The following is a 72,089-nucleotide window of genomic DNA, read 5'->3' as shown; positions in this document are numbered from 1 at the left end:
AAAAAGTATTACTTTAGTCGGTAACAAGAAACATGTTTGAGACTACTTTTCTATTAAACATTGCAAATTTAGTCATTAGCTTCATATATTTAAGCACCAGCAAATAAAACAAGCAAATCAACTCCAAGATACCATTTACAAATGTTAACAAAAATTTTAAAGTACTTCAAATAAATACAAAATAAGTCCATGGTCTTAAGAATAAAATTTTATGTATTCTGAAAGAGTTTAAATCAATCTATATGGAGTTCACATACTATATTTACAAGAGAAAATAAACTAACATAAAAATGTTAACATTTCCTCACTTCATTTATAGCTTTAATGTTTACAAATTCATAAATAAGATTTTCATGAAATTTGACAAGTTGATTCTATAACTTAAAAGATCCATCAGTCAAAAATGCCAAGATATTTTGTAGGGAAAAAAGAAGGGAAATTTGCCACAATTGTTATGCTAATTAGGAAAAATGTACTATTTAAAATAATATGCTATTGTGCAAGGATAAAAAATTAATGAATGGGAAGTTCCTGTTACGGCTCAGTGGGTTAAGAACCTGACTAGTATCCATGAGGATGTGGGTTTGATCCCTGCCCTTGCTCAGTTGTTAAGGATCCAGTGTTTCCCTGGGCTGTGGTGTAGATTATAGACATGGCTTGGATCCAGTGTTGCTATGGTTGTGGCATAGGCTGGCAGCTGCAGCTCCTATTTGATCTCTAGCCTGGGAACTCCCATTTGCTGCAGGTGTGGCCCTAAAAAGAAAAAAAAAATTAAGTAAATTAATTAATTTACTTAAAGTTAAAATAAGAAATTAATGAATAAGTAAGAAATAAGTAAAAAAAATGAATAAGTAGAAGTAAAAAAATGACCAAAATTCTTGGAAAACCTAATTAATGAAATAGCATTTCAGATCAGTAGGGAAAGTTAGAGTACAAAGATATAGTGCTGGGAAAATTGATTATCCATAGGCCTACAGAAAGAAATTTGATCTCTTTATGCTTTATGCATATATTTATTTAACTTCAGATTGACTATAGACATATTTAATTGTAGTTACAGGATAATTTCTAAACAAGACATAAAAAAACTCCCACAAACCATAAAGAAGATTGATATTTAACTACATAATACTGAAAATAGTAGGTATGAATGCCACAGAAATATATTTACAATTCCTAATTGATGTAACACTTAACACTTACTTTAACATAAAGTAATTACTATAAAGCAATAAAATGAGTTGATAGGGGAGTTCCTGCCGTGGCACAGTGGAAAAGAATCTGACTAGGAACCATGAGGTTGCGGGTTCAATCCCTGGCCTTGCTCAGTGGGTTAAGGATCTGGTGTTGCCATGGGCTGTGGTGTAGGTCGCAGATGTGGCTCAAATCTGGCGTTGCTGTGGCTCTGGTGTAGGCTGGCAGAAACAGCTCTGGTTAGACCCCTAGTCTGGGAACCTCCATATGCCATGGGTGTGGCCCTAAAAGGACAAAAGACAAAAAAAAAAGATTTGATAGGAAAATGAAAAAACATGGACTATCATTTCATAGATGCACAGTACTGCAAAAGCATATAATAAAAATACTCTATCTCATTAGAAATTGAAACATGCAAAATAACAAGATAAACTTTCATACCCACTAAGACGGCAAAATGGAAAAAAAAAAAAGACAATACTAAATGTTAATGAAAAAGTATCTTCTTCCCCTGGTAGCCATAGTTTAAATAGATATAAGTATGTAAAAACAATTTTTCTTTACTAAATGTAACTTAAATGCACATATACAGTGATCTAAAAATTCCAACAATTTTATACAGGATAAAAATCTTTTATAAGTGATCTAGTAGATATACGCAAGGTTACTCCTAGCAACATTACTTGTCATAAAAATAAACCTGGACACAACCCAAATCTTCATTAACAGTAAGGCAGACAAATAAATTGTTATTTATATGCTCTAGATAATCTCACACTCTAGCAGAAATTAAGGAACTAAACAAATTCCAAAATATTAGAATGGGGTAAGCAAGCAATAAAAGTCTATTTACAATGAAATTCCATTTATATATGTATCTAAACTAATGGGGAAGTAAGAGAATATGTTTTTATGCATAAATATATATTTTGGAATATCAGCTAGAAGTTGTGTTAAACTCCACAGAGACCTTGTTATAGTAGCTCAAATAATTTAGGATTTTATTTTTCAGCTAAAATAAAGCTAGTAGAAGTGGGTAGTTCAGGAATTACATAGAGATTCTACTAAAATTACTTTTAAAAAATAAATGCTCCTCCTTAATATTGCCTCTAAGTTCAAGTTCAAAATGTGGCTGTTGAAGCTTAGACATCATGAACACATTCTAGATAGTAAAAAGAAAAAAGGACAAATAGAAAAAGAAGTTTCCTAGGAGACCCATTCAATGACCATCACCTAGATCTTTCTTCCAGAGGTCACCATTATCTTCAAAGAAAGCTAGGCAGTATTTTAACTGAGCACACTGTCACCTGCAATAAAATCAGGGCTCTGAAATAAGGGAGAATAGGGAAAAGGAAATGGGATAAGCAACTAGCAATCTTTCCTTCTTATGGTTGCTAAAAATAGTGCTATATTTCATGACTTTGACTATCTTCTAGCAAAAGTCTAATTATCTATGCAATGGAACAGTAATATTTTCAGGTTTTAGATGTATTATTTATATTCCGTATGTGAAAAAAAATGGTCTTTTTTTTTGGTAAAAAATGTATTTTTTGCAAAAGCAAAATAAACTTAGCTTTAAATTATCTGCTGTAATAAGCTCTCTGCATTTATTCAAGAGGTAGAGAAGGAGATGTCAGTGAGAAAGCCCTCTCAACATCCTAGACACTAGTTTGGGTACTTAGCATTCGGGGTGGTTCCCTTCTAGGTTACCATATCTCATGCAATAGGTAAGGATAAATTCTATATCACATAGTGTGGGTTAAAAGAATAGGCTTCATAGACATAGCATAGCTTTTGGGTTTTCAATTTCTCCTGCTGTTCCCAGAGAAGCATACTGGAGCCAAGGTGTCTGGTTTGATATGGTCTGTTTATGCTTTCCTTGGAGGACCCCCTCTCTCCCTATTGCTCTATCTTTCAGGGCAAGCATGACAAAGCATATTGTCAGAGGAGGAAAAATTAGACTTCGGAGACCCAGAAAATCTGTATTTAGTGCCATAGGTTTAGAAGAACTATGTGGGAGAATCAACTGCCCAGTACATTTGGGTCATAGAAATTATATTATCATACTTAAGACCTTACATTACCTGAGGAAACTGAGATAGGAGATGGAATTAACATGTCTGAAGTCACACATGCAGTAAGTCTCAAATTTGATCTATAATTTAAAAGCTCATAGTGCTATTCTGCTATTGCTATATTGTTTTCTATTCTGAATATGACTGAGGCAACTATGGAGCTCCATCAATTCTATTTACCCTAAATTACTTTCATTTTTTCCAGGATTCAGCTATTTATTTTGGACAGAGGTTTACTCACAAATGCACATGTACATACGCACATATGCATCTTATGTATTAATCAGTCATATCAGTAATTCAAATACCTCAGGAAAGAAGTAGAAGGAAAGCACAATGTATTTTTAATCTTGATATTATAGTCAGTACAAGCTACACTACAATTTATTTCCATTTTCTGAATTTCTGTTTTTTGAACTTCATGATAAAACAATAAAAGTCAAGAAATTCAAAGTTTAGTTATGTAAAAATCTAATAGGAGGAGCAAATTCAGAATTACAATTGAGGTTCTGTTTTATTGTTGGAAGAAAATTCACTAAAATTGATTTTGAGATACAATGACTTAATAATTTTAGCAATGGTTTAGACAGCTAAGTAATCTGCAAGCTTTTGACCAAGTTGGTTAATACATGTTAATCAGGCCAAAGTCAAAGGTTAATTCACTCTTGAGAATAGTTAACTTCACTGTTTCACTGTATAAATTATAGTGGTAAACCTCAGTAGCGACTTTGCAAATGTATGCCTTTTGATTAGAAACTGTAATGACAGAATACACATGAATCATAATCAAATTTTGCTACTCCTTAATAAAATTTAAATAATATATCTCATGTATCATTAATGTTGTCATTATATATGAAAGAGTATTTTAACCACAAAAATTGATGTAAATGAGAGAAAATATTTTGTTTATTACCAGTTGATGTCACAGAGATGTAAAATTAATTATCAGATGGACACAACTTGATTATTGTTATATATACATGGGGAGAATTTATATTCCAGATCTTAGATTGTTCATCTTCTCCCTTATTAAACTATCTTGATATTCAATAACTGATGACAGGAAGACTGAAATCTTCTGATAATCTTAAACTACTATATAGCTGTTAATTTTAAGTTCCTATTAAGATTACTGTTGCAAAATTTTGATAAAGAGATATTAATTAGTCAATATGAATTTCACCCCAAGTTTGCACTTAGTGGAACTAGCACAATGTAAATATATTTCACTTAGAGCAACAGATAAATCTATGTAAAACCGAAGCAAAATCGAATGTTTACAATCATAACTTTATAGACTATCATGTTAAATGTTCACGAACTTTATTTTCTTCAAGAATATGAAATTTCAGGAATTTAACCAAAGCTAGTCTGCAAAAGGAATTTAACCAAAGCTAGTCAAGCAAACTTTTGCCTGCTCTGTTCTATTGATACTAAACAAGCTCATGTAAAATAGGGCCAAAATCATTAAGACTTACAGATTAAATCTTCTCGTAAATATTGTTGTCTTGTGAATGAGGTAACACATTATATTACCAACAAAATAATGCTTACTTCATAAATATTTTGTAGGTTACAGGAAAAATTTGAACCACACCTTTTTTAACATTTGCTGCAAAAGAAAATGCATTTTGTGTTTTCAAAACTGTCCATTCCGGAAGAAGCCTTTAGTTTCTGTGGCCTAGACTTTTATCTTTCAAGGTCCTAAAACTTATAAAAGTCCTAATGATACTTGAGCAAATGAACTTATATCATAAGCTGGTAAGTAAATCTATGTAGACCTTATATGCTAGGATATATATCCTCAAAAGTACTCAGTCTATTCCATTCAACTGCAATAGAATACTTCACTGAGATATTAATGTGTTTTTTCCCCCCTGTTAGGAGAGCAAAAATAGAAGATAAGCATTTTTTTGCTCTCTCATTCCAACAATTTTGAACAATCAACTCCAAGTTACTTCCCTGTGCTTTTTAAAAAGCTTCTATTTTTCTTTTTTTATAAAATCATTTTTATTTTTTCCATTATAGCAGGCTTACAGTGTTCTCTCAATTTTCTACTGCACAGCAAGGTGACCCAGTCAAACAGAAATGTATACATTATTTTTTCTCACATTATCATGCTCCATCACAAGTGACCAGACATAGTTCCCAGTGCTATAAAGCAGGGTCACATTGTTTATCCATTCCAAATCTATCCCACTTCCTCCTCTACTCACTTGGCAACCACAGGTCTGTTCTCCATGTCCATGATTTTCTTTTCTGTGGAAAGTTTCATTTGTGCCCTATATTAGATTCCAGATATATGTGATATCATATGGTATTTGTCTTTCTCTTTCTGACTTACTTCATTTAGGATGAGAGTCTCTAGTTCCATCCATGTTGCTGCAAATGGCATTATTTTGATCTTTTTTACGGTTGGGTCGTATACATTGTGTATACATACCACTTCTGAATCCAGTCATCTGTAGATGGACATTTAGGTTGTTTCCATGTCTTTGCTATTGTGAATACTGCTGCAGTGAATATGCAGGTGTGTGTGTCTTTTTCAAGTAAAGTTTTGTCTGGATATATGCCCAAGAGTTGGATTGCAAGGTCATATGGTAGTAATATGTTTGGTTTTTTAAGTTAACTCCATACTGTTTCCATAGTAGTTGTACCATCTTACTTTCCCACCAACAGTGCAGGAGGGCTCTCTTTTCTCCACACCCTCTCCAGCATTTGTTATTTGTGAACTTATTAACGGTGGCCATTCTGCCTGGTTTGAGGTGGGTACCTCATAGTGGTTTGATTTGCATTTCTCTAAAAGACTGTGTAGTTGATCATTTTTTTTATGTTCGTTGACCATCTGTATATCTTCCTTGGAGAAATGTCTCTTCGGGTTTTTTTGCCTATTTTTCAATTGGGTTATTTGCATTGTTGCTGTTGAGTTGTATAAGTTGTTTGCATATTTTAGAGATTAAGCCCCTGTCAGCTGCATTGTTTGAAACTATTTTGTCCCATTCTGAAGGTTCCATTGGTTATGTCTATTTTGGTACCAGTACCACACTGTCTTGATGACTGTGGCTTTGTAATATTGCCTGAAGTCTGGGAGAGAGATGCCTCCTGCTTGGTTTTTGTTCCTCAAGATTGCTTTGGCAATTCTGGTTCTTTTGTGGTTCCATATAAATTTTTGGATTGTTTGTTCTAGTTCTGTGAAAAATATTATGGATAATTTGATAGGGATTGCATTGAATCTGTAGATTGCTTTGGGTAGTATGGCCATTTTCAAAATATTAATTCTTCCAACCCAGGAACATGGAATATCTTTTCATTTCTTTGAATCCTCTTTAATTTCCTTGATTAATGTTTTATAGTTCTCAGCATAGAAGACTTCCACCTCCTTGGTCAGGTCTATTGCCAGATATTTGATTTTTTGGGGTGCAATTTTGTCAAATGCTTTTTATGCATTTATTGAGATGATCATGTGGTTTTTGACTTTTCTTTCTTTTTCTTTTTTTGCCTTTTTTTTTTTTTTTTGTCTTTTTAGGGCAGCACCCCATGGTAAATGGAGGTTTCCAGGCTAGGGATCTAATTGAAGCTGTAGCCTCTGGCCTATGCCAGAGCCACAGCAACACCATATCTGAGCCACATCTGCGACCTACACCACAGCTCACGGCAACGCCAGATCCTTAACACACTGAGCGAGGCCAGGGATCAAACGTGTAACCTCACGGTTCCTAATAGTATTCTCTTCTGTTGCGCCACGATGAGAATGCCATTGACTTTTCTTTTGTTAATGTGGTATATGATGTTGATTCATTTGTGTATGTTGAATCATCCTTGTGAACCTGGGATGAATCCAACTTGGTCATGGTGTATGATCTTTTTTGTATGTTGCTGGATTTGGTTGGCTAAAATTTTGTTGAGAATTTTTGCATCTATATTCATGACTTACAGTTTTCTTTTTTGGTGGTATCTTTGCCTAGTTTTTGTATTAGGGTGATTCTGACATCATAGAATGTCTTTGGGCATGTTTATTCTTTTTCAACCTTTTGGGAAAGTTTATGGAGGATGGGTAAAAGTTCCTCTTTGTATGTTTGGTAGATTTCATCTGTGAAGTCATCTGGTCCTGGACTTTTATTAGTAGGGAGTGTTTTTATACCATATTCAATTTCATTTCTAGTGATCAGTCTGTTCAGTTGATCTATTCCTTCTATTCCTTCTTGATTCAGTTTTGGCAGACTGTAAGTCTCTAGAAAATCATCCATTTTTTCTAGGTTGTCAAATTTGTTGGCATACAATTGTTCATAGTATTCTCTTATGGTTTTTTTTTTTTTTTTTTTTTGTATTCCTGCAGTATCCATAGACATTTCTCCTTTTTCATTTATTTTGTTTTTTTTCTCTCCTTTTCTTGGTGTGTTTGGCCAGAGGTTTGTCAATTTTGTTTACCTTTTCAGAGAACCAGCTCTTGGTTTTATTGATTTTTTGTATTGTTTTTTGAATCTCTCTTTTATTGATTTCCTCTCTGATCTTTATGATTTCCTTCCTTCTGCTGACTTTAGGTTTTGTTTGTTCTTCTTTTTCTTTTTCTTTTTTTTTTTTTTCTTTTTGTCTTTTTTTTGTGCTATTTCTTGGGCTGCTCTCGCGGCATATGGAGGTTCCCAGGCTAGGGGTCTAATCGGAGCTGTAGCCACCGGCCTATGCCAGAGCCACAGCAACGCAGGATCTGAGCCGCATCTGCAACCTACACCACAGCTCACGGCAACGCCAGATCGTTAACCCACTGAGCAAGGGCAGGGACCGAACCCGCAACCTCATGGTTCCTAGTCAGATTCGTTAGCCACTGCGTCACAACGGGAACTCCCCTACTGGTTTTTTAGTATCATGTTGTTTAGTCTCCATGTAGTCAGTTTTTTTCTCATTTATTTTCCTGTGGTTGATTTATACTTTCATGCCATTGTGGTCAGAGAAGATACTTGAAATAATTTCTATGCTCTTAAATTTGTTGAGCTTAGCTTTGTGCCCCAATATGCGATCAATTCTTGAGCTGCAGACCATGCAAGAAGCACTCCACCTCACTTAGCCCATGCACGAGGTGCTGCATCAGCTGCTCCTAGTTGTAGGGTCTTGGTAAGGGACATTGAGCATATGTCTTGGTGCTGCCCAGAGTGTTTGGCAGTGGCAGCTGCAGGGCAGGTGTGTTCCTAGGGGAGTGAGAGCAACAATATGTGTGCTTGGTTGCAGTACCCTTTTTTTTTCTTTTTTTTTTTTTTTTTTTGCTGACACCTGAGGTAACTGGGGACACAGGTGGATGCCACTTACAGGCCTCCAGCGGTGGCAGACCATGCCTCCCTCTGGCCTCTGAGACAACTGCCTCTGTCTGTCCCTGCTGCTAGTAGATCATGCAAGAGGCACCACATTGCACTTAGCCCCCCACTGTCCTCAGCCCACACAAGAAGTGCCCAGCCACCTGTAGCCTGCACAAGAAGTGCCCAGTCTCCTATAACCTGAACAAGTGGCTTCTTGCCACCTGTAGCCTGCATCAGAGGTGCCCCATCCTCTGAGAGCCCACACACATGAGCAGTGAGATTCCTATGGTGGTCAACCCCTCCTCTTCTCACCCTCCTCAACAATGGTGCCTTGCTTCTCCTGCAGACCCAGACCTCCTCCCAGGTTCCCTCTACAGTGGTGTTCCACTCCCTATCCCATAGCACACCTCTCTTCCACCCATGGCACACTGCTCCTTAGTCTCTCAGCTGTTCCCACACAGCCAGCCCTAGTCCTCTCCCTGGGACTGACCACTGGAGTATAAGTCTCAGTGTCCAGCCCCCGCCTGAGCATTTCAGGCTGTGGTGTCTGCGGTGGCGGTGGTGCATATGATCTCTGCAGCTCTCACTCTACTTTGCCCTCCTCAGTCCAGCTGCTGCACTTTCTTGGCGACTTTGAAGTTCCTCTGTCTTGGCCGATCTCCCCTTCAGTTAGGTGGCTTCCCAGGATGTGGGTTCCTTTTCTCTTTCACTGCTCTCTCTCAGGAATACTAGTCCCATCCTTATTCCTTTTCTTTCTCTTTTTTCCTTTTGTTCTACCCAGTTAGATCAAGAGTTTCTTGCCCTTTTTGGAGGTTTAAGTTCATCTGCCAGCATTCAGTAGATGTTCTGTGTGATTCGTTTTACATGTAGATATGTTCTTTTGATGTGTTTGTGGGAGAAGGTGAGCATAACATCTTACTTTGATCCGCATCTCCAGCTTCTATTTTTTCTAATTTATATTCCCATAGTCATAGAAATTTCTCCTCTATCTTCAACCCTGGAACAATCCTTTCTCTATTACCAGTTATGGATGAAGATTTAGCTTCTTATATCACTGTGAATATTAACTATCTGTAATTTTCCCACCACTGTACATATCCTGCTAATTGCTTCTGTGCCCATATGATCTTACCTTTTTTTTTTTTTTTTTTTTTTTTTGGTCTTTCTTCCATTTCTTGGGCCGCTCCCACAGCATATGGAGGTTCCCAGGCTGGGGTCCAATCGGAGCTATAGCCTCTGGCCTATGCCAGAGCCACAGCAACGCAGGATCCGAGCTGCATCTGCAAACTACAACCACAGTTCATGGCAATGCCGGATCCTTAACCCACTGAGCAAGGCCAGGGATTGAACCTACAACCTCATGGTTCCTAGTCAGATTCGTTAACCACTGCACCATGACGAGAACTCCTTTTTTTTTTTTTTTTTTCTGTTATCAGGATCGAACATCTTTGCCTTCATCTAAACTCATTTTTTTTACTCCTCATTCACTAGATCCCATTCCCTCTCTTCTACCCTAAGGCCTCAATAATTTTATTCAGCTACATTAATTTTTTGGTCCTTTGTCATGAGTTCTTGCCTCTCCATACTGGATAATACCTCCAAGCCTACACATAGGCTGTATATGTTTGCATCTGAACATTGTACATTTCCTACTGGGACCTCATTTCCCAATTGAAAAAAAAAATTGCTTACTCTTCTCTATTTGAATGTGCTCTTCAAACTTGGTATGTTCAAGTCCTAAATTGTGTTGCCCTTTATCAAAGCATGTACATAGGCACCACCAATTTTTTTTGGACTGTTTTACTGTACATGGTTCCTAAAAGATATTCCTGCTTCTGCTTTAGCTCTCTGAAGTTTATTTTATCCCTGGTAGTCAGAGGAATCCTTTAGCACAATGTCAAGGAGGCTATGTCACACCTCAAAGTCTCCTGTAGTTTTCTCTGCAGCTTTTGTTACAAAGAATGACATAAAATAGCCTTTACAGTGGCCTATTCAGGTCCTACTATCCTTCATGGACTGTGACTCACTTCACTTCTCCATTGACATTTTAATACTTTTACAGTTATTATTTTATTGTGAGTACTCTTCTTTCATATAATATATGTTTCACTCCTTGACTTCAGGTTTCTACTCAAATATCACTTCACCTGGGTCTTTCTTGACTACTATATTTAAATTAGAACACACACATTATGAACTCTTAATTCTCTATATTTCATGGTACTATTTCTTCAAATAATCTGTTTATGTTTTCGTATCTTCAGGCAAGTCCTTTTCTTATTTTGGTTCTTCATGTATTCAAGTGCCTTACTGGTGCCTGGCACATAGTATGTTCTTAACATATTTTATTAAATAGATGGATGCAACAATGTTGGGCTCTTTCAGATTTGCTATTCCTTCCTTATCTAGCTCTAAGGAGTAAAAAAAAATCTTAACTTTCTAGGCTAGTTTTAAACTCTGAAATAAGGGGAACCTATTTAAACCCAGTTAAACCAGCTAAAGCTGCTTTATGAACTTTATTGGCACGAAGTACATTTTTCTTCTAGTACTTGATTATCTTGCTAACTTTTTTAATATTTATACACTGTAGGGGATAATAGCAGAACAGGTACACAATATCAGAAAGGGGAAGAAAAATGGGAACAGTGAGAACAGACTTATTAGAGGGTAAATAATGGTGGAGAGTAGAATGATCACAAAGTAAAAGTCAAAGTCCCCAGCAGTCTGAGTTATTTTTTGTACAAATTCCTTGAGAGTTATTAAAAATAATACACATTACCTATTCAAGGAGATATCTATTACAAAATCTTATTTAAATATATGAAATAGGAGTTCCTGTCATAGGTTAGCAGAAAAGAATCTGACTAGAATCCATAAGAGTGCAGGTTCAATCCCTGACCTCACTCAGTGGGTTAAGGATCTGGTGTTGCTGTGAGCTGTGTTATAGGTCACAGATGCAGCTTGGGTCCCATGTTGCTGTGGCTGTGGTTTTGCATACCTGGGACACAAGAGCTTTTGCTATTTCATGGTGTATTTGTTTGTTTGTTTGTTTTGGCTTTTGTCTTTTTATGGCCATACCCATAGTATATAGAGGTTCCCAGGTTAGGGTTTGAATTGGAGCTACAGCTGCTGGCCCACAGCACAGCCACAGAAACACGGGACCCAATCTGCATCTGTGACCTACAATATAGCTCACAGCAACGCCAGACCCTTAACCCACTGAGTGAGGCCAGGGATTGAACCTGCATCCTCATGGATTCTAGTCAGATTCATTTCTGCTGAGCCATGAAAGGAACTCCTATTTCATATATTTAAATAAGATTTTGTAATAGATATCTCCTTGAATGGGTAGTGTACAGAGTTATTAAACATTAACATAATGCACACTACAGCTCCTATTTGACCCCTAGCCTGTGAACCTCTGCATATATATATATATATGTGTATATATATATATAGTCTTTCTCTGCAGTAACTGCAGTAACTTCAATCTATATGCTTCAGATTTAAACTGCAGTAACTTCAATCTATATTCTTTGGATTCTCCTTGAACTAAGGTAAGTAACTAAGGTGTAAACTTAATTGGATCTCTCCTTAAGTGTCACAAAATCACCACTGAATTTCTTTCTCACCTGGCTACCTTTTTCTATAGGAATTTCTATAGCAATTATATACAGGTGTTTGAAAACCAGAGTATCACTGTTTTTCCATTTTAGTATAGGTACAATAACAAGCTTAGATATCAGTAAGTAATCACTTATATTCAAATAAAGCATCGATGTCCATAAAGCACCTTTTTTTTTTCTTAAAACTTTTTTTTGTAATATCATATTTGAATATCACAAAAACATATTTCTCAAAATAAAAGCTGAAGTTGGAGTTAATATTGAGTCAGTAGAAAGAGTCCATAAAGCCAAAATTTAGAAATAACAGATAGTAGTCCTTGACTTAAGATGATCTTACTTCCAGTTTTTGACTTTACAATGGTGCAAAAGCAAAGCTCAATCAGTAGAAGCCATACTTTAAATTTTGAATTTTGATCTTATCCTCAGTTGGCAATATGGAATACATACTCTCTAGTGATGCTGGAAGGCAGTGGTAAGTTAAAGTTACCAGTTAGCCATGTTATGCAAGGGCAAATAACCAATGCACTATAACCATCTTGTATTCAAACAACCATTCTATTTTTTGCTTTCAAGACAGTATTAAATTAAGAGTTTGGGATTAAGATATACACACCGCTACATATAAAATAGGCAATTAACAGGAGCTATTGTATAGCACAGGGAACTCTATCCAAGGAATTTTTTAAAAATAATGTATAGCTGTTTCACAATGTTGTGCCAATTTCTGCTGTACAGAAAAGTGACTCAGTCATATCTATATCTATATATTCTTATTTTAATATTATTTTCCATGATGGTCTATCCCAGGAGAGAGGATATAGTTCTCTATGCTAAACAGTAGGAAGTAATTGCTTATCTATTCTAAATGTAATAGTTTGCATTTACTAACCCCAAACTCTCAGTCCATCCCATTCTCTCCCCTCTGTCCCTTGGCAACCACAAGTCTATTCTCTATGTCTGTGAGTCTGTTTCTGTTTTGTAGATAGGTTCATTTGTCCATATTTTAGATTCCACATATAAATGATATCATATGGTATTTGTCTTTCTCTTTCTGACTTACTTTACTTAGAATGAGTGTCTCTACCTCCATCCATGTTGCTGCAAATGGCATTATTTCACTCTTTTTCATGACTGAATAATATTCTACTGTATATATATACCACATCTTCTTTTTTAAAATCTTTTTTTATTATAGTTGATTTACAGTGTTGTGCCAATTTCTGCTCTACAGCAGTGACCCATTCACCTATCAATGGATATTTAGGTTGTTTCTATGCCTTGGCTACTATGAATAATGCTGCTATGAGCATAGGGGTGCAGGCATCTTTTTGAACCATAATTTTGTCTGGGTATATACCCAGGAGTGGGATTGCTGGATCATGTGGTAGTTCTGTTTTCAGTTTTTTTGAGGAGCCTCCATACTGTTTTCCATAGTCTCTTGCCCTTTTTTCATTTGGGTTGTTTGTTTTGTTATTGTTTTGTGTGCTCTTCCCTCCCACCCCTTTTCTTTCTCTGGGGTCAGAAGCATCTAGAGAAAATATTCTGTGGGTTTTCTTTTATTTATAATTTTTTTCTTTTATTTAATAATAACATGATTTTATAATCCAATTATGATTTATTTAGTGAATATTTATTAAATGTAAATATATATGCCTGATGCTGTGCTTATTGCTCAGAATACAACTGTGAGCTGGAGGGAATATGTCCTTGGGCCCAAAGTGATGAAATCCTAGTGAGGAATAGTGTTAGCTGAAGCACTGAAGAGTAAGATGATGATATTGGATGTGTTGAGATAGCAGCCACAGAAAATAGAGCAATTATATAATTAATTTTTGCTGGAGAGTATGTGAAAGAAATGAGAAACTGAAATAAATTGATCTTTTTTATTGCCAAGTTTTCATTTTGAAAAATTAAAATAAATTAAGCTCGTATTACGCTGATAATTGTTTCCGTTACTTCACTTTGCAGATATAAAGTAATAAAGGAGAAAAATGTAATTGCTTGCATGTCAGTGTGATATTGTAACAGAGGAAGAACAAAATTAACACCATGTTGGAACTGCCTCCCCCATTCATTATAGAGTTTATATATTCTATTACACTAGCCCTGAACATAAAGAGTTAAACATTAGAGAAATGTTGCTTGTGCCCAAATAGTTCATTAAGTTCCCTGAAGAAAGTTTCCACCCCATGGTTCAAGCTAGTTATGACTACTACTTGTTATAGATATGTCTGCTTTCAGGCCAGAAACTTTGATAATAAGCAGAATAAAAATAACTGTTAACAATTTGAAGATTTTGCAGATTTGAGATCCAGCCTACATAAGCAAGCAGGAGAACAAAGAAATATTATGCTTCCCTTGAAAGCCAGGAAGCTCCAAGAAGTCTGAACTCTGCTTTTACTCTTTAATCTTGAACACTTCAGCTTCCCCTTTCCCTGAGCATAAAAGAAGCCTGAATTTTACTCTGAGTTAGAATGGTTCTTTAGGACACTACTACCCCATCTTCTCAGTTTGCCAGCTTTCTGAATAAAGTTGCTATTCCTTGCGCTAATACCTTGTCTCTTGACTTTCTGGGCTGTTGTGCAGGGAGCAATATGAACTTGGACTCAGTAACAAAATGGCTGATGGTTTTCTCAGGTGATCCATGAGAGAAAGCAAAGCAGAGACCAGGAAGTCTTTTATGATCAAGCCTCAGAAGAGATGAACCATCACTTCTGTACATACTCTTGGTTACACAGCCCTATTTAATGTGAGAGAGGACTGCTTAAGGAGGTGTACACCATGAGGTAAAAGTCACCTGGAATCATCTTGGAAGCTGGCTACCATATTCAGAATCATTTCATTTACTCTTTGAGATATTTTCCATTTAAAATTGGTTTTACTTATAATGACTGATGATCAGATTCAATATATTCTCAAATCTGTGTAACAGATGCTATTTTGTCTGTAATTAGATAAGATCTTATAAAGCCTTAAGGTAAAACCCTCAGAACTAAACACTCATTGTAATTATTATGTGATCAAAATCATAAAAAGTCTGTGTCTATTTTGGAAATTCATAGGTTAGCTTTTGTCCCTGATGTTAGCATGTATCGACTAATGCCTTTGAAGTTAAAAATAGTATTTTTAATTTAGAGATTTCTTTCTCTTGCCTTTTTATTTTTATTTTTAAATCATATATATATATATATATATATATAATTTTTTTTTCTATTGTACAGCATGGTGACCCAGTTACACATACAGGTACACATTTTTTTTCTCACAGTACGTGTTCCATCATAAGTGACTAGACAGAGTTCCAAGTGCTACACAGCAGGATCTCATTGCTAATCCATTCCAAAAGCAGTAGTTTGTATCTACTAAACCCAAGCTCTCCAACCACCCCACTCCCTCCCCTTCCCCGTTGGCAACCACAAGTCTATTCTCCAAGTCCATGATTTTTTTTCTGTGGAAAGGTTCATTTGTGCCCTATATTAGATTCCACATAAAAGTGACACCATATGGTAATTGTCTTTCTCTTTCTGACTTACTTCACTCAGGATGAGAGTCTCTAGTTCCATCCATGTTGCTGCAAAGGGCATTATTTTGTTCTTTTTGATGGCTGAGTAGTATTCCATTGTGTATATATATATATATACCACTTCTTCCTAATCCAATCATCTGTCGATGGACATTTAGGTTGTTTCCATGTCTTGGTTCTTATGAATAGTGCTGCAATGAACATGTGGGTGCAGGGGTCTTTTTTTAAGGAGAGTTTTGTCTGGATATATGCCCAAGAGTGGGATTGCTGGGTCATATGGTAGTTCTATGTATAGATTTCCAAGGGACCTCCATACTGTTCTCCATAGTGATTTTACCAGCTTACATTCCCACCAACAGGGCAGGGGATTCCCTTTTCTCCACACCCCCCTCCAGCACTTATTTGTGGACTTATTAATGAGGGCCATTCTGACTAGTATGAGGTGGTATCTCATGGTAGTTTTGATTTGCATTTCTCTAATACTCAGGGATGTTGAGCATTGTTTCAAGTCCTTGTTGGCCATTTGCGTATCTTCCTTGGATAAATGTCTATTCAGGTCTTTTGCCCATTTTTCCATTGGGTCGTTGGCTTTTTGCCGTTGAGTTGTATAAGTTGCTTATATATTTTAGAGATTAAGCCCTTGTCTGTTGCATCGTTTGAAACTATCTTCTCCCATTCTGTAAGTTGTCTTTTTGTTTTCTTTTTGGTTTCCTTTTCTGTACAAAAGCTTGTCAGTTTGATTAGGTCCCATTGGTTTATCTTTACCTTTATTTCTATTGCCTTGGGACTCAGAATGTTAATCTTATATCCTGCTACTTTGCTGAATTTTATATATGAGGTTTCTAATATCCAAAGAGGTTAAGTAACTAAGTTGGCAAAATTTGGAATAAAATACAGATATCATGACCCCTGATCATTTTTCTTTCCTTTCCAATTTTCTAGCAGCTGAATATTTTTCAATAATTTCATGCTCGTATGAGAAAGTATTCGTAAATTTAGCATTAGAGATTTGCACTCTATTTATAGTGGAACACTTCACAATGCCAACAGCTATAAACTTTTCTTGTAGCATTTCCTTCTTTTCATTAGGCTGGAGTTACACCTCAGCATTTCAAAGAACTAAAACAGTGAAATAACACTCCCCTCAGAGAGAAAACAAAAACAGTGAAAATGTATGAGAAAACCTATATTTTAGAAGTGTGTTGATTTCACAGTCTTGACAACAAAATAAAATTTTAGGAATCTATCTGTATAATTCGTGTGTTTTTTTTACATGGTGTACTGAACAAATGACAAAACTATGTAATCATTAAATTTAAAAACACACATATATATGACTCTTTCGGCCCTTAGTATCTACTTAGCTGTCTATGTTTTCAAATATATTTTATTACCTTTTAAATAAAAATGATTTTCCTTTTCCCAAACCAGCTTATTGTTGCTAGAATCAGTACACCAAAGGGTTGAATTACTTTAGGAGTTGTGAATCAATTATAAAATGGAAATTAATTAATCAGTGTAAAAGATAATGCACATACAATAGTAGATCAACTAATAGAATGTATTGTTTGGTTGTTGGCATATGACACATTTTTGTGATTCTTTAGTACTTGCTCTGTTCTTCACTTTTTTCTTTATCATAAGATTTAAAAACAGGGACAAATGCCAAAAAGCTAAATAAAATAAAATACTAATATATATTAAGATTGGTTTTTAATTGTTTCATCAAAATAACCACCCTTCAGTAGCATATCTGTAAAATGATCATAATGGAAATAAGTAAAAAGAATGGCCTTAGAGTTCCCAAAGTGTTTTGTAAAGAGGAAGAGAAACTTGTGTTTATGGTCATAATTTAGTATTTAACTTGAGTGTTTCAGGCCAAATATATCATAATGCAGCTCTATTTTTGCATAAATTTTTGTCTTAGAACAGCTTTCAATTTCCAAAACAACTGAATACAAAGGCAAAGTCACACTTTATTCATACTTCCTTGCTTTAATATCAGGATAAAGACCACAGGAGTAAAGATCAACACTTTTTAAAAGCATATATGTAACTGACTGATCAATGTTTTAATATCTCATTCTATTCATTATGAATTCAACTTTACATTTTCATGACATCGTAAATTTAGACAGTCTTATTACTCAAGTGTGTGGGATTAACTTCATGTTTGTGAAGTACAGATGCCTACAGATAAATTTGATAAAATCTGTTGGCTTTTGTATATATGGCAATAAAAACAAGTCTAAGTAAAATACTTAGCTTTCTTCTTAAGTTTTGGAACCTAAAGCTCTGAAATTAACCATAATAAATATGCCATTTCCATCTTTATTATAAATCTATACATACTTACTTGCTATTTTTTCATCCAGAATAAATTTCCTAATATAGGTGCTCTATGAATTAGTTTAATGACCCTTTATGAGAGATATTTATTTCAAACTTTGTAACTTCATCTATAAAATATTTTCTTTCAAAACTAATTATATTCAATTTTGATTAAGTTCTGAATATGTTAAATATATTATCTATTAATTTTGCATAATTATTCCCTGACAGGGAATTTCAGAAGACATGTATATTAAATATGATATGTGTATATAAGTAAACTGTTCATGGAAGTGCTAACAAAGTATATGAAAAATAAGTGCCTTTATGAAGTGTAATAAAATTTGAATTATACTTGTGTTTTAGCTTTCATATAAGTTAGTAATATGTAAGGTAGGAAATTGAGTTTAATTTTTATTTTTGTTTGAATCTGTTATCCTCTGAGAAAGCATTAATCTAAAAGAATAAAATACCTAGGAATAAAGCTACCTAAAGATTCAAAAGACCTATACTCTGAAAACTACAGGTCAAAAGTAATCAAAGAAGACACAAACAGATGTAAAGACTTTTGCTCTTGGAGTGGAAGAATCCAATGCTCTTGAATTGGAAGAATCAATATTGTCAAAATGAGTATACTGCCCAAGGCAATCTACAAATTAAATGCAATCCTTATCACACTACCAATGGCATTTTCACATAATTAGATAAAAAATTTTTAATTTGTGTGGAAACACAAAAGACCCTGAATAGCCAAATCAATTCCTGAGAAAGAAAAATGGAACTGTAGGAATCAGGTTTGCTGAATTGAGACTGTACTACAAAACTATAATCATCAAAATAGTATGATACAGGCACAAAAACAGAAATATAGATCAATGGAACAGGATGGAATGCCAGAAATAAACCCAAGCACTTATGGCCAATTAAGCTATGACAAAGGAGGCAAGAATATACATTGGGAAAATGACATTTTCTTCAATTAAGTGGTGCTGGGAAACTGAACAGTTAAATGCAAAGAAATGAAATTTTAATACTCTCTAACACCATAAACAAAAAATAAACTCAAAATGGATTAAAGACCTAAACGTAAGCTAAGATACTCTAAAACTCTTAGAGGAAAACATAGGCCTAACACTCTCTGATATAAACTACAGCAATATCTTCTCAGTTCCACATTCAAGGGTCATTACCCTAGAATAAATACAAATAAAAAATATAAACGTAAACATATGCGATCTAATTAAACTTAAAAGTTTTTGCATAGCAAAGGAAAATGTAAACAAAACAAAGAGACAGCCCACAGAAAAGGACAAAATATTTGCAAATGAAACAACTGACCAGGTATTAATCTCTGAAATAAAATATATAAATACCTCCTACAGCTCAATATAAAAAAATTAATCAAAAAGTGAGCAGATCTAAATAGCCATTTCTCCAAAGAAGACATACAGATGACCAAAAAACATGTGAAAAGATACTCGGCATCACTAATTATTAGAGAAATGCAAATCAAAACTACTATGAGCTACTGCAACCTTACACCAGTCAGAATGGCCATCATCAAAAAGTCTCCAAACAATATATGCTGGAGAGGGTATGGGGAAAAGGGAACTTTCTTACCCTGTTGGCAGGAATTTAAATTGGTGTAACCATATAGAAAAGAGTATGGATGTTCCTTAAAAACTAAAAATGGAACTACCATATGATCCAGCAATTCTGCTCCTGGGCATCTATTGGGAGAAAAGCATAATTTGAGAAGATGAATGCACCCCAATATTCATTGCAGCACAATAGCCAAGACATGGAATCAACTAAGATGTCTGTCAATAGAGAAATATATAAAGAATATGTGGTACATATAAACAATGGTATATTACTCAGCCATAAAAAGAATGAAACGATGTTTTTTGTAGCAACATGGATGGACTTGGAAACTATCATACTAAGTAAAGTAAGACAGTGAAAGATAAACATTACATGATATCACTTATATGTGGAATCTTAACAAAAAAAGGATATAAATGAATTTATTTGCAGAATGGAAATAGACTCACAGACTTTGAAAAACTTATGGTTACCAAAGCTGCCAGGTGTATGTTGAGGGGGATGGACTGGGGGCCTGAGAGAGGCATATTGCACTTTGAGGTACATGAGATGATTGGCCAACCAGGAAATGGTATAAAGCACAAAAAACTCTATCTAATATTCTGTGATAATCTATGTGGGAAAAGAATCTGAAAGAGAACAGATATGTGTATATGTATGACTGGGTCACTTTGTTGTACAGAAGAAATTATCACAAACTTGTAAATCAACTATACTTCAATAAAACTTAAAAATAAAAAAAAAATAAAAAGAACAAAGCTACTGTATGAGATGTGTTGATCTAAAACAGACTGCTAGTTATTTCTCCAGCAAAAATAGATTCACTTCAGGAATTTCCTTTGTGGTTCAGTAGTAATGAACCCAACTAGTATCCATGAGGATATGGGTTCGATCCCTAGTCTCATTCAGCGGATTAAGGATCTGGTTGCTGTGAGCTGTCATGTAGGTCACAGACATAGCTCAGATCTGGTGTTGCTGTGGCTGTGGTGTATACCAGCAGCTGCAGCTCCAAATCAACTCTTAGCGTGGGAACCTCCATACACTGTGGGTGCAGCCCTAAAAAGAAAAATATAGGTTCATCTCAGATCAACAAAAAATTGCAATTTATGGCCTGCAACCATGGCAAGATATTTGCATTTCCCCACCAAAGATGGAAAGGAGAACACTCTTACAGAGGAGAAAATAATGTTCAAAGGGCTATTAGTAAACAAAGAGTGCATGACTTTTTCACTGGCTGAGTTGTGACTCTCTCATTAGCTCTTGCCGGGACTGAAAAGGAAGTGTTCTTCCTGTTGGGCTCTGCTATCATTATATGGATTGAGACCTCCCAATTCTGACTCTATTCCCCTGACTCTATTTAACTGAGGTTTATATTTATCAGTTTTTTACATTTTACCAGTTAGACATTTTTAGGCTTCAAATGCTAAACTGTCCAGTTTCACCAATAAAATTGAGTCAGCATTGTTGTCAATAAAACATACAGAGATTTGGCCATAGAGAGAAAATCTGGAATCCAATTTCTGCAATAACCAAAATAGCTGTAGTAAACATCATAGTTGGCACTTTATTTTTGATTTTGGAAAATCTGGAACACCATGAAGCCTTTCTGGATCTAGGCATAGCCCTTGTTCTGATATGAGATGTCCTAAGTATTGAGCCTGGGTTTGAGCAAACGGTTTTTTGTTTTTGTTTTTTGGCTACCTTGTATGGCTTTAATGGCTTCAGCTTAAAGCTTTACCAAGTCCATGCTGTCTTCCTGTGAAAAGGACAGAGAAGGAGCACAAAGAAGCAAATCATTCACATATTATAACAAAGTAGAGCCCTGGGGAACTTTGTGTCATACAGATCAGTCTTCAGAATTTGGGTGAAATAAGAACTCTCAGTAAAACCTTGAGGGATTGCTACCAGGTGAATTGTTTTTCTTCCCAAGTGAAGGCAATAGGTATCGGTAAGCTTCATCAACTAGAATACTTAAGACCACACTGCATAAATCCATTAGAGTAAAGGATTTTCTTCCAGAGGGGAGTGGATGTTGGTAGTTTATGAGGATTAGGAACAAGAGGGTGTAGAGGGTTTGTAACATTGGTTATTGCTCTGAGGTCCTGGACAAAGCTCCACCTTCAGGCTTTAGGCTTTCTCATCAGTAAAATGCAAGTATTACAGGACTGGTATAGAGGATAATGAGGCCTTGAGCCCTGTAATCTTTTATTATTGGCTTTATTTTTGGTTACTATGGCTGAACTGAGAGCCGTAGTCAAGTATTTTCCCATAGAAACCAATGATTGTCACAAATTTTCTAAGGAATTTAATATAGTAATTTAAATTTGCCAACCCGGTTTCCCTGACTTATATCTGCTGCTAATTTATATGCTTGTTGGTAAAGGCCAGGCCCAGCAATGAATTAAAAATGCTAAATGGGGAAACACTGAAAGATTTCTAGAATAACAACTGGGAGACCAGCCCATTAACTTATATGATTGGGCATGGATGATCACTAGCTGACTTCATCAGGACTTTCCTACTCTGTTCCAAAGCCCATCGATTGAAACAAAACTAACTCAGAACTGCACACAAACATCTGATGAATGGTTTATGACCACTGCAATGGACTTCAGGTTATTTTTAAAGAGATTTCTAGTCTCTCTACACTAAAGTGTTATAATTTCTACAAAGATCCTTACATTTACAAGACTACTTATAGGAAAATTTCCCTCACATCTTCTTTGTAATATTGCTCCAAAGTATGTTTCATCAAAAAGGAAAGAGTTTACATGAAAAAATAAAATTGCTTTGAAACTTGGTTTAGGTGTTCTCATACTGTAATTTCTTTAAAAAATACCTGTGGGTATTTAGTAATTACCTGATATTTTCATCATGTATTCATTTCAGTTAAGGAGTAATTACAAAGTAAATAAATATATGGTGAGACAACAATCAAGATGATGCTAAAATACCATTTCCTGAGTGTGAGGCCATTCTCATTAGATTATACAACAGCATAGATAGCAAATTATATGTAGAAAATGTTAAGCAATAATTAATAAAATTTCTATTCTAGAAAATTATATGATGCTATAACTGCAAATCAACTTTAACATGAGATATAAATCATATTTTTTGTGAGTTATATGTATTGAACTCTTTTTCCTTCATTACTACTGATGTCTTTAAAACTTAAATATAAGTTAATCTTAATGTCAATTAATTTGGAATCCTAGGACTAGTGAAATGCTAATATTTAAGAAAATTCTTAACACAATTTATACCCTATTCTCTAACATTTAACAATTCAATATTATTTAAAACTCTCGGGGTCATTTCTGAAGAAATATAAAAACTGTGGATCTGTTTTGACAATGTAAAAATCTTACTGTACATTGTTAATTTGATTTCACCTAAGATCAGACAAAATTCAAAATTATAGAAATTATGCACAAAGAACATACTGTTTTTTTCATAAAATGGAAAAATAAATAAAAATCAGAGTTTCATATGTCATAATTCCAAATAGATGCATCAAAACCACATATAATTTATAGATCTCTTTTGTCTATCTTTCTCCCCCCTCTAATTGGAGAGGAATGAGAGGAACAAAATAAAATGGAGAGTTTGAGAATGAGAATTCCTTCTGTTAATGCATAGACTTAAGGAGTCAGCAAAGAGTGGAGAAAGAGTTATCAGCTTTGTTGTAATGGTCCTGCAGAAATTATGCACCAAACAACCCATAAATTCTACCACTATAGCAACAGGGGTGTTAGCTCCTTTTAGTCATCTCTTGTTTGCTACACCAGCAAGCCTGATGTAGCCTCAGGCACTTCTGTGACTTTTCTGACTCTGGCCTTCAAGTTTTGTTTAAACTGATTTATTCTAAATAATGGTGTTTATGGAAAGGGATCAAAAAATAGAGATTCTATTCACCTTAAAATTGGACCTGAGTATCCCCCAATGGGGATAATCCTTTAAGTTCATGAAATTTGAATAATCTAATAAAAATCATTTTTGTCGTTTTTTTCAAGTGAAATTTCTTCCTAGTTTCTAATAATTCTTTAAATGATATGTCACTAATATCTTGCTGCATTTGTATCTCCTGATCACAGAATAACAGACAAGAGTATTGTATATTTATTTTAGTAAAAATAAAGTAGAATTACTTGAGCCTCTAAGAAGAACTTAGCTAATTTCCCTATGAATTTCCAGTCTGTAGCATTTACATTTAATATTAATGATAGTAAGCACTCTGAAATCATATATGTAAAATGAAATCACTACAGATTCAAGAACAGCAACCAGCTAGGTCTTCACTGTGGTCCGTTATTATTTATTTATGTATTTATTCATAATGATTTTTATTTTTTTCCATTATAGCTCATTTACAGTGTTCTGTCAATTTTATACTGTACAACAAGGTAACCCAGTGATAGATACATGTATACATTCTTTGTTCTCACCTTAGGCCTCATCCTAAGTGACTAGATATAGTTACTGGTGCTATCCAGCTGGAACTCATTGCTTACCCATTCCAAAGACAGTAGTTTGCATTGATTAACCCCAAATTCCAAATCCATCCCACTCCCTCCTCCTCCCCCTTGGCAACCACAAGTCTGTTCTCCAAGTCCCTGATTTCTTTTCTGTGGAAAGGTTCATTTGTGCCTTATATTAGATTCCAGATATAAGTGCTATCATATGGTATTTGTCTTTCTCTTTCTGACTTACTTCGCTCAGGATGAGAGTCTCTATGTTCATACAGGTTGCTGCAGATGGCATTATTTTGTTATTTTTTATGGCTGAGTAATACTCCATTGTGTATATATACATGACTTCTTAATCTAATCATCTGTTGATGGACATTGAGGTTGTTTCCATGTCTTGGCAATTGTGAATAGTGCTGCAATGAACATGTGGGTGCATGTGTCTTTTCAAGGACAGTTTTGTTTGGATATATGCCCAAGAGTGGGATTGCTGGGTCATATGGTACTTTTATGTATAGTTTCTTAAGGTACATCCATACAGTTTTCCATAATGGCTGTACCAATTTACATCCCCACCAACAGTGCAGGGGGGTTCCCTTTTCTCCACACCCTCTCCAGCATTTGTTATTTGTGGACTTATTAATGATGGCCATTCTGACTGGTGTGAGGTGGTATCTCATGGTAGTTTTGATTTGCATTTCTCTAATCATCAGGGATGTTAAGCATTTTTCATACATTTTTGACTATCTGTATGTATTCTTTGGAGAAATGTCTATTCAGGTCTTTTGCACATTTTTCCACTGGGTTGTTGGCTTTTTTGCTGTTGAGTTGTATAAGTTGCTTGTATATTCTAAAGATTAAGCCCTTGTCCATTGCATCGTTTGAAACTATTTTCTCCCATTCTGAAAGTTGCCTTTTTGTTTTTTCATGGTTTCCTTTGCCGTACAAAAGCTTTTCAGTTTGATTAGGCTCATTGGTTTATTTTTGCTTTTATTTCTATTGCCTTGGGAGACTGACCTGAGAAAACGTTTGTCAGGTTGATGTCAGAGAGTGTTTTGTCTATGTTTTCTTCCAGGAGTTTGATGGTATCTTATATTTAAGTCTTGAAACCAGTTTGAGTTTATTTTGGGGCACGGTATGTTCTAGTTTTATTGATTTACATGCAGCTATCAAGTTTTCCCAGCAAAACTTGCTGAAAATACTGTCTTTTTCCCATTTTATGCTCTTGCCTCCTTTGTCAAAGTTTAATTTACCATAGGTGTCTGGGTTTATTTCTGGGTTCTCTATTCCGTTCCATTGCTCTGTCTGTATTGGTACCAGTGCCACACCGTCTTGATTACTGTGGCTTTGTAGTATAGCCTGAAGTCTGGGAGAGAGATGCCTCCTGCTTGGTTTTTGTTCTTCAGGATTTCTTCGGCAATTCTGAGTCTTTTGTGGTTCCATATAAATATTTGGATTGTTTGTTCTAGTTCTGTGAAAAATGTCATGGATAATTTGATAGGAATTGTGTGGAATCTGTAGATTGCTTTGGGTAGTATGGCCATTTTCACAATATTAATTCTTTTGTCTGGAGCATTTTCAGGAACATGGAATATCTTTCCATTTCTTTGAATCCTCTTTAATTTCCTTGATTAATGTTTTATAGTTCTCAGCACACAAGACTTTCACCTCCTTGGTCAGGTTTATTGCCAGGTATTTGATTTTTTGGGGGGTGCAATATTAAAAGATATTGTATTTTTGTATTCCTTTTCTAATATTTCATTGTTAGTATACAGAAATGTGACTGATTTCTGAATGTCAATCTTATATACCCTGCTACTTTGCTGAATTTATTGATCAGTTCAAGTAGTTTCTGGGTTGGGTCTTTAGGATTTTCTAAATATAGTAGCAGGTCATCTGCATACAGTGGCAATTTTATATCTTATCTTCCAAATTGGATACCTTTTATTTCTTTTGTTTGTCTGATTGCTGTGGCTAGGACTTCCAATACTATGTCGAATAACAGTCATGAGAGTGGGCATCCTTGTCTTGTTGCATATTTTAGTGGGAAGGCTTTCAGCTTTTCTCCATTGAGTATTATATTTGCTGTGGGTTTGTTATAAATGGTTTTTATTATGTTTTGTTATGCTCCCTGTATACTCACTTTGGTAAGAGTTTTTAATCATGAATGGATGTTGGACTTTGTCAAATGCTTTTTCTGCATCTATTGAGATTATCATGTTGTTTTTGACTTTTCTTTTGTTAATGTGTATGACGTTGATTGATTTGTGTATGTTGAACCACCTTGTGAACCTGGGATGAATCCAGCTTGGTCGTGGTGTATGATCTTTTTTATATGTTGTTGGATTTGGTTGGCTAAAATTTTGTTGAGAATTTTTGCATCTATATTCATCAAAGGTATTGGCTTATGGTTTTGTTTTTTGGTGGTATCTTTATTTGATTTTTGTATTAGGATGATGATGGCATCATAAAATATCTTTGGGAGTGGTCCTTCTTCTTCAACCTTTTGGAAAGTTTAAGAAGGATGGGTATAATTTCCTCTTGGTATGTTTTGTAGAATTTATCTGTGAAGCCATCTGGTCCTGGACTTTTATTTGTAGGGAGTGTTTTTATGACATGTTCAATTTCATTTCTACTGATCAGTGTATTCAGTTGATCTATTTCTTCTTGATTCAATTTTGGCAGGCTGTTAAGTCTCTAGTAAGTTTTCCGTTTCTTCTAGGTTGTCAAATTTGTTGGCATACAACTATTTATAGTATTCTCTTTTTTATTTCTGCAATATCCATTGTGATTACTCCCTTTTCATTTCTTATTTTGTTTGTTTTTTTTCTCTTCTCTTCTTGCTGTGTCTGGCCAGAGGTTTGTCAATTTTGTTTACCTTTTCAGAGAACCAGCTCTTGGTTTTATTGAGTTTTTCTATTGTTTTTTGTATCTCTATTTTCTTGATTTCCTCTTTGATCTTTATGATTTCCTTCCTTCTGCTGACTTTAGGTTTTGTTTGTTCTTCTTTTTCTAATTAATTTAGGTGGTGGTTTAGCTGTCAACTTGAGACTTTTCTTCTTTTTTGAGGAAGGCCTATATTGCTATGAATTTCCCTCTGAGCACTGCTTTTGAGGCATTCCATAGATTTTGAGTGATTGTGTCTTTATTATCATTTGTCTCAAGGTATTTTTTAATTTACTTCTTGATTTCCTCATTGACCCATTGGTTTTTTAGTAGCATTTGTTTAGTCTCCATGTAGTTAGTTTTTTCTTATTTTTTTTCCTATGGTTTTGTCTGTTAATATTTATGTTTATTAATTTTACTAAGAAATGTCTCTAGTGACCAAAAACATGCCATTAAAGGCCCTGGTGAGAAACATAATTTAACTGCACTGATTCAAATTTAAAAACTTTAGGGCATTGCCATCTTTGCTCAGTGGAAATGAGTCTGACTAGCATCCATGAGGATGCATGTTCTACCCCTGACCTCACTTAGTGGGTTAAGGATATAGCATTGCCATAGCATTGCTGTGGGTGTGGTTAGGCCAGTGGCTTAAGCTCCAATTAGACACCTAGCCTGGGAACCTCCATATTTCATGGGTGCAGCCCTAAAAAGACAAAAAAAAATTCCCTCCACAAACCCTTGCAATACAAGATGTACCTAGAAGCCAGGATTAAAGAACAAATAAGGGGTGATAATGTTCCCAGTGATGAGAAATAGTAGGAAGGTCTCATCCCCAGAGCTATGGGACTAGAGAAGTAAGTGTCCCTGTGCCAAGGTAGAGCTGCAGCTTGTTGAAGGGTGGGGAGGTCAGCCTGGAGCTATGGTATTTAGGAATGAAACTAAGATGCAGAGAAGAGGCACTGAAGCAAGGAATGATAAAGAAAACTTAAGATTAGCCTCTCCCATCTTCTCATCTCTGCTAGTTCTTCCTACCTGCTTAATTCAACCAAAGCAACAAGGAATAGAGTGGGAGATCAGCAGGAGGCTCAGCCTCCAGGGACACACGAGAGGAGAGCAATACAGAGATAGGGAGGCAAACAAAATGAAACAAAACCAACCAACCAAATAAATAAAACCCATATATAAACATTCATTGATGAGGTTAAGGGAAAAAACATGAAACTCCCACAGACTGCTGTGCAGTTTAATGGGATTTTTGGTTCTTTGTCCTATTTCCTTCAGATCCTATCATTATGTTTTTAGGTTCTGAGTCAGCCTTGCTCCTCTAGGGGCTTTCCTTTCACTACTTCCCTCAAGTGACAAATTTTAGAAGCCTACCCTGAATCACTCTTAGAAACACAATTAGCAATTTGCGGAGAAAAGGAGAAAATGGGGGAGCAGGAGGAAAAGGGGGTGGAAGAGGAGGAAGAGAAGGAAGAAGCAGCTCAGAGGAAGAAGGAGAGGGAAGAAAAGGGGGAAGGAGAGGAAAAGAGAAGACCCAAAGGTGGAAAGAAAGGAAGGCTTTCTTGATATTGCTCATGTTCACCCATTTCTCCTTTTTAATATATCATTGCTTCTCCTTGCTTCAGAGAAATTACATGTCAAAGCATATTTTCAGAAAAATTTCAGATATTTCTTCTTTTTCTCATTTTTGGAACTCTCTTTTTTACTTTTTTGACTGAACACCACCTTGACTGTGTAAACATTAAAAGTTTCATAAGCTTTCTTGTAACATTTCTTATATCTTGTTCTAATATCCACTGGCATCTGATCTTGTGGAGAAGTCTGAAGTGAGCTTTATTTCTCTGGAAAATGATCTACTGTTATTTCTGGGTAAATTTTAAGATTCTTTCTTTCCTTGAATTAAGTAATTTCATCAAGATTAAATTTAATCTTTTTAACTATTTCTATTCTTTACCTTTTTTTTCCACAATGTCTTCTCAATTGTAGGCTGTTTATGTTTATATGTAGGAATTTTTTCCTAGCAGATTGTAAATACATTTTGTCCCTATTTTCTTCCTTCAAAAATAATCTTTGAGTTCCCTTCATGGCTCAGTGGAAATGAAACTAACTAGCATCTGTGAAGATACAGGTTTAATCCCTGGCCTTGCTCAGTGGGTTAAGGATCTAGCATTGATGTGAGCTGTGGTGTAGGTCGCAGACGTGGTTCAGATCTGGCATTGCTGTGGCTGTGGCATAGGCTGGCGTCTATAGCTCTGATTTGACTCCTAGCCTGGGAACTTCCATATGCTGAGTGTAGAGCCCTAAAAAAAAAAAAAAATCATCATCATCATGCACATTTGATTTTTGTTGATTTTTTCTGTATGTGCTTTCTTCTCTAAATCATGCATATGTTTCAAATTTTTCTGCATTCTGTAGTTTATTCCAGATACTTCACTGATGCTCATGATAGGGACAGCCTGCCTGTGGGCTAGTGCAACAGAGTAGAAGGCTTGAGTTTGTGAAAAACTACATGGAGGAGTCTGTCAGGACAAAGGATATATGGAAATATCAACAATAACAAAAAAAACAGACAAACAAGTGAACACAAAAGAAGAACCCATTAAAATACCCAGGAGAGAAGGATCAGTCTTTAACATTTGCTAAAGTCAAGAAAGAGCAAAGCCGAACTTGTCAATCAAAAAATTTGGGATCTTTCTGACATCCCTGCTCTGGCCTGTATATTCTTTGTTCAAAACCTGGAAGCAAAAATTTTATTTAAATGACACATTTTGATAATTTGACAAGCATTTATACTATCTGAAATTTAGGTCATAGTAAATTTTCTAGGTAGTAATTAAATGTCCTTTCTCTGAAATCTTCAAAACTCCAATTCAAAATGTAAATCCTTTCCTTTTTTTTTTTTTGTCTTTCTCTTTTTTTTTAGGGCTGCACTTGCGGTATATGGAGGTTCCCAGGCTAGGGGCCCAGTCGGAACTGCAGCTGCCAACCTACACCAGGGCCACAGCAATGAGGGATCCGAGCTACATCTGTGACCTACACCACAGCTCACACAATGCTGGATCCTTAACTTACTGAGCGAGGCCAGGATTTGAACCTGCGTCCTCATGGATGCCAGTCAGGTTTGTTAAATGCTGAGCCACGATGGGAACTCCCAAGTCCTTTCCTTAATATATTATAATTAAGCATGCATTCTACATTATCTGTTTCACATCTATGTTACTATTTGCTAGATTTGGATGATTTTTTCCTATTTTTTCATTATTCAGAGAATAGAGAGCCTATAGTACTGGTAATTAGACAAATTGAACTATTGCTCCATAGTTCTTTTTAATCTGTTAAATATACAAATATTTTAAAATGTATTGGTTTTATGAACAAGATCTACCTATTATTTTTTCTGTCTTCAATCAATAATAGACCTCCCCGCTTTAAAATTATAGCTGATATTTACATAATGTCTAATATATGTCAAAGACTCTTGTATGTTCCTTATGCTTAATCCTTACAACAGTCCAATGAGGTTGGATCTAGGATCATTTGCATTTTATATATGAGGATTTAAGGCTCAGAAGTATTTATTACTTGTTCCCAATCACATAGCTCATAAAAGGTAGACCCAGGATTTAGGCCCTGATATCCTAGCTCCAAAATTGTCCTTTCAGTTAACATATTATTCCTTTTGAAGGCATGATATCAGTAGAAAATGAGGTCCAAAAATAACCTACATTAAAATCACCAGCCTTTGGTGAAATGTGTATTTCTGAGCTCATCTGCTTCCATATATATTTAATAATCTTGTAAACAAGTGTAGGTGATTCTATGAGACTAACTGTTCAAAACCAGTGAAATAGGCATTTTTATAATATGTATATTTTTAGATAAATTTAGAGCTGAAAAGATGATGCCCTTGATTTCAAACTACTTGCTAACACTCTAATTTTCTTTGCTTGTTATAGCTTTCATGCTAAGTAAAATGATTTCTGTCTTGAAATATCCTATGGAGTATAGTTGCACTTTATCTGACAATTACAAAAAATGTCAAAAAACTAATACATTATCCTAGAAGACTGTATCAGTTAAAAATGTCTGTGACCAAAACTAAAAGAAAACCTATCACTGGTTGAAATTAACAAAAAAGTTATTTTCAAATCAAAGTGTTTATTTCCCCTATGCCTTCCTTACCATGTAAACTTTGGTGCTTACACTTTTCATTTCATGTGTATAAGATGGCAGTTGGACCTTGAGACTCATACTCACATTTAATGCAGGAAAAGGGTGACAAATGGAAAGAAAAATTTCAAATAAAAATTAAGGATTCTCAACTGCTTCATATCATCCTAAACTCTGTTTTGTGGACCTTCTTTGTTGGAAGGTAGCTGGTACAGAACTTGTATTTATGTGTTTAGTCAACTCCTGTAATTATCCACTAACCATACTCACTGTTTTTCCCTCTGCACACAACTTATCATTTCCTTTCCCAGGGAAGAATGACTTTAAGTCTCATCCAGTGATAGCATCTGGCTTCTAATTGGAATCCATTTTATGTGGATTTGTTTCTTAGGGCCTAATAACCAGTAACTATATCTATATGTTTATATATAGATATATCAGTTTATATATATACACATACGCACACATATATATCTTTTTGGCTAATTTACATAGTACACAGTGGTACCAAAGGAAGAGGAATAAAGGCCTTTATTTCAAAAAGGTAAATGGGAGACCTTAAAGTAATCACTCATCTATAGCACAAATCAATGTTAGCTGATGTAAATGTGAGGAAAATCTCCTCATTCAGCCAATATGAAATCCTTGCTTTCCCTTTTGGAAGAATCCTACTTATGTGTTACAACTCATTGTCACTTCCAAATGGGTCAAGGAAAAGGACACTCTTCTGGCAGTCTGCATAGATTTTTCAATCCATTTTGAGTTGGTATAAATTGAGGTCTTATAAATTACTTTAGAGACAGAACCTGAGGTGCCATATTGGCAAAAGTGTCCCTTCAAAACTTTCAAAGATAACCTAATAGCTTGAATCATGTGTATGTCTCTAAACATAGTCAGGATCTTACATTGACATAGTCCTTTAGTCTGAAAATTGTATTTACTGGGCTCTGCATTCTGCCTGACTGTTAGCCTGTAGGTTAAGGCCCCTACCATGAACACGTCATTCCATTTTTCCACTAAAAACAACATTTTTGTGGTCACACTCTACCATTTCATCTGGAAAACAATCTTAAAGAATGGTGCTAAGAAGAGTTTAAGGTGTCAATTACATATATTTTTCAAGATGCCACTTGAAATTCTCAACTTCTAATAGAATCAGTACATATGGAAACACATAGCTTTTTCAATCTGGCAAGGCTCTGAGCTAGAGGATTCTCTATTTCACGCTGTAAGCAGAGAGCGCCTCTCTTTGCAAAAGTGCTTTTATTCCCTGCCATCTCCCCGGCAGTCAGATTAATTCTACTATTAGTTCATTCATCTCTTCTAGGACTTTACTGACAGCTGCAATAAATTAGCAAAATCATATCAGTAAATTTTTGCACAAGTTGTTATTATTGTTTTGTTTGATGCTATTCCATCTACATTATGATGTCATTGAGTATGTAGTCTGTATCCCAATGAACACAGCAGGTAATTTTGAACAAGTATTTTTCCATCACATAACAGGGGGCTGAGTAATTTTCCAATCTGCAGTGGGTATGGACACACCTATACAGAGTAAGATACAGTATCATTCATTTGTCTCACTGCCCAGTACATTTTGAACATCTTTCTGTAGTTTGGGAAATTTTCTACCTTATCTCCCCAAAGTAGAACTAGAACATATGCTTCTCCAGGTTTCTTTGTAGCTTGGGCAATAGCAGGTGATGCCCTTGAGCAATGTGAAGAAACATGAACGGTGTAGAAGGAAGGTAGAAACAGAAGCTTTCCAATTTTCGAGACATCAGTGGTTACAAGATCACATTCTTAATGCAGAGTGGCTTTGTTGCTTGTGGCAAGAGCAGCTCTTGAAGATTGTGTTCATGGCAAGAATACAGACATTATTGGAGCTTCCTGGATACTGCATTTATGGTAGCAGCAGCAAAAGCATTGATGACCTCCTGCTGATTTTGCAAAGCAGTAAAGCATGATTCCTAGAAACCTACCTTCAAGCATGTGTCTCTAGCCCTCCCAATATTCCAGTGACATAATTCCCTTTCTTTTGTTGCACACCTTTTCTACTTTCTCCCCTCCTCTGTCAGCCCCAGGTTGCTTAAAATTAAGAACACTGACATTAGAAAGTCAGTACATTCTAATGAAATACATGCTTGGGAGCACCAAATATGACTAAGTAAAAATATAGATGTGAGTGTGAATTTATTAGATGATTAGAAAATGTGTGTGCTTATGTATGCATTTATGTACATATTATTCATTATATATTGCAAATGCCATTTAGTTTCTGTTTCACAATATATACACAGAGATATACACTTGTGTGCATATACACATTACCTTAGAGAACATGAAACTCAGTAATCATAGGCAATTTGTTTCGAGGGATGGAGATACTTTGTCTTCATTAAGCTAGAACATCTTGTTCAAAATAAAGTATTTTTGCTACCTCTTTTTTTCTCATTCCAGTTATTCTTGCAAAACACTTAAAATAAAATTTCTCTATGTTAAAGCAAAATATAATGGTCAAAGTTACTGATTAAAGATGGTTATAGAAAACCCTAAGGACTCAACCCAAAAACTACTTGAACTGATTAATTCAGCAAAGTAGCAGGATATAAGATTAACACTCAGAAGTCAGTCGCATTTCTGAATACCGGCAATGAAATATTAGAAAAGGAATACAAAAATACAATACCTTTTAAAATTGCACCTCACAAAATCAAATACCTCGGAATACACCTGACCAAAGAGTAAAGGACCTATATGCCAAGAACTATAAAACTTTAATCAAAGAAGATGTAAAGAAATGGAAAGATATTCCATGTTCCTGGATTGGAAAAATCAATATCGTAAAAATGGCCATCCTACCCAAAGCAATCTACAGATTCAATGCAATCCCTCTCAAATTACCCAGGACATTTTTCACAGAACTAGAACAAAATAATCCAAAAATTTATATGCAACAACAAAAGACCCAGAATTGCCAAAGCAATCCTGAGAAACAAAAACCAAGCAGGAGGCATAACTCTCCCAGACTTCAACAAATACTACAAAGCCACAGTCATCAAGACAGTGTGGTATTGGTACCAAAACAGACATACAGATCAATGGAACAGAATAGAGAACCCAGAAATAAACCCTGACACCTATGGTCAATTAATCTTTGACAAGGGAGGCAAGAACATAAAATGGGAAAAGGAAAGTCTATTCAGCAAGCATTGCTGGGAAACCTGGACAGCTGCATGCAAAGCAATGAAACGAGAACACACCCTCACACCATGCACAAAAATAAACTCAAAATGGCTGAAAGACTTAAATATAAGACAGGACACCATCAAACTCCTAGAAGAGAACGTAGGCAAAACATTCTCTGACATCAACCTCATGAATATTTTCTCAGGTCAGTCTCCCAATGCAATAGAAACTAGAGCAAAAATAAACCCATGGGACCTAATCAAACTGAAAAGCTTTTGCACAGCAAAGGAAACCCAAAAGAAAACAAAAAGACAACTTATAGAATGGGAGAAAATAGTTTCAAATGATGCAACTGACAAGGGCTTAATCTCTAGAATATATAAACAACTTATACAACCCAACAGCAAAAAAACCAATCAATCAATGGAAAAATGGGCAAAAGACCTGAATAGACATTTCTCCAAGGAAGATATACAGATGGCCAGCAAACACATGAAAAAATGCTCAAGAGTCCTGATTATAAGAGAAATGCAAATCAAAACCACCATGAGATACCACCTCACACCAGTCAGAATGGCCATCATTAATAAATCCACAAATAACAAGTGCTGGAGGGGGGTGTGGAGAAAAGGGAACCCCCTGCTGTTGGTGGGAATGTAAACTGGTACAGCCACTATGGAGAACAGTTTGGAGATATCTTAGAAATCTATACATAGAACTTCCATATGACCCCACAATCCCACTCTTGGGCATATATGCAGACAAAACTCTACTTAAAAGAGACACATGCACCCGCATGTTCACTGCAGCACTATTTACAATAGCCAGGACATGGAAACAACCTAAATGTCCATCAGCAGATGATTGGATTCGGAAGATGTGGTCTATATACACAATGGAATACTACTCAGCCATAAAAAAGAATGACATAATGCCATTTGCAGCAACATGGATGAAACTGGAGACTCTCATACTGAGTGAAATGAGCCAGAAAGACAAAGACAAATTCCATATGATATCACTTATAACTGGAATCTGATATCCAGCACAAATGAACCTTTCCACAGAAAAGAAAATCATGGACATGGAGAATAGACTTGTGGCTGCCCGAAGGGAGAGGGTGGGAGTGGGAGGGATCGGGAGTCTGGGGTTATCAGATACAACTTAGAATAGATTTACAAGGAGATCCTGCTGAGTAGCATTGAGAACTATGTCTAGATACTCACATTGCAACAGAACAAAGGGTGGGGAAAAAAACTGTATACATGTAAGAATAACTTGATTCCCACGCTGTCCAGCGGGGGGGGGGGGAATAAAATAAATTAAAAAAATTCTTGCTTAAATAGAAACAAAAATTTCATTTTAAATAGCTTAACTCAATTTATTAGTGCCTTCACTTTTTTCATAAGGCAACCAAAGTAGTTAGAGATACGGACAGACATGTACGTTTATATTATACACTATAGCATATGGATAACCATAAAGTCTCACATATGCATATGAGTAAAAAATAATTAAAATATACTCACTTCACATATAAATATATAGGTAACTCTGCGTGTGTGTGTGTGTGTGTGTGTGTGTGTGTGTGTGTGTGTGTGAATCAGAAGGAATGTGGAAACTCTGGAGGTGTTTTACATAATTATTAATTTTATCTTACATTGCTTATTTGTCAGAATTGTCAGAATTCATTATTTAGCCAAATGATAAGAAAACTAAGAAAAAAATTATGCATCTGAAGATTTTTCACAATATGCAGAAATTCTATATCTTTTCTTAAAATGAATTAAACAAATATTACAAATCAATTTAATTTACAATCACTAATACCAAAGAATATGTGTAACTTTAGACAAATTTTAAATTTAGCCAAATTTTTTTCCTTAGTAACTACAAATTTCCATCATACAAATACTGCATTTTTATACACTTGCGAAATTATTAACATAATCAATCAAGGATATTTAAAACAATGTGTTAATTACTTCATCAAAATTTTCTTCCTGTTACAAGAACTAGGCATCTTTGCTTTGATGTGCTTCAGGCATCTCACCAAAAATAATTTCAACATCTTTTCTATCCTGGCCTCCATTGAATTTCCATATTTTGGTTAATAAATTTATCATTCACATAGTCCTCCAAGCCAGACGCTTGGAAATTACCATTTATTTCTTCCTACTCCTCTCGTTTCATAATCAAATTTATTGGTGGAGAGTTAATAAGATTATGTCTAAGGACATTTACAGAGACACCATTCTATTTGTTTCTAGAGAGGGCATTGATAATGTATTATTTATCTTTGTACTAGAAGGATGTTTAAAACTAAACAATAAATGTTAGTGATGAAGCTTAATATTTTTCAGCAGAAAGGTAGAAAATTTACTCATCTATATATAGTGCATAAAAACATTTAAAAACAATTACTTATATCAATATCTTAATTATATTAGAGAAATGCAAATCAAAACTACTATGTCAGAATGGCCATCATTAACAAGTCCACAAATGACAAATGCTGGAGAGGGTGTGGAGAAAAGTGTACCCTCCTACACTGTTGGTAGGAATGTAAACTGGTACAACCATTATGGAAAAAAGTATGGAGGTACCTTAGGACTACCACATGACCCAGAAATCCCACTTCTAGGCATATATCCAGACAAAACTTTCCTTGAAAAATATACACGCACCTGTATGTTCATTGCAGCACTATTCACAATAGCCAGGACATGGAAACAACCTAAATGTCCATCAAGAGATAAATGGATTAAGATGTGGTATATAACACAATGGAATACTACTCAGCCATAAAAAGAATGAAATAATGCCATTTGCAGCAACATGGATGGAACTAGAGACTCATACTGAGAGAAGTAAGTCAGAAAGAGGAAGACAGATACCATATGATATCACTTATATCTGGAATCTAAGATATGGCACAAATGAACCTTTCCATAGAAAAGAAAATCATGGATATGGAGAAGAGACTTGTGGTTGCCAAGGGGGAGGGGGAGGAAATGGGATGGACTGGGAGTCTGGTGTTAATAGATTCAAACTATTGCATTTGGAGTGGATAAGCAATGAGATCCTGTTGTGTAGCACTGGGAACTATATCTAGTCAATTATGATGGAGCATGATGAAGGATAATGTGAGAATAAGAATATATATATACACGCATGACTGGGTCAGTTTGCTGTACAGTAGAAATTGACAGAACACTGTAAACCAACTGTAATGTAAAAAATAAAAGTAATTATTAAAAATAAACAAATATTTTATTTATTGGCATACAGACTCCTCTATTAGGGGTCCTAATCTTACTCATATACCTTTTACGATAAATACAGCATAATGTGTCCTCCTCATTAACTGAATCAGTAAGACTGATATCTCTAACTCAGTAGTTTGGAACACTGTTAGGATGTCACATATCAGGTCTTAAACTATTGGTGTTTTCCCAAAAGATCTTGGGGTAAAACCGAATAGTATATGATTATTTATGATTCCATTATTGAAAACCATTTATGTTCAAAATCTATCAAACCTAGTAATTCCTTAGATTGTTTTTGTTTACTTTTTAGCCTGAAAATTGTAATAGAACACAGGCAATAATAATCTTCAAGTTAAGATCATTTTGACTCAAAATAAACAATGCTAAACCAGATGTACATACTTATCTCAGGCATATTAAATGAGAACTGTAAGGACAATTCTACATTCTGGGAAAAAAAACTACATTACATTTTCTGCAAATATTAAATGCCTTTTGAAAAAAATCAATAGCAGAAGGAACAAATTATAAAAAAAGGAAATTATAATATAAAATGTCTTTTACTTATTGTTGGAGAGATTTTAAAAAGGGGAAAAACAGTGCCTTGTGTTAATTAATAAACATGTGCATACATCATCTGTATAAAATAACCCCTAAGATATGTAAATGCTTATAAATTTGTCTATTATTTTCAAAAAAATCCCACCTTTGCCTGTATTTCCACATTTGAGAAAATTCCGGACAGCGTTTTTCTTTCTTTGATGTAGTCTTACTTTCTACCATCTGAGAAATCATAATTAGAATATTTAGTTTTCACACACATAGAAATATCTTTTCAGACACTCTTTCCTTTAGTATTAATACTGGCAGGGAATTGAATGGGGTTGAATTGAGAATTTCTTTAAAATACAGCCATAAAAATAAAGAGAACTTTAATAATAGCTTAACAGAGAGTTATCCTCCCTATTATTCCCAAGAATATAAAAAGCTGCACTGATCCTTGAATTGCTTGCCCTTGAATGCATTAACTATTTGGAAGTGCCGCATAATATTAAATTTAATCATAATGCTAAATCAGAGTACAGTGTTGAGGGTTTTTGTGGACCTCGTGCTGATATTATATATAATTTGGTTAGTTAACTGAGAAGTTCCAGATTTCACCTTGTTATTCATCTCTCCTACCCTCAAGATTCTCAAAGATAAAACTTCTTGATAACACACACACAGAAATTTATAAATGGTACAGGAATATCATACTAATTATTAGCTGTTCTAGTGCCTGATACCAAAACAAAAGCCTCCTATATAACTTTGTTAAATGTATTAGTCCCACTTAAGAAAAAAAATCTGCTTACTTTATTTTATTATTCTGATTTTGCATACTTGACTGTATTTATTAAACTCATTCATTTCACTTGAATCATTCTAAGTAGCTGGGTCAATAATGGGGAAAAAAAATCTATATGAGGCTTTGTTCATCATTATTGGATATTTAAACCACTGACTGGGACCTCAAAAGTTACAAGTAAGTAAATTTTCCAAACTATTCAGCAATTAATAGAATTAAATAAATAGAATTAAAAATGTATCCCCTAAGTATTAATATTTTGGCTTAGTTTCTATTTTCTATGGTAGTGGGTTAAAGAGAAGTTTATAGATCCCAGTGTATAAAACCACTTTTGCAAAAATATGCTGAAAAGTTATTGAATATACTGAAAGAAGCCATATTCTGTGTTCCTGGGAAGAAATTTGTTAGAAGTAAATTGGTTTCCATAAGAAAATTGAAAGAATGATTTCTTGTTTTCTTGTTGTGTCTTTGTTGTTGTGGTACTTTTATGTGTTTAACTTAACTGATTAGAGAGAGAAAGAGAAGGGAAGCCAGAAAAGATGACAGAATGGCTAAAGATATTTTAATAACAAAGTATATCATATATAATATCAAACACTTTATCTTTGTAGCAAAACAATCACACTCTCCTTAAACTGTGGTACAGTCAGCCGCACACAAACACAATTTAAAAATAAAAGTGGGAAAACCTATTATATCATCATAATCATGTGTGTGCTTACTTTATCCCCTTATTTAAAGGCCACTCTTGGTATTTTAATTGTCCTTTTTGGTTTCCTGAAGTATCAAGTACATGTGCCTACTAGTGGTTCAGTAATTAATTGTGAAATGGAATTATATAGTGGGTTTTATATTTATAAAAAAGATATTTTAATTTTAAACATGAAAATTTGTGAGTTTTTCTTAGCAGTCTATTAAAAATATATAAATAGGGTGTTCCCTTGTGGCATTGAGGGTTAAGGATACACTGTTGTTACTGTACCAGCTGGGTCGTTGCTGTGGCACAGTTTCAGTCTTTGGTCTGGGAAATTCCATTCCATGGGCGAAGCCAAAAAAAATGTAAATAAATCAGATATTATAAAATTCACTGCCAAATAGGTTTAACATTTAAGTTTCCATAGTGCAGTATCTCTTTTTTAATTCATCAGAAGGACATATCAACAAGTATATATATATATATATATATATATATATATAATTTATTGCAGAAGTCTTCATATATGTGGAAGGAATGTGTGTGAGGTAGCTTGCACACACATGTGCAATAAGCACATATGGAATCACAGTGGGAATCTGCTTTTAGTCTGCCAATATCCAATCTCCCCTTTGGATTGTGCCCTGACTGGCCCCTGTACTTCTGGTAGGGCACTTTTGTCACACTGATGTCCTGGCCACAGGATGACACCATAGCCTAAGCTATACTTAATAGATTCTCTTACCAGAAATTTGAGTTTTGGATAAACATAAAGGACGGGCAGAAAGGAAGCTGAGTCTCCCGAAAGGCATACCAAAGAGAAACTAATTGAAACTAATTAGAGAGTCTAATTGATTTCCCAAAGTCCTGACCTATTAGAGGCTGATTGTCTAACTGATTAATTTAGCTGCAGAGCATTCTTTCTATATATTCTGTATATATTAAATTCTGAAATGAACTACTATTAGTTCATAAGAGAAGTAAAATCTTGGGAGTGGAATAATGAATTTATCCTCATTTTTTTTTCAGTGTGTTTGTGCTGCAGTTTTTGCAGTGAGAATGCATTATATATTTATCTGGTTTCCAAAGGTAGCATGATAGGGATTTGTAAATAAATTGAAGAAGAATAAATCTATCTTCCTCTTCAAGTATCTCATGCTCCTATTTGTTAAAAATACAGACAAGGTAGAATGTTCAAAAATAGCACATATAAAATTTCTTGAACATTCTAGAGAGGGTATTATTATAATTAAAATACAAAAACAGGTAGCTAAGTTAAACATGTACTAAATTAATTTTTCATGAAAAAAAAAGGAAATCCAGAAAAGTACTGCCAATAAAACACAAACAGCATTTCTTGGTAAGATACTTTTTTTAAATAATGATTTTAATTTTTTCCATTTAATTTTTATTCAAATGAAAACATTTCATTAAAAGTGCAATCACATTCTAGTTAAAGCCATTCTATCTGTACTAAGATGAAATTTAATTCAGGAGTTACAAATATGGAGCTAGAAAGTAAGAATTACAATTTCTAATTCTAGCACTTACTGGCCATTTGATTCTAGAAAACTTTCTGAACTCCTCTGATACTAAATTTCCTCACCCTATGAGGTATACACTTACTATACAGTTCAATGTTTCAAAATAATAGGCTTTCTATAAATACTTGTTAAAACAAAAATAATTGGCCATAATTTTACGTGTAGAAGAAACAAGCCATATAGTTCCCATGAAGTTGCCATTCAGAAGTCCTCATCGTTTTTTGTTTTTTGTATTTTTAGGGTCATGCCCGTGGCAGATGGAAGTTTCTAGGCTAGGGATCAAATCAGAGTTGCAGCTGCCGGCCCACACCACAGCCACAGCCAAAAGTGGGATCTGAGTCATGTCTGTGACTTACGCCACAGCTCATGGCAACGTGGATCCTTAATCCACTGCGTGAGGCCAGGGATTGAACCTGTATCTTCATGGATGTTAGTCAGATTTGTTTCTGCTGAGCCACTATGGGACCTCCACCTTATAGTTTTTTTTTTTTTTTTTAATGTTTCTGATCAATTTTGAGCTGAAAATTGGAAGCCAAACAGCTAAATATTAAGGTTTCTGAAATGCACTTACATAATATAATCTTTAGCACATTCAGTATGACGTTACTATGTTAAATAACTGAAAATGTTTTATCACGCAAACTCCTTTCAAGTAACTGAAAATATTTATCATATAAATCCTTTGATTTAAATTTTTAGTGTTGTTTTAATGCATAGAGATTAAAATATAAACATAGTATTATGACATTATCTTTCCCTTTCTTTTCTACCAAATTTTTCCCATCATACCCTCTTATTTCCTATTTATACCTTAGCTAGACTAGCCTAAAAACTGTTTCTACCTTGTACCAGACTAGCTTCTGTATTCAAGATTTGAATATGGTATTCTCTATGTCCAATGACTTCACTTACCATGTAAATGTAATTTTCATGTTTTAAATCATTTTAAACTTTGCCTTGCCAAAAAGGCCTTCCCTGAACATTTTTCCTTACCATTTGATTTATTTGCTATCTTAGCACTTTACTTATTTCTTTGAACATTTATTGAAAGGAGCAATTAATAGCTTTTCGCTTTGAGATAATTTTAGACTTAAATATCACAAAATGATGCAAATCATTTCTATATATCCTTCCCACAGCTTTTACTAATGTGAACAGTATGTATAACCATAGTATGATAGTCACAACTAGTAAATCAACACTAATTCAAGACCACTAACTATAGACTATATTTGGATTTCATTAACTTTTCCATGAATGTCTTATTTTCTCCCAGCATAAAATCTATTTTCCCACATTGCCTTTAGTTGCCATATTTCTTCTTACACATGGTGGTTCCTCTGTCTTTCATTGTTTTCTCATAACTTTGACACAATGAAGGCAGTGTGGGCCCCAGTTTCTATACCTGCTACAACTGGGGCTCTCTCTTCAAGACAGTTCTGGGAGGAAAAAGAGAGTCCATGGTATATTGGCCAAAATCACTTCAATTTTATCTTCTGCAACATGAAACTGAAGCTGTGGTAGATGAGGAATGGCAGTGACTTGTCTTTCCTAAGGAGATACCAGATAACTGGGAGATGAGGAAAAAGGGACACCCATTTTCTTGGACATATTCATCTGCTGAAGATTACATCACACTGAACTTGAAGATAGAAAGGGACCAGTGGATTACATCACACTGAACTTGAAGATAGAAAGGGGCCATCAAGTGACACAGACTCGATGTTTACACTGACGTTTAGAAGATTTTCTTGAGTAAATACCTCTTCATGTGCTCTTTTTTAACAAAATTAATTTAATCGGAGCACAGTTGATTTTCCATGTCGTATTAGTTTCAGGTGTACAGCAAAGTGAGTCAGTTATACCTATAAACATATCCATTCTTTTTTCCCATATAGGTTATTACAATCTATTGAGTAGATTTTCCTGTGCTATACAATAGGTTCTCATTAATTATTCATTTGCTCTTTGTTGCTAGGACAGTAACTTAAAAAGCATTTTTTTTTATTTTATTTTAAGGTTTCATGAGTTACAGTGGTTTCATGAGTTACAGTGGTTTCATGAGTTACAGTGGTTTCATGAGTTACAGTGGTTTCACTGCGGAGCATAATCCTTGGGAGCAAGATTATGCTACAATCCTGGAAGTCATCTTTATCCTCTGCTTTATATTTATGTTCTATTTATATTTGTCTTTGTATTATTTCTTTTGAAAGATCTTCAAGTTCACTAATTCTTTTCTTGGCTTGAATTTTCAGAAGTGCCTGTTGGAAGCCTGTTTCATTTTTATAAGTGTTTTGCATTTTTTGTATTACTAATATATTATTTCTATAGTTTCCATTTCTCTGCTCAAATCACCCATCTGATCTTTCAGGTGCTTCAACTTTTCCATTAAAGGAAAATTAATCTTAGATTATTTAAAGTTCACTCTGAACTATTTCCAATTCTTTTGTGATGTTTGAATCTGATTATTGCTTTGTCTAGTGGGATCTTATTGTTTTGGGAGTTTCCTGTATGCTTTATATTTTTGTTCGTTTTTAAATTAATTTATTTGTTAACACATGAAGAGTCTTTAATATATGCCAGGCATGCTCTATGTTTTTTGGTTTTATTTTATTTATTTGTATTAACATACAGCTGATTGACAATACTGTGCCAGTTACATCTTTGTATTTTTTAATGTCAGACATCTAGTGTAAGAAAGTAGAGACTGAGGTAAATGTTTTTATGTGTGAATATAAAAGGTACACCTTTCTTCTGTGTGACCTTAAGGCAAGGGATTAGTTAATCTAGTTAAGAGTCAGGGTTAAATTCTTTTGTTGCTAAGATTACCCTCTGTGTACACACACTCCAGATTCTTCAACTGATATCTCATATTCAGAGTTGTGGGTTAAGTTACAAGATTTTTTTCCTCAGGTTCTACTCTGCTTTCAGTTTATATCTTTGCACTGTGAAAAACACCTAATATACATTGGATGAGCAATTAATATTTCATAAGAAAGAAGGAGAGGGAGAAAGAGATAGAGAGCGGGGGGAAATAAAGAGAAAAATAAGACAAAGAAAAGTGATTCTTCTGTTCATTGGCTTTGGAAAAGAATCAATTTTCAAACTATAGAAACCTAGGAAATAACTAGGTTTTTCCCCTCCTGTCTTCTTTTATTTCCTCTCCTCTGAGTGTGTAACAGGATAGACACCATAGATTATAAACTGATAAGTTTTTTCCCTATTTACATTTCTAAATTTAGGGGTTTTCTTAGTTTCCAATATAATTCTTTCAACATTTCAATGTGAAATATTTTCATACCTTGAAAAGTTATAAAAAGAACATAATGATAACACTCATGCTTTCCTGCAGATTTTCTAATTTTTAACATTTTACCACATTTACCTCATCATTCTCCATCAATCTACAAATAAAGAAATATATATCCACAAGTTTTTATGGATATGTACATATAAAATATTTTTCTGAAACACTTATGTTGTAGACATGATGCCAAATTACTGTTTACCATTTTAGTGTGAATTTCTTACAATCAGCAATGTTTCCTTTAATCACGATACAACCATCAAAATAGGGACATATTCACAGGTAAAATTCTCTCATCGATTCCAGGTATGTTAAAATGTTGCTGGTGATTCTAATATTTAATTTTATAGGCTCAGATCTAATTCAGAATCATGCCTTTCATTTAGTTGGCATGTCTCTTTAGTCTACCGCACTCTGAAACACTGCCTGAGTTTTCTTGTGTCTTTTATTACTTTGGTATTTTTGACACAAACAGGCACTTAGTTTGCAGAATGTACCTCAACTCAAAGATTTTCTGATTATTTTAAAATTTTTTATTCAGTACATGCATTATATTTTAATGACCATGCCATACATAATTATGTTCTCTACAAAATCATCAGATTGATTTAAAGATATACCAAACAAAGGAAATAGCTAAAAGATACATTTGCAGGAGAGTAACCTTTGTTTCACATAATAATTATAAGCTATTTGTAATTATTTATGAAATGCTGATAAATCTGTTGAAGCCAAATAATTAATCTTAGCAGTAATGACTTGATTGATTCATCCCATTTTGTGGGAAAACATCATCCTTGTAGAGATAACATCTTTTTCTTCATCCAAATATCCATATATATCAGGAGAACAGGACCAGTTTATTTTCTGAAAGCGTGAGAATAAAAAAATTCCTAACATGTAATTTTGTTGTAGAAGGTTTTATTCCTGTCTGGATGATGGCTTTTTCCCAGCATATATTTTTCTTCATTATTATGAATGTAAACTGGCTGTTTACATTTGGTAATCATTCAAAGAAATTTCTTCAGTTAAACTGTTCTTTATGCAAAGATTGTAATAGTTTGTTATCTGCTCTGTTGGGAACTTTGAGATTTTTAGGTTTCTTACAATCACTATGCCAATTACTTTGATGTAGTTAAAGATAATGGAATTTGGATAATGACTTTGCCACCTATGATACTGAAGATAATTGGCTGGTAGAAAAATATTAATAGTTATGTAACTCATTTTGAATGGTAATCAATATAACAGTGGCATGCTGATAAGAGCATAGCAGCTGGGCTGGAAAGTAGCAGCTGTCTACTTCTTCATTTAGGGTGTGTGTGAACCCTAATCCATGCCAGCTGTGCTGGGTAGAGATGCTGAACATTTGTCTGACTTAAGTATAAAAGCACTTCAAAAACAGCTAGCTCAAGTCATGTGTGACTTAAGAGTTCAGACTGAGAAAGGATTAAATAAATACAAAATAAACCAACTAATTTTTTTCATTGTCCACAAGTACAATCCAACTTGATATTTTGAAAAAGAGAGTAAAATATCATTATGAAAATGGGGGTAATGTTTGCATTGTATTTTGGCTTTGTTTTTCATCTTCATGAATGAATGGAATTTTCAAAATATATTGCACATATTCTGACACATGAATTACTTCTCAGAGGGTACTCGAATTTTAATTAAAAAAAAAACTATAATCCCAACAGTATCTATGCAGGTAACCTGGAAAATCTATAAGATGTTGTTAAGAATGAGTGTGGGAAGCTAATTAAATTTTAAGAAAGTTGACAGTGAGGTACCCTTTAGAACCAGGAATCAGTGGTTTTGCAGGTCATTTATACCTTCATATTTCAACTAGTATATATCATTTCATGTAAACCACTCCTTTGACGTATGTGAAGTAAATGCTTTATTTACATACATATATTCTTGCAAATAGAGGCATTGTTTTTGACTTATCTCCTCTTCTCAAATAAAAGAGACATTTTTCTTTTGTAATTCAATTAAAATTATCCTCCATCAATGAGTTTCTTACTTCTAGATGAGATTTATTATTTCTTTATTCCTGGTTTCTATGAGATACTGCCTTTTATTTGGAGCATATTCTTTCTTTTGGTAAACTTATAAAAACATAGAAGGACTAATAAGTATTTTCTACCATGTGTAGCACACTAACTCTCATTTTTGCAGGTTTCTCCTATAGTGTTCTTCATATTTACTCATTGTTCCTTAACTTTGTGGCTTCTCTCATCTGTATTTTGATGACATTAAGACTGAAAACATAAACATTCTGTCTTATAATCATGACTAAACACACTAATCTTTGTCTAAAAGTTGATTCTAAAAGCCACAATGGAATATACAGCATTTACCTTATATTGATGTGAATATAATAATTATTGCTATTATCAGACAGTTATTATATATGACAAGCAACCACAAAACCTTAGTAGGATACGTCAATAAGCATTTATTCCTTGCTCACTAATTTACATGTTAGCTGGAGTTCAAAGGAACATGGGAGGGCTGTTTTCTCCAGGTCTCAGATTCAGATTGGGTCTGTTTCACACATCTCTTCTTCCAGAACAAGGCTGTCTAAGGAAGGAAGGTTTTTCTTATGGAGGTGAGAGAAGTGTTAAGAGGAAAGCTTCTTGGTTGTTGGAGCTTCTGTATCTCTTAATGCCAGACAAAGGAGCACCCTGAGTGTTTCTTAATCCTGTTTAATTGGTTTTCTGTCATCTTCTAACAAAATGCTGTTGGTATGGTAACTCAACTGCTTTGTGAAGGAGAGCAGTAAAGATCTCTAAAATTTTCCAATAGGAAAATTTTTGTATTTCTATAAAATATATTTGAAGTACAGATTATATGAATCAGAAAAAAATAAACCTTGGTTGCTTTCAAATTTTAGCAATAATGAATAAAGCTACATCTATATGCAGACTTTTGTGTGGATATATGTTTTCAACTCCTTTGGATAAAAACTTAGGAGCTCAATTGCTGGATCATATAGTAAGAATATGTTTAAAATTGTAAGAAACTACTTTAAAATTGTCTTCTAAAGCAGCTACAATTCGCCTTCCCACCAGTAATGAATGAAAGTTTCTGTTCCTCCATATCCTTGCTAGCATTTGGTGTCAGTGCTTTGGATTATGGCCATTCTAATAGGTGTGCAGTGTTATCCCAAATTTGTTTTAATTTGTATTCTCCTAATGACATATGCTGTGGGGCATCTTTTCATATGCTTACTTGCCATCTGTATATCTTTTCTATTTTTTCTAAATTTTAATTTTATGGCTACACCAATGGCATATGGAAGTTCCTGGGCCAGGGATTGCATCCAAGCTGCAGCTGTGTCAGTGCCAGATCCAGAACCTACTGCACCAGGCTGGGGATCGAACAAGCACCGAGCCACTTCAGTCAGATTCTTAACCCACTGTGCCACTCTCTGTATATCTTCTTTGGTGAAAGGTCTTAGTTTGGACTGCTATACCAATTACTGTAGACTGGGTGACATATAAACAGCAAAAATCAATTTCTCACTGTTCTAGAGCCTGGGAGCCTGAGCTCATTCAAGAAGTTCGGTCTCTGTAAAGCACAATTCAACTGAAGAAAGTGGTAAGGCCAAAAAAATATTTTGTTAGCTTATCAGATGAATCTGTGTATTTTATTAAATTGGCAGTTGCAGAAGGGGAGAATGTGGTCTATAATTACCTGGTGAAAGGGTTATTCTAATATCATTTATTTATATTCTTGTATGTAATTGGTTTTATCATAGCAAGTAGAGTGACTTCTAACCTCATTCAAGTGTCAAGGTGGGCAGAGGCAGGAGGAAAGTAAACTATTTTTTAAAAAAGAGAATAATCCTTAAAGTTATAACCTAAGAAATATTGAGAATAAATTCACTTTGAACTAGCAAGATAATTAAAAGAGCTCAAAATTATCTAAGACAGACTGACAAAAAGTAATAGAAATACATTTTGTTGTTTGACATATTCATATTACCATGGGAATTTAAAGTAACAACAGCTTTAAGGTGAATCTGGGTCAGAAGAACTTGATCAAAAACATATACAGGTTTATTTATTTATTTATTTACTTTATTAATGATTTTTATTTTTTCCATTATAGTTGGTTTACAGTGTTCTGTCAATTTCTACTATACAGCAAAGTGACCTAGTCACACGTACATATATACATACTTTTTTCCACATAATCCTCCATCATGCTCCATCACAAGTGACTAGATATAGCTCCCAGTGCTATAAAACAGGGTCTCATTGCTTATGCACTCCAAATGCAATACTTTGCATCTACTAACCCCGGACTCCCAGTCCATCCCACTCCCTCCCACTCACCGTTTGCAACCACAAGTCTGTTCTCCAAGTCCATGAGTTTCTTTTCTATGGAAAGCTTCACTTGTGCCATATATTAAATTCCAGATATAAGTGATAATCATGTGGCATTTGTCTTTCTCATTCAAACTTACTTCACTTAGTATCAGAGTTTCTACTTCCATCCACGTTGTTGCAAGCGGCATTATTTTGTTCTTTGTTAAGGCTAAGTGGTGTTCCGTTGTGTATGTATACCACATCTTCTGAATCCATTCATCTCTCAATGGACATTTAGGTTGTTTCTATGTCTTGGCTATTGTGAATGGTGCTAAAATGAATATACAGGTGCATGTGTCTTTTTCAAGAAAAGTTTTGTCCAGATATGTGCTAAAGAGTAGAATTTCTGGGTCATATGGTAGTTCTATATTTAGTTTTCTGAGGTACCTACATACTGTTTTCCATTGTGGTTTTACCAATTTGCATTCTCATCAACACTGTAGGAGGGTTCCCTTTTCTCCACACCCTCTCAGCATTTGTTGTTTGTTGACCTGTGGGATGGCCATTCTGGCAAGTGTGAGGTGGTACCTAATTGTAGTTTTGATTTGCATTTCTCTAATAATCAGTGATGTTGGGCATTTTTATTCATGTGCTTGTTGGCCATCTGTATAACTTCTTTGGAGAAATGTCTATTCAGGTATTTTGCCCATTTTTTTCAATTGAGTTGTTGGCTTTTTTGCTGTTGAGTTGTGTAAATTCTTTGCATATTTTAGAGACTAAGCCCTTGTCAGTTGCATCATTTGAAACTGTTTTCTCCCATCCCATAGGTTGTCTTTTTTATGGTTTCCTTTGCTGTACAAAAACTTGTCAGTTTGATTAGGCCCCGCTGGTTTATTTTTGCTTTTATTTCTGTTGCTCTGGGAGACTGACCTAAGAAAACATATGTATGCTTGATGTCAGAGAATGTTTTGCCCATTTTCCCTTCTAGGAGTTTGATGGTGTCTTGTCTTATGTTTAAGTCTTTAAGCCATTTTGACTTTATTTTTGGGCATGTTGTGATTGTGTGTTCCAGTTTTATTGGTTTAAATGCAGCTGTCCAGTTTTCCCAGCACCACTTGCTGAAAAGACTTTTTCCTATTTTATATTCTTGCCTCCTTTGTCTATATGGGTTTATTTATTAAACAATATCCACCTTATATTTCTATTTTTAACCCGTCATAAAAATTAAAACTGATAAACTTGCATACTAATTGCTTTTAGTTTTGATTAAAAATGACTGCCTTTGTTATCCTTTAAATACACAGATACATATATACAGTGATATATACATTGATCCATTCTTTAGAAAATCATAGAATTGAGGTTAATTCCTTGGGTTTAACTAAGTCAATCTGAACAGAAATTTATCTCATCCATGTTTTAATTCTTTAAAAAAAAAAAAAAACCTCATTAAGTATTATTTGTATTAATTTGTTGGTCCATGAGCATTTTTATTTTTCAGACAACTAATGGAAATAGTAAAAACTTAATTACAAAATGTCTAAAATTGGGAGGCCATAAACTCTGGAAGAATAGAGTGATAAGAAATTTAACCCAGAGAAATGTAGGTCTGTTCTATGCATATATTCAGAGGTAGTTATCACAGAGTAAACTGTAATTTACACATACAAAGTTTGAACTAGGGTTTGTTAGCCAAATAAATACAATTAAAAGTCAAATAAAAAAGGGGATTTGTATAGTCTCAACATCTGTCCCAAGATATTTATTAACTGAAGAGAAAAGGCATAACTTCAGAGTGGACAGTCTTGAGAGAAACCTTCTTAAGTAACTGATCAAAATCAACATCAGCAGTAAACTGGTGATAAAACGTAACATAATAGACTAAGAAAGACACGTTATTTTCCTGTTACTATGGACAAATATGTAATTTCATTCCCAAACTGTGAAAACTCCAGACAAACCTAATTTGAGGGACATTCAGCAAAATATCTAGTTAATGGACTTCAAACATCTTAGGATGATAAAACAAATACATATTCAAGAAAAAGTACAGAATGCAGAAGCCTATGGAGAATAAAATCAAATGATTACAGGGTGGGATTTTGAATGGGATCCTGGAGAGGGAAACAAAGACAATAGTGGAAAAATGGGGAAATTTCAATAATTTTTTTTGTTTTCCTACTGTTCTACTAATTGTATAAATTATTAAAATTTTGCATGATGTTAACTGGAGTGTTAGCTGGGTAAGGGACAACTAGAAATCTTTTGTACTATCACTGTAACTTTTTTTAAAGTCTAAATATATCTTAAATTTACAAAAAAAAAGATATTTAGGGAGAGACAATTATAGGAATGGAAAACAGGTTGGATTTTGTCAGGAGTTGGGGTAAGTTGTGGGATTGATTATGGTAAGAGGAGAAAATACTTGTTTATGGAACTCTCTTGATTGTAGTGGTGGTAACATGACTTTCTGCATTTGTCAAAATGCATAGAAAGATAAACCCAAAAGACTGCATTATATTGTATGTGCTATTTAATAAACAAACACAAAAATAAAAACAGTGAATAATCCAAAGAAACATTTACAACAAACATGAAAATATATTAATAATAAAAACAAAATAAATGTTAATAAAAAATACATAAAAAGCAATTTCACAACTGCAAATAACAGTGAGAAAAATAATTGTGACAATTGTTTACTATCTTAGATATTAATTATGTAGACAGAGTGGAAAATTATGATAAAATCATTTGAGTTCATTGGGAAATCATTGTATTACTAAGTATTTAAATATATCTATTATATTTTGAGTCTATCAATTAATTTATGTCAATCTATTACTTCAGTGTTTTGAGTATTTTGTAATTTTATTTAACCAATTTTGGGATAAATGTAAAGTGAACCCCAATTGTATATCAGGTACTATAATATTCCATGGAACTACAACGGTGTTAGAGGAAGAGGGGGGGAAAAGTTAAAACAATAAATAGCACACTAAGTTGAGGCAAAGACTCCCTGCTACAAAGAAGGAATTTGTTATGCAAAATGATGTAAAATACACAGATGCACAACTGAGTTCATGCCAGTAGATTTTGAGATACCTCAAAGTTTAAGCTGGTATCAAAGTAGTTATTGGTGTTTGGACCTGAATATTATCCTTTGCAACTGGGAGCTGGGATTGCAATGCACAAAGGAGAAATAGCCTTCCCTAGTTTGTCAGGACCTGGCACTAAGACTCCCGGTTAAATGTGTAACTAAGTGGTATGATCTTCCTACAGAAAGGAGATAACAAACACTTCACCCAATGGCCTTGTAGAAACAGTGAGAAAAATTACATATTTTATGATCTATTTGGGTTAGAAAGTCTCCTGTGAGAAAGCCCAAATTAAATATGCCAACTGTATTCTCTTTGCTCCTCATAATACACTGTCCTACAGTTTCCTTCTTGCTCTCTACCTAAGACTAACCTGGGTGGACTACAGTAATGGAACCCTTCTTCCCTCCTCACTATGGCTGCTGATAGTTTGAGTAAAATGGAAAACTGACTGGCGAACAGGGAGAGTGAGGAGGTGAATTTAGGTTATTTAATCCCATGGCTCATCTTTCAGAGCAGGATTGCTAAATTTAGAGAAAAAGAAAAGGATATCCATAAAACTGAATTTCAGATCAACAATGAATAATTTCTTTGTTTGTTTGTATTTTAGGGCTGCATCCATGACATATGGAAGTTCCCAGGCTAAGGGTTAAATGAGAGCTATAGGTGCTGGTTTACCTTACAACCATAGCAACACAAAATCCAAGCCATGTCTATGACCTACACCACAGCTTACGGCAACTCCATATCCTTAGCCCACCGAGTGGGGCCAGGGATTAAACCCACATCCTCATGGATCCTGGTCGGGTTCATTACTGCTGAGCCATGATAAGAAATCCCAATAATGGGAGTTCCTGTCATAGAGCAGTGGTTAACGAATCCAACTAGGAACCATGAGGTTGTGGGTTCGGTCCCTGGCCTTGCTCACTGGGTTAAGGATCTGGCGTTGCCGTGAGCTGTGGTGTAGGTCGCAGATGCAGCTCGGATCCTGCGTTGCTATGGCTCTGGTGTAGGCCAGTGACTATAGCTCCAATTGGACCCCTAGTCTGGGAACCTCCATATGCCACAGAAGCGGCTGTAGAAAAAGCAAAAAGACCAAAAAAAAAAAAAAAGAAATCCCAATAATGAATAATTTTTAAAAGTAAAATTATGCTCATGTAATATTTGGGATGTTCTTATACACACACACAAAAATGTTTATTTAAAATTCAAAGTTAACTGGGTAGGGTTTTATCTGGCAACCCTACTTCAGTATTTTTGGTTTTGTAAAAACCCTCAAAGATTATGTGATGTGGGACAGATGTTAGCTAACACTAGGGTGGTAATCCTTTTGCAAGATATATAGCTTTAATTACAATGGGATCACTTCTTTTGAGATCCCATTGACACTCTCAATATTGAACTGAAAACTGGATATCCTATGAATCTAGAAATATTGCCTCTAGGCCTAGATTCTGTTTATTACATGCTAGTAAGGCTGCAAGACCTTGATTGAGGAGTCTTAAGAATTCCCCAGAAATTCTTGGGCTAAGAGCAGGTAAACCAATAATATCAAATCAAGACAATAGTGACATAAAATAGAAATTTTCCATCTAGAATAACAGAAAAAGAATCTTGTTTTGCTGTTATTTTCTTCTTACTTCATTATAAATCTTGTTAATTTGTTTAAATAAACCTTAAGAATTGCCTAAAAAGGTTTTACAAAATTGTATCACACTTTTGTATTATTACGACCCTCTTAACATGCCATAGCCTTTCTCTATCATGTGAAGGGGTCACTCATCTGTGCATTTATCTGAATCTTTATGATTATTGAGTCTATTTTCTCTCTCTCTCTCTTTTTTTTTTTTTTTTTTGTTGTTGTTGTTCTTTTTTGCCTTTTCTAGGGCCACTCCCATGGCATATGGAGGTTCCCAGGCTAGGAGTCTAATTGGAGCTGCAGCCGCTGGCTTAATCAGAGCCACAGCAACGCAGGATCCAAGCCACATCTGCCACCTACACCACAGCTCACCCACTGAGCAAGTCCAGGGATCGAACCCGCAACCTTGTGGTTCCTAGTCGGATTCCTTAACCACTGAGCCACGATGGGAACTCCAAGTCTATTTTCTCTTGTTTAAGCCCCTGATAAACATTTACTTGATTTTTTTTTTTTTAATACTACACAGGGCAAATTCCTTCCAACAGGTCCTTTATTTTTTGTACTGGAATTATTTTCACATATTAACTCCAAATTTCAATCTTGTAGTAATTGGACCCTTACTACAAGTCATGAGAATGCTTCTGTATAAAGCAATCCACCGAGTGGGCATAACTGAGCTTACTAGGAACAACTGATGCAGGAACTATTTTCACCACAGTAGTCAGTCTGTTCTTTTCAGAGATTCTCCAGCCTGCTTCTCAGAAATTATTCATTTCAACTAAAAGTATCTACTAATCTCAAGGATGGATAATTGGTTTATCCCTGATGTGATAAATTGTACAATATGTTCCTCACCAGGGTTAATTCTTAAGTAGAAAGCAGACTTTCAGTTGTCTACTGCATGCAACTTTCCTTGTGTTCATGCTACAGCTATTCAAGATTTCCACATATTAAAAATCCTTATTTCTCCAGGAAACCATATTCCCTTGGGAATTATACCTGGAAATCTCCAAACTAAAGCAAGCACACATTACTTAGGATTACTACCTAGAGGGATAATAAACTTTCATGTGCTCTATTTGGGCTGTGGTTTCAACAGCAAGAATACAAACAAGAAAAATTGAGCTAGAATTTACCATTGAACCTGGTAGAAGCATAAAAGAAGAAAAAAAAGGAAAAGAAAAAAGTACTAATTTTGCTCTAGAGTGCAACCTTACATTCATTAATCGGGTGCTAGCACTGCTCTGAATTTATTTTTTCTGAGACAATAGAGTTAATAGTTAATATTTAATGTCATATCAATATGAAAAGCACTAGTCAGGTGCAATTGTATGCATCCTCATTTAAGGAAAAGGCTTCCTAAGATTAAATTCAATGTAATATTAAGACGTTATCGGAGTTCCTGTTGTGGCTCAGTGGTTAACAAAGCTGACTAGGAACCATGAGGTTGCAGGTTCGATCCCTGGCCTTGCTCAGTGGGTTAAGGATCCGGCACTGCCGTGAGCTGTGGTGTAGGTTGCAGATCTGGCTCGGATTCCGCATTCCTGTGGCTCTGGCATAGGCCAGTGGCTACAGCTCCGATTCGACCTGGGAGCTCCATATGCCGAAGGAGCGGCTCAAGAAAAGGCAAAAGATTAAAAAAAAAAAAAAAAAAAAAAAAAAAAAAAAGACATGTTATTATGGCCTAGGCTTAGCATTTAAATAAGGATATTCATATTATCTTTAGAAGGACTAATAACTAATTTGCTTCTAATGATTTCTCTTACTTCAGTTGGTTTTTACATACCTTCAGAGCCTTAAACGTTAGCATTTAATCACTTCACATCAGATGTTAAGAGTTCCTGCTGTAATAAAAACAAAAACATAATAAGGAATTATTTTAGTCCATGTAAAGAATATTTTTATAAAATTCTGATGATCAGATCATGATTTTATATTGATACATAGTTAAATACCATAACATTCAATCTTTCAAGTACAAATGGTGTTTCTTAGTGCATTCACAAAGATACACAACCATCCCCACTATCTAATTCCAGAACATTTTCTAATTGGATATCATTTTTATATTTATCCTTTGGAGAAATATCTATTCAGATCCTTTCTCTACTGAAAAATTTGATTATTAGTCTCTTTATTATAGAAAAGATACTCTTTCTATATTCTGGATACTAAAATTTTATCAGCTATGTGTGGTTACAAACATTTTTCTGCCTTTTATGAGGGGACTTCATTTTCTTTCTTTCTTTTTTTTTTTTTGTCTTTTTGTCTTTTTAGGGCCGCACCCGTGGCATATGGAGGTTCCCAGTCTAGCAGTCCAGTCAGAGCTACGGCTGCCAGCCTATTGCTCCAGCCACAGCAACGTGGGATCTGAGCTGCATCTGTGACCTACACCACAGCTCACAGTAATGCTGGATCCTTAACCCACTCAGTGGGGCCAGGGATCGAACCTGCAACCTCATGGTTCCTACTCGGAATCGTTTCCACTGAACCATGATGGGAATTCCTGACTTTTCATTTTCATCCTAGTTTCCTCTGAAACACATTTCTATTTTTATGATTTCAATTTATATATTTTATTTTCACGTGTGGTTTTGGTGTCATATTTAAGAAGCCTTAGCCTAACTTAGTATCTTAAAGATTTAATCATATATTTTATTCTATGAGTTTCATACATTTATCTCTTACACTTAAAATGTAGTTCAATGCTTTTGTATATTGATATCCACTTGCCCCTAAAATAATTAGTCCTAAAACTGGTTTTCCCCATAAATTACCATGACACCTTTTCTGAAGATCAACTGGTCACTAACAATAGGGTGTCAAACTATGTTAGGCCAAAATTAACAGAACTGCAGAGAGAAATAAATGAATCCATTATCATAGTTGGAGAATTTGAAACCTCTATATCAGAAATGGTCAGATCCAGCAGGCAGAAAATCAATAAGGATATAGGTGAGCTCAAAAACACCATCAATAAAAAGGCTTTAAATGACATCTGTAGGTACTTGATCCAACAAGCGAATACAGATTCTTCTCAAGTTCATGTGGAACATTTATCAAGCTAGACCACATTCTGGGCCATAAGATACAACTTAAGAAATTAGAAAGAGGGGTTCTTTTCTGGTGCAGTTGGTTAAGTATCTGGCATTGTCACTGCACTGGCTTCGGTACTGCTGTGGCACGAATTTGATCCCTGGCCCAGGAACTTCCAGGTACCATGGAATGGCCAAAAAGAAAAAAAAAAAAAAGACCTATAAAGGAATAGAAATCATGAAATGTCTGCTTTCAGTTCATAATAGAGTTAAACTAGGAGTTAATATGAAAAAGATAACAAGAATCTCAAAGTACATAGAGATTGGGCAACACACTTCTAAATGAAAGATGGGTGAAAGAGAAATCTCAAGAGAAAATAAAAATACTTTGAACCAAATGAAAATGAAAACATAACTTATCAAATTTGGAAGATGCTGGAAATGCAGGGCTTAGAGGGAAATTTATATCATTGAATGAATATAATAGAAAACAAACAAACAAACAAACAAAAAAACAGAAAGACCCAGAATCAATCATTTAAGTTTCTCCCTCAGGAAACCGGTAAAAAAAAGAATAGCAAATTAGATCTAGAGAAATCAGAACAAAGTAAATAAAGAATTAAAGCAAATAAACCTAAATAGACATTTCTCCAAGGAAGACAAATGATAAGCCAGTAGGCAACATCGCTGATTATTAGAGAAATGCAAATGAAAACTACAATTAGGCACCACCTCACACTGGTTAGAATGGCCATTATTAACAAGTCAACAAACAACAAACGCTGAGAGGGTGTGGAGAAAAGGGAACACTCCTACACTGTTGGTGGGAGTATAAATTGGTACAACCACTATGGAAAATAGTATGGAGGTACTTCAAAAAAATAAATATAGAACTACCATGTGATCCAGCAATTCCACTCCTGGGCATATATCCAGACAAAACATCTGTTCAAAAGGATACATGAATGCATATGTTCATCACAGCACTATTCACAATAGTCAAGACATAGAAACAACCTAAATGTCCATCGACAGATGAATGGAGTAAGATATGGTACATACGTACACATATATACAGATAAGGATTGGGATGAATGGGGATTTTGGGGTTGGTAGATGCAAACTATTATATTTAGAATGGATAAGTAATGGGTCCTACTGTACAGAACAGGGAACTATGTCCAGTCTCTTGGGTTAGAATATGATGGAAGATAGTATGAAACAAAAAGGATGTGTGTGTACACATATTTCTGGGTCACTTCTGCATAGCAGAAATTTAAGGAACAATGTAAATCAAGTATAGTTTAATAAACAAAGAACAATGGCATACAAAAAAATCAATGAATATAAATCAGGTAATCAATGCAGAAAATCAATAAAACTGAAAGCTGGTACCTTAAAAAGAACAATAAAACTGATAAGCCTTTTGCCAAACTAAGAAATATAACATGAAGACACAAATTCCTAATATCATAAATGAAGAGTGTACGTTACTCCAGATTCTATGGGGTAGTTAAAGGATAATAAATGAATACTCTTTACAACTCTATGCCTTCAAATTTGATGACCTTGATGAGATGGACCAATTCGTTGAAAGACACCATTTTCCAAAACATACAATAACACCATTTTCCAAAACACATACAATAAGAAATAGACAATCTGAATAGGCTTATATATATTAAAGAAATTGAATCAATAATTAATAACCTCCATAACAGAAAGCATCAGATCCATAGGAATTGACTAGTGAATTCCACCAAAAACTTAAGAGAAATTTTACTAATTCCCTACAATCCCTCTCATACTACACAAACAGAGAGAATACCTCCTAACTTATTATATGAGGGAGGTCAGCATTAACCTAGTACCAAAGCCAGGAAAAATACTAAAAGAAAATAAAATTACAAATAATGCTCATCAACATTGATGTAAAGTTTCTCAACAAAAATTAGCAAATTGAATCCAACAATACATAAATACAAATAAACACCAAGACCAAGTGGGATTTCTCCCAGGTATGCAAGGCTGGTTCCACACTGGAAAATCATTTAATTTAATATACCTCATCAACAGACCAAAAAAGGGAAGTCACATGATGCAGAAAAAGCATTTGAGAAAATCCACAACCCATTCGTGTTAAAAATGCTCAGTAAACTAAGAAGAGAGGGAAACTTCCTCAATGTAAATAATATCTACAAGACACCTGCAAGTAACATACCTACTAGTGATAAATTCAAAATTTTGCTACTAAAATCAAGAATAAGGCAAAGATGTCCCCTCTCATCATTTGTTTTCAGCATCACATTGGAAGGTTAAAATAAGGAAATAAAAAATACTCAGATTAGGAAGGAAGAAATTAAACTGTCTTTACTGCATTGACACTTTGTTTCATTGGCAGTCCATCTTACATATATGTAGAAAATCTAGAAGAATCAGCCAAAATCTCTAGAAACTAATAAGAAATTATAGCAAGACATCAGGATTAAAAAGTCAATAATATTAATAAATGTTAATATACAAAACTCAATCTCTTTCCTATATGCCAGGAATGAATAAATAGAAATTAAAAACAAAATTTCATTTACATTAGTACCCCAAAATGAAATACTTAGATATGTCTAATAAAATATGTTCAAGGTTTATATGAGGAAAACAAAACTCTGATAAACAAAATCAAATAATTAAATAAGTATAGATATTCCATGTTCATGAATAGGAAGATCCAATATTTTCAAGATGTCAGTTTTTTCCATCTTTATCTATTATTCAATTCAATCTCAACCAAAACCCCAACAAAATTTTTGTGGATATTATTTATGAATATTGTTTTACCTTGATAAATTTATCCTTTTATAATTATAGATTTACTTTTTTTTTTTCCTTTTTAAGGCCCCACCTGAGTGACATGGATGTTCCCAACCTAGGGGTCGAATTAGAGCTACAGCTGCGGTCTACACCACAGTAGCAACACTGGATATGAGTTGCATCTGTGACCTATGCCGAGATTTCCTAGAATGCCTGTGGCAATCTAGGTTCTTAACACACTGAGGAAGGTCAGGGATCAAACACAAATCCTCACAGAGACTATGTCAGGTTCTTAACCCGCAGAGCCACAATGGGAACTTTCATAAATTTTCCTTTTATCTCTACATTTTTTTTCTTAAAGTATAATATTTTTCTATATTATTAAAGCCACTGCAGCTCTCTTTGGCTTATCATTCCCTTTCATTTATTTTCAAATTATTTGTGTTTTAAATCTAACATATGCTTCTTATAGACAGCGGAAAGTTGGATCATGCTGCATTAAATAATAAAATATTCCAACAATATTTGCCTTTTTGTTGGAGTGTTTAATCCGTTTAGGTTTAGTTCATTACTTAAAAGATAACTTAACTCAGTTATTTTGGAATGTTTGATGTCTTTTTTGCTCTTCAAAACTGTAAGAGCAGATCCATGTCTTTCACCAAATTGGAAAGATTTTGACCCCTATTTCTTCAACCTCCCCCCTCCATTATGATCCTTATATTTACTGTAAATATTGGTATATCAACTATCTGAAGCTCTGTTCATTTCTTCAATTCTTTCTTCCCTCCCCATAAAATGGATACTTTCAACTGATCTATCTTCAAGTTTGCTAATTTTTTTTTTTTTTTTTTTTGTCTGCTAAAATTTTCTTGATCCCTTTTAGTAAATTTTTTGTTTCAGTTAAACTTCAACTCCAGAAATTCCATTTGGTTGTTTTTTAAAAATGATTTATATTTTTTTTAACATTCTCTATATGGTAAGGCATCATTTTAATATCTCTTGTTTCTTCACACATGGTTTCCTGAAGTCTTTAAACATATTTAAACAGTTATTTAAAGCTTGTGTTGAGTAAATTCAATGTTTTGGGCTTTCTTGGGGACAGTTTCTACTGACTGCTTTTTTTCCCTCTTTCTATATATTGGTCAAACTTTATTTCTTAGTTCTCTTTCTTGCTTTTTTTGTTCCACAAAAAACTGAACATTCATAATAATATAATGTGTCAATCTGGAAATCAGATTTTCTCACTCAATTATTGCCATTTTGGCTGTCTTTGTTTATCTCTCCATTTGGTTTTGGCTTGTTTTGTTTGTTGTGTTACCTTTTTGAACTATTTTTATAAAAATATCATTTTAAACATTGGAACTCTGTGAAAAACACTAGGAAAAAGAAGCCACATTGAACTGATTAGAAATTTTAGAAGGGAAGCTGATAAAAAAATACAAAAATAATTCCATATACCAGAAATATGCTATATATGAAGAATTAAAACTTACCTCTTTCTTTGTCAGTTGTGACACTGAAATCTGTGACTGATTAATTTACTGCTTGGTGAATAAATGGAGATTGCCACAAATGCCTGGAACCAATAAGTCACACTAAAATTTAAAAAATGAAGAAAATAAACATAAATCTAGTGACTCTTGTGCAGAACCAAATGAATAACTCTAAATCAATAAATTATTAAACTTAAAATATCAATTATTAACATATGTATTTTATCGCTGTATTTAAATAATATTATCACTGCTCTGAGCTAATCAATTCTTGTTATCAATAATTCACTAGTCTATTCATTTAATGGAATTACCAATGAAAGTAGAACATGAAAAAGCAAGTTACTGATGTATTTATTCAATCATTTCATATATTTATAGTTAATAAACTATACAACCAGTCTATTCAGATGACTTTGTACCTATTATTTTCTGACACAATTGCTAGTCACACAACTGCTTATCATTATTACTATTAATTTCTGTTCAATGTATACTTTTTTTTCTATGTGACATTTACAAAGGAAGACTGCTTTCTTTGGAATGAACTTTATTTTTTCATTTTCTCTGATAATACAATGAGACCATGATTATAGAGCATAAATCATGTATTGCACATTTTAATGAAAATAAATATTGAAGTTAAAAATAAAGGTACATTACACTTAAAGTAAGAAAACAAAATACATTATAATTACAAGAATATATGGAATAATATTTGTTGCAAATGTTTTTCCTCATAATGTTCAGGTAAATTTTTATTGAGCAAATCATAGCCAGAAAATATTACTGTAACATTAGTAAAATACCACTCAAACATGAAAATATTTGAAATGCTTAATTTAGGAATAACAAAGAAAAAGTGATGGTTTCTAGTATCTTGATAATTCTTCCTCCAAAGGAAGTGGCACCTAATCCCCAATGGAATTTTATTATCTTCAGGTTTTATTCAGTCAAGACTACATTCATGGAAAGAATGTAAATTTACCCAGGGAATAATTATTTTACCAACCTTAATTTTTAAATCTGGTAGCTCTGTAGTATTCCACATTAAATAATTATATACGTACACAAACACACACTGGACTCTTCCCATCATTATCCTCCTAGTTACTTTTGAGTGACGTAGTGGACCCTGAGGTCTCTGTAACATTCTTTCCTCTTTTCACCTATTATGTAGTATACAGTTGGAAGAGGCATGACTATTCCATATGGAATGATCTTATGCTTTTTACCACTATTGAATGGTTCATAAATCCCAGGCATAGAACAATGGTATGTGTATGGGACACTAGTGTGAGCACAGGAAATGATTCAGATTTCATTGAATGTACTTGGATTTCAGAAAATTTGCTAAGAACATTGAAACACAGATTCTTCTTCATCAAGTGATATGTAACTTGAAGCCTGGCTCTGCAGAAGCCATTTGCTTCTTTGAAGGAAGCCAGTTTGAGGATGAGGCTGACACAAAAAGGAAAGAATAGTGGATACGAACAGAAAGTAACAGAACAAGAATCTTGATTAAAGGAATAAACAGAGTCTTTCTATATCCTTTGCTCTTTCAGCTAGTTTTAGTTGGATTATTAATCAACCAACTTTTGAAGGAAGCAGATACATAAATCACACATGATTATTATTTTCTATTTTCTACATGAAGAAACATCATTTATTTAAAAACATATTATACATTCATTATCTACATAAAACTTCTGCCTTGATTGAGAAACTTTGGCTGGGTTAAGAACAGGAGTTTTATGTCGCATTTACAGTTGACTTTCACATGTCCTTAATTTCTAGTAAAGATCAAGTTTCCACCAATAAAAAATGCCATGCACCTGGTGGTATTTATGACTTGCATTAGTCAGTAATTAATACTGTTGCCAATTCAAAGTCGTATGACATTTATAGAGCTCCAAGGACTATTTAATCCAGTTTAAGAAATACTTGATAATTTTTGCTTAAGAGAAAGTATTTTTCATAATATAACTGTGACCAAGCTCCAACTCACAAATTCTTTGTTGTTTTTCCATCATGCAATAATGTGGATTTAAACTCATGTATAAATATTTTATAATCTATTTTTACATGGATACCAATTTTTCTTATGAAATCATATTACTAAAAAGTTATGTTATATGTTTTTATTAAAAATATACACATAGAAGTTCCCATTGTGGGCTCAGTGGTTAACAAATCCAACTAGGAACCATGAGGTTGTGGGTTCGATCCCTGGCTGTGCTCAGTGGTTTAGGGATCCAGTGTTGCTGTGAGCTGTGGTGTAGGTGGTAGACGTGGCTCGGATCCTGTATTGCTGTGGGCTATGGCATAGACCGGTGGCTACAACTCCAATTAGACCCCTGGCCTGGGAACCTCCATATGCCGCAGGTGAGGCCCTAGAAAAGGCAAAAAGACAAAATATATATGTGTGTGTGTGTATGTGTATATATATATAAACATATAATCACTTATCCGTTGGTCTCTTCTGTTCCTTAAAAGAAAGCTAAAAGAAATGTAATTATAATCAATCATTTAAATTGAACATTCTTTTATTATGCTGTCAGTGAAGCTTCTCTAAATCAATATCTCTCAAACTAGAGAAATAAGACAAATATGAAACATTTAAGACAAAATTTCTAATGAAGACCACATTAAAATTGAGTTTAAGTGTTATTTAACTAAAATGGTTTGAAGATTTGGTAGGATTACAGGTGATTGGCTATGTTTGGAGGATTTATATAGTATAGTTTATTCTTTCTGTTTGAGCTAAATAATTTTTGATGTAATTTTTAATTTAAAAATCACATCACATTTACTCTGTAAAGGTCACTGACATAGAAGCTGGAAGTGGGGAGTGAAATAGGACACAGCCCCTGCCTATAAAGTACTTACATTCTCCCCTTGTTGGGGTGATGTAAACTTTAACAAGTACATGACCATCAATCACCAAGATGCTGCCCTAGTTCTACATGATAATTTCTTTGTTGTTGTTGTTGTTTAGGGCTACACTCCACAGCAAATGGAAGTGTGGGGGTTCCCAGGCTAGGGGTCTAATCAGAGCTACAGCTGCTGGCCTATGCCACAGCCACAGCAATACAGGATCCAAGCTGCGTCTACAACCTACATCATAGCTCATGGCAACACTGGATCCTTAATCCACTGAGTGAGGTCAGGGATCGAACCCACAACTTCATGGGTATTAGTCAGGTTTGATACTGCTGAGCCATGACAGGAACTCCATGGAATTTTTCCTTCGACCTTTAGCCCTTTAGTTTGTAGTCAAATTATCTACCATCTATCTCTGAATAATATTTTCTCACACTACAAAAACTATAACCATGTCAGTAGAAGTTAAAATGTATTAAACTTTACATTTTCATATTATGATTGCATATAACATGGCTTTGGTTATGTGGGAGGAAACATCTCACTAAATTTGGAGATTCAGCTAAATTTTTTATAAGTGCATTAATTAATATTTTAGTGATATAATTGATATTTATTGAACAGCTACTATATGATAAGCATTGTACTAGCTGTAGCCAAGTCCATTCAGACTTAATGATTTTCTCTAAAATCTAGTCAAAGAGGAAAATACATGCCTTTGTAAATGAAATTGGCAGAGATAAGGACTTTCCCTAGGCAGGAGTGCATTTGCATTATATAAATATTTCACACTGGGCTAGAAAATCTTATCGTGGTAGAACCCCACATATTGTGCATTTTTCTCTAACTTAAATGTACTCTTTGATATATTATGAATTAGTTTAAAAGGCCATTGAAATGGGGAATTTTAGAAAACATATTTTCCCTCCATTGTCACTCAAGATTTTATTTTTATATTTACAAATATATTTTTAAATATCTTTGATATTTTATAAATTATTTTGTATATAAGTATCATCAGCATAAATATATTGATGATAATAAATATCTAGTATATAATGCTTTATACATAATTTATATTATTCTAATATTTACATTGTTACTGGAAATATTTCTACTGAACAGTTGTAGTTAAATTATGATTATAATCTGGCCTGTAAAAGCAAATGTGTACATCTAACTGATATTAAATTTGAATCTACTAAAATGGTCAAAATTTTAATGAAATTCTTTGGATCACAGTAATTTATAGGCCATATCTTCACTACATAAATATATATATATGCATAATCTCACCTCCTGGTACTGATGATGGTATGCTCCCTCTGTACCCACTTTGGTAAGAATTTTTATCATGAATGGATGTTGGATTTTGTCAAATGCTTTTTCTGCACCTATTGAGATTATTGTGTGGTTTTTGACTTTCCTTTTGTTAATGTGATATATTACACTGTTGATTTGTATATGTTGAATCATCCATGTGAATTTGGGATGAATCCCTCTTGGTCATGGTGTATGATCTTTTTTATATGTTGCTGGATTTGGCTGGCTAAAATTTTGTTGAGAATTTTTGTGTCTGTATTCATCAAATATATTGGCCTATACTTTTCTTTTCTGGTAGTATCTTTGTCTGGTTTTGGTAATAGGGTGATGGTGGCTTCATAGAATGTCTTTGGGATTATTCCTTCTTCTTCAACCTATTGGAAAAGTTTAGAATGATGAGTATAAGTTGTTTTTATGTTTGGTAGAATTCTCCTCTGAAGCCATCTGGTCCTGGACTTTTATTTGTAGGGAGTGTTTTTACTACATATTCAATTTCATTTCTAGTTATCAGTATGTTCAGATGATATATTTCTTCTTGATTCAGTTTTGGTGGGCTGTAGGTATCTAGAAAGTTGTCCATTTCTTCTAGGTTGTCAAATTTTTTGGCATATATAATTCTTCATAGTATTCTCTATTTTTTTTTTGTATTTCTGCAGTATCTATTGAGATTTCTCATTTTTCACTTCTTATTTTGTTTATTTGAGTTCTTTCTCTCTTCTTGATGAGTCTGGCTATGAAATGAGACATTATCTGCCTCACATTACAATGCCCCTTGTCTTCATTCTCTTGGGATGCTATAATAGAATACCATAGACTGGGTGGCATATGAACAATAGAAATTTACTTCTCACAGTTTTTCAGGTTGGGAGTCAAAATCAGGTTGCCACAATGTTCAGGTTCTGGTGAGGACCTCTTCAGGTGCACACTGTTGCCTTTTTGCAAGGTCCTCACATGGTGGAAGTGGTGAGAAAGCTCTCTGGGTCCCCTTTGATAAGGGCACTAATCCCATTCATGAAGGTTATAACCCTATGACCTAATCACCCACTAACTGTCCCACTTCCTAATACCATCACACTGGGGATTAGGATTTCAACATGAGTATGCAGGGACAATAATATTTAGGCCATAGCACCACTCATACATAACTGCATGGAAATATATCATTTGAACATACTGATAACTAGAAATGAAATTGAATATGTAGTAAAAACACTCTAACTGCATGGACTTTCCTGTGCAACCTCAAATATATCAAGTTTTTTATTTATTAGCATACACACTTCCCTTGGCCTGGAACACTCCTTCTGCTAACTATTGCTCAAAGAGGCCATTTCTAGATCCACTGAACTCAATCAGATTTCCCTGGTAGACTGTCATAGAACCTTGTAATTGTTCTCCATTTCACCTTCAAAAGTATGTATTAATTAGTTTTCCATAGCTGTTAACTACAAACTGGGTGACTTAAAATAACAGAAATTTGTTGTCGTGAGATAACTGTGAAGTTCTGTAGCCCAGAGTTCTTGAGTCAATGTGTCTGCAGGGTCATGCTTTCTCTGAAACCTATAGGGGAGAAGGAGTATCCTTCCTTGTCTGTTCTGGCTTCTAATGCTTGCTGGCAATCCTAGGTTTTCCATGCCATGTGGAAGCATGACTGCTTCTCTCTGTCTCCATTGTCATCTTCTCCTCGTGAAATCTGGCTCTGGCTCTTCTCTTCTAAGGAGAAGAATAAGACCTACTCTAAATCAGTATGACTTTATCCTAACTTGATTCCATGTGCAATTGCTCTACTTCCAAACATATTCACAGGTACTGGGGATTAGGACTTCAGCTATTTTTGGGGGAGACACAATTTAACCAATAACACTATGTAATTCTATTTTCCAAGGGTGACAGTTTTTCTAATACCTGGCTCTTTCAGCTGCAGGAGCATCTACTTTGTCTCCTTGCCATCCCACATGCCTAGAAAAGTTCATGCTTAGCACAATATCTTGCACATAAGAAATGTTCAATAGATTTTATTAGATAAGTGAATGTATAATTCAGAACCTATGGTCAGTTTTTATTTTCATTTCTAGCAACCTTGGAAAATCTCTTTAGAATTTCATTCCAAGGCCAGTGTTTCAACTTATGTCCATTGTTTACCTCCTCTCACTTTCTCAAGGATTCTCTTCCTGCAGTTCTCTTTTTTTTTTCCCATATAAGCATTTTATTCCCATCTATTAAGTTCTTCTCACTGGGATACAAACATATTCCAAAATTTATTATTATTTAAAAATACAATTTATGGAATTTCCGCCATGGCGCGGCAGAAACAAATCCAACTAGAAACCATGAGGTTGCAGGTTTGATCCCTGGCCTTGCTTGGCGGGTTAAGGATCTGGCATTGCCATGAGCTGTGGTGTAGGTTGCAGACACAGCTCGGATCTGGCATTGCTGTGGCTGTGGCTGTGGCTGGCAGCAACAGCTCCGATTAGACCCCTAGTCTGGGAACCTCCATATGCCACTGGTGTGGCCCTAAAAGGACAAAAGATATATATGTTTATATATATATAAAAACACACACACAATCACACACATATAATTTATAATTTCACTGAATCAGTTTCAGCTGGATGTGTGAAAGACAGTTTTAATTGTAACTCAACAAATAAAATACAAAACTATATATGCTCATAAATATATTCTATTCTTACATAATACAGAGCACTTGCTATTGTTTTGTAAGAAAATGGGAAATTTTCTAACTTCTCCAAAGTTAACTACTTGCTTCAATATGATCAAATTCATACCCACATGCTTGTATTTATACATTTATATTACAGAATTTCTGTTACAATGCTGAATCTAAGCTGATTTGTTTTATGGATTATACGACAAACTTAACATTTTAGTATCAGAAATGCACTTAAATGATCTGAAGAAACACAATTATGACAAATATGGTCAATATTTATGCACACATGAACAATGACAACTGTCTCCTGACAACTATTCAAGCAGAAGTAGTTTTAAAATGACATTACCTTAAGACACAACTCATTTTCAGAGGCATTAATATGTGGAAATATCCCTCTTAGAATGATGAAATGTAGTTAGATACAAATAGATGTAAACTACTAGATTTCTAGAGAAAAAGAAAAATAGGGACAAAGTACATACTAAATTCATGATTTTAAAATTAGGTTACTTTGGAAAAGAGAAGTACTTTAATATACCCCAATTAATTATTTGGCTATAGTGAAATTTATAATGCAATGATAAAAAGGAGACCAAAACATTTGAAAAAATGCATACAGTACATTGAAATTGAGGCAAAATAAATAAACAAAAGTTCATAAGTTACAACTTGAAAGCTCAAAAATTGAAAATAAAAACAAAATAAAATTAGAAGAAAAATTAGGAAAATATAATGTGCAGTAGGTTAAATTCTAATGGTTTTCAATTTATAAATGTCAATATTTCAGAGCAACTGAACGTTTGAGTGTCCGCCATTATGACCTAAAATTTAAGTATGTAATTCATTTTTGATTAGCAGAAATTCATAAAGGAAGGATTGTAGTAAGAATGCAGAAGCAGCAGAGCAAAATTGACAGAGGGTGGCTCTTGATATAATGTTCTGACCTTTAAAAAGGCTTTTTTACTCTGTTTTACAAAGGACTATTACATAAAGGAAGAAAGTATGGCCTTGAAGGCAAGTCACTTGAATCTATGAAAAGATGCTTTCACTAGCAAAGGAAAGTGATACTAATTTAAGTGGTTTGGACCTGAATAGAATATTTGGAAACTTAAAATAATATAAATCCTAATTATTTCCTTTATTTTTAGCAACAATTTAAATGAAATATCAAAAAAGAAAGGTAGGACATATGTATCCTTTACAAGACTTGCACACTGGGGCAAATGAGTTTAGCCATTCATAAAATGCCATTAAATTACTAAAATTTAATTAAATGCATTAAAATAAAAAACAATATTGAGATTACTTATATGAACATTCCATATTGGAAATGCACATTTTATTCTCATAAATGTACATTTTGCCATATCGGATAATCATTATAAGAATCAGATATAAGCTATTTGCTATTTCATGACAAATAATCAAATTTATATAAAAGGCTGACTAAACAAATATATATGTAATAATAGTACATAAAATAACTTTCAACTGTGCTTACAGGAAAACAACAAAATAAAAAATGAAAATTTCCAGAGTAAAAAAAAATAATAAATTGTTTAGCTTAAGACCCACCTGAGTCAAAGCATTAAGAGGTCCAGAAGTTGTTGTCCTTAGTGTACTCCCAGATTGTTTTTGTTTTTTAATTAATAGATTTTATTGCTGTAAATTTACATATGGAAAAGCACAGATCTGAAAAATACAGCCGTATGAGCTTGGTAGCTTGGGTAAATGGCTGCAAATTATCCCTTTCCCTATAACTAAGCCCTTTGCCAATATTATCCCACACTGACTCTGGGGTGGCCTTGTGATTGTTCTGTCCAATGGAATATAGGAGCATGAGATATAAGCAGAGCTGTGAAGAGTGCTTTCACATGGGACTTACTAGCTTACTGCTTTGGGGAACCTGTAGTGGGGAGGGGGAAAGGCCCTCCCAGAACAAAGGGAAGGCAACCTGCAACATTAGCACCTATATGCACATGCACAATTCTGTAACAATGTAACATAACCTGAATGCATGGGTGCAAGCATATCTATAACTGTCCACTCAGAAATTAGGGAATGTATGTTACATTATAAGGGGGACGAAGGGACCAAAGTGTAAAAGAAAAAAATAATGGAGGGTATATATGACAGAGCCCTGCTGTGTTCAAGGCTCAGCCTTTGGATATGAATCCACTAAGCCAGTGCCAGCACAAATAAATGCTTCTTCCTGGATAAAAGGCCTTGGTGTCCTGTTTCCCTGTACATAAGTCCTGCAACATTTCTTGGAGGCTTGTCTGAGATTTGGAGACAGTGATTACACCTTTGTCACTGGAGTACAATCCCTGGGATGCATGGAGAGATGACATCCCCTGGCACCAGTGTACTGGATTGATGTAGGAGACTAGCCCTCCTGGTGTGTCAGGGTGAGGTTCCCAGAAGCACAACAGAACCCGGTGAGGTCCAGGAGGCAGCCAAGGGAGCACCGCCCATCAGACTGATAAGAACCAGGTTCAATTTGGTGGCATGACCCTAAGAGGCAGAAGGGGAGCCTGATCATCTCCCAGAGTTGCCCTAGTAGTCCCACAGAACCTCTCATAGAGGAAATGGGAGACAAAACTGCAACTCTAAGGTGCAGAGCAGTGGGTTGGAGATGTTGCGTGAATGCGAGTGAATGGGATGGATGACAGGAGAGTTCTGACTAGACCAGACAGGCTGAAGCAAGTGTTGAGTCCCAATATGCAGTTCTATGGCAATCCTCATATGGCTCACAGTGGCCCTCTTTGAAGGGGTCCTGACATTGGGGTTTAACAGTCCCACCAATGCTAAGAGGTGCCTGAAATATCTCCCCTGGGAGAATGGCTGGAGATGGACGAAGTGATTGATTACTGCTTCCCTCTCCCCTCCATGTGTGTGACTGTTGTCTTTTAGGGGGAAGAAATGAGTGGCAAACAGAGTAAACATATCCCCTTAGAGTGTATGGTTAAAAAAAAAAGAATTAGGAGGAAATATTCAGGAGATTACAGTATTAAGTTGACTCCCAGAAAACTTCAGACATTCTGTGATATAGATTGGCCTTCGTTCAGGGTGGACTGGCCTTCTGAAGGGTCACTAGTTAAAGAACTAGTTAACAAAGTGCTTAGAGTTGTCATGGGTGATCCAGGGCACCCAGACAAGTTCCCTTGCATTGACTACTGGCAAGACATGGTCCTTTCTATGCCACCTTCTCTAAAAGCCTGTGGGGAAGAAAACTGTGAAATCATGATTGCTTGGATAACAGCTCCCTCAAAATGCTGACCAGAACCCCAAAAGCCTGTTTCATCTGAGGAACCAGAGGAAATTCCCCCACCCCCACCTATGCACCATTGCACCCTCTGCTGCCACCCTCATTTCCAACAGCCATGGCCATGCCAGAGGTGGCTGCCTCCCCCGAGAGCAGCCCCTCCCCTGACTCACCCATGACTTTATCAGTACCCCCCTCTCCATAGCCTCCAGTTTTAACCCTGTATACACCAGCTGGGAGTCAACCAAAAAGCTGGGCCAGCAGGGACAGTCCCTCTCCACCAAAATGCCAGGAGGCCCCACAAATGCCACTGAGAGAAACCAGAAGGCCTGTCAATTTTGATCAAGAGGGTCAAATTCGAGGAGGCCAATGTGTTTTTGTGTACCAACCCTTCGCCACCACTGACCTCCTTAATTGGAAAAAATCATACTCCCTCCTACACTGAAAAGCCCCAGGCTATGAGTGACCTAATGCAGTTCATCATTCAAACCCACAAGCCTACCTGGACTGAATGCCGTCAGCTTCTAAAGAGTGGCACCAAATTACTCTGGCAGCTTTAAAATGGTTAAAACAAAAAAACAAAAAACACACCCCAGCAGGGACAGTTAATGTGCAGGTTACGCCCAGAGCCTATTCCCTGAGAAAAGGAAAAAAAAAAAAAAAAAGGAAAAAGGCTATAAACATGAACAAAACCTCAGAGATGCTCCAGGGACCTGGAGAGAATCACAATCAATTTTATGAGAGACTATGTGAAGTGTTCCACCTCTATACCCCCTTAGACCTGGAAGCAACTGAAAACCAGCAGATGGTCAATGCAGCCTTCATGAGCCAGACACAAGGGGACATCTGATGCAAGCTCAAAAAGTTAAGAGGGTTTTACAGGCATAAATGCTAGTCAGTTGCTGGGGATAGCAACCAAAGTGTTTGTCAACCATGACCAGGCAGCACTAAAGGCTGAAAACAAAAAAGAAAAACAAATGCAGAAAAGGGGGTGAGCCTACTGGCAGCTACCTTGGTGA

The sequence above is a fragment of the Sus scrofa genome, chromosome 1, assembly GCF_000003025.6.
Source record: "Sus scrofa isolate TJ Tabasco breed Duroc chromosome 1, Sscrofa11.1, whole genome shotgun sequence".
Taxonomy (NCBI): Eukaryota; Metazoa; Chordata; class Mammalia; order Artiodactyla; family Suidae; genus Sus; species Sus scrofa.
This window is presented reverse-complemented; position numbering follows the sequence as displayed.